This window comes from Impatiens glandulifera, chromosome 5, assembly GCF_907164915.1.
Source record: "Impatiens glandulifera chromosome 5, dImpGla2.1, whole genome shotgun sequence".
NCBI classification, from domain to species: Eukaryota; Viridiplantae; Streptophyta; class Magnoliopsida; order Ericales; family Balsaminaceae; genus Impatiens; species Impatiens glandulifera.
The window spans coordinates 11,033,135-11,096,630 of NC_061866.1; the positions used below are offsets into that span (position 1 = coordinate 11,033,135).

At 29.9% G+C, this 63,496-nt stretch overlaps 6 protein-coding genes and 1 non-coding gene across 7 annotated transcripts; 2 read left to right on the plus strand and 5 right to left on the minus strand.

Moving 5' to 3' along the window:
* Positions 1–20,616: 20,616 nt before the first annotated feature.
* Positions 20,617–24,549, plus strand: LOC124939002 (LRR receptor-like serine/threonine-protein kinase ERECTA). The gene is made up of 20 exons (XM_047479521.1): positions 20,617–20,675; positions 20,788–20,859; positions 21,002–21,070; positions 21,144–21,215; positions 21,338–21,409; positions 21,496–21,564; positions 21,647–21,718; positions 21,856–21,927; positions 22,018–22,089; positions 22,160–22,231; positions 22,315–22,386; positions 22,458–22,529; positions 22,622–22,693; positions 22,792–22,863; positions 22,958–23,032; positions 23,109–23,180; positions 23,288–23,359; positions 23,464–23,528; positions 23,600–23,661; positions 24,214–24,549. Exons 1-20 carry the CDS (start codon positions 20,617–20,619, stop codon positions 24,547–24,549), a joined length of 1,671 nt encoding a protein of 556 aa, XP_047335477.1.
* Positions 24,550–29,613: 5,064 nt separating this feature from the next.
* LOC124940123 (pathogenesis-related leaf protein 4-like) lies at positions 29,614–30,216 on the minus strand. The gene has a single exon (XM_047480607.1). The coding sequence runs from the start codon at positions 30,210–30,212 to the stop codon at positions 29,703–29,705; it is 510 nt and encodes a 169-aa protein (XP_047336563.1). The 5' UTR covers positions 30,213–30,216; the 3' UTR covers positions 29,614–29,702.
* Positions 30,217–32,726: 2,510 nt separating this feature from the next.
* On the minus strand, positions 32,727–32,888 carry LOC124940852. The gene has a single exon (XR_007099579.1). It is a non-coding gene; the product is annotated as a U1 spliceosomal RNA (small nuclear RNA).
* Positions 32,889–35,169: 2,281 nt separating this feature from the next.
* LOC124940649 (probable pectin methylesterase CGR3) lies at positions 35,170–38,971 on the minus strand. Its single transcript, XM_047481182.1, has 7 exons — positions 38,868–38,971; positions 38,112–38,232; positions 37,702–37,741; positions 37,575–37,610; positions 35,747–36,127; positions 35,617–35,672; positions 35,170–35,529 (listed from the first exon to the last, which is right to left on the minus strand). Exons 2-7 carry the CDS (start codon positions 38,220–38,222, stop codon positions 35,377–35,379), a joined length of 777 nt encoding a protein of 258 aa, XP_047337138.1. The 5' UTR covers positions 38,223–38,232; positions 38,868–38,971; the 3' UTR covers positions 35,170–35,376.
* Positions 38,972–44,750: 5,779 nt separating this feature from the next.
* Positions 44,751–47,227, plus strand: LOC124937664 (transcription factor GTE7-like). The gene is made up of 3 exons (XM_047477964.1): positions 44,751–46,491; positions 46,576–46,798; positions 46,883–47,227. The coding sequence occupies exons 1-3, from the start codon at positions 45,019–45,021 to the stop codon at positions 46,957–46,959; spliced, it is 1,773 nt and encodes a 590-aa protein (XP_047333920.1). The 5' UTR covers positions 44,751–45,018; the 3' UTR covers positions 46,960–47,227.
* Positions 47,228–51,063: 3,836 nt separating this feature from the next.
* Positions 51,064–52,118, minus strand: LOC124938822 (mitochondrial import inner membrane translocase subunit TIM14-1-like). Its single transcript, XM_047479339.1, has 3 exons — positions 51,960–52,118; positions 51,556–51,728; positions 51,064–51,450 (listed from the first exon to the last, which is right to left on the minus strand). Exons 1-3 carry the CDS (start codon positions 51,960–51,962, stop codon positions 51,294–51,296), a joined length of 333 nt encoding a protein of 110 aa, XP_047335295.1. The 5' UTR covers positions 51,963–52,118; the 3' UTR covers positions 51,064–51,293.
* Positions 52,119–54,425: 2,307 nt separating this feature from the next.
* LOC124937682 (heat shock 70 kDa protein, mitochondrial) lies at positions 54,426–58,863 on the minus strand. Its single transcript, XM_047477984.1, has 6 exons — positions 58,685–58,863; positions 58,115–58,176; positions 57,959–58,037; positions 57,297–57,863; positions 56,180–56,800; positions 54,426–55,310 (listed from the first exon to the last, which is right to left on the minus strand). Exons 1-6 carry the CDS (start codon positions 58,757–58,759, stop codon positions 54,678–54,680), a joined length of 2,037 nt encoding a protein of 678 aa, XP_047333940.1. The 5' UTR covers positions 58,760–58,863; the 3' UTR covers positions 54,426–54,677.
* Between the last annotated feature and the right edge of the window lie 4,633 nt (positions 58,864–63,496).

Consider the following 63,496-nt stretch of genomic DNA (forward strand, 5'->3'; position numbering starts at 1 on the left):
ATTATTTATTATATTTTGATTTATTTTATTACAATTATGATAGGAATGATCTTACAATCTAGAGCAGGATTTCCCCCACCTGGGGGAAGATGTACAAATGACGTAGACTGTGACTACTCGTGCGACCCAGGTGTGGCGGGCCTTTGCATAAGCGGAATCTGCAAATGTTTTCCGCGGGTACCCTTAACCTAGTTGGCATTATTATTAAATATTATTTATTATAAACATCTTCATAATAATAAAGTTCACAATTTCAGCTTATAATCCTTTCTCACCTTCGTTTTAATAAACACGATCCAAAATGTGGTCAAAGGGGTTAAACTCATAACCCGAAAACACACTTTATTATTTAAACAGGCGCAAAACTTGTCGTCTTACGAGCTCGAACTCAAGACCTCTCGAGAGGCCGGAGATATCCACCTCTTGTTGTCACTAGGTTGGAAAATGTAATAAAACACAATTCAATGTCATATAAAAACAAGAATTATTTCTCATTTACTAATTTGACTTAGTTTTAAATAAGCTCCAAAATACAATAAGTTATCAAAATAAATATAATTTATTGCGTGTCTAACTTTTTTTATACAAATTTAAATGCGAAAGAATTCATCCATTTAGTCACAAATTTATTTTCGAGTTTCATTAAATAACTTTTTAGTCCGGTGATAGTTATCAAACCAATAGAGAAATCGAAGATATATAGTTTTATTAACTGCGATATTTGTGCTATAGAAACTGTAATTGATAATTTAAATATTATAATAGTATTTAATACTATAAATGATAATATCTACTTCTATATTGATTATTATTATTTTAAAAAGGAATTATATATTTTAATTAATCATAAATATTTATTTTATATATAATTAATTAATAATATTTTAACAAATTTTTATGTGCAAATAAATATTATGATTTTTTTTATAAATTAAATTAATCTCATTAATTATTTAAATATAATATGTAATTAATAAATTAATAAAAAAATTCTAAGATTATATAATTTAATTATTGAATTAAATGGATAAAATTGTATTTTTAATTTTATATAAAATTATCAAACTTATAAAATTTAATATAATTTAAATTAACTTATTAGTGGTATAAAACTAAATAATAATAATTTATATAACTTATTAGTGATACATCTATTAATTTATAATTTATAATTTATAGTTATTTATAATTTAAATTGATGGAGAAATCAGTAAGCATCAAAATTTGCAAATGGGATCATATGCACTCATTGTTCCTTCTCACGGGAAGAGGACAAAAAAGTCATTTTATAATTTTTTTTCTTTTACAGAATTTTACTCATTCTCTATTAGAGGTAACATGGGTTAGGTGAGAGTAAAAGATCTTACGGAGAAAACTTGATTTATCTCAATTTATAATAATATTTATAATTTTTAAATAATATTTTTAATTTTTTAATTTAAAATAAAAGAGAGATCAAAATTAAATTAAGATTAATTATTGTGATAGTTAAACTCTAATTAAAAATTTAATTAAAAAAACCAACAATAATTTGAGATTAAAATATTGTACTTATTTTATCCAAAAAGGTGTTGAAATAATTTAATTATAATTTTATACACAAATTATGTGATTTATGACCAAAATTAATTAAATAAATACCTAAAAATATCCAAAAAATAAATGAACATAAATTTTTTTATGTTTTAAAAAAAAAAAATTGTGTATTAATTTGGTTAAGAAAAATGAAAAAAATGGTTAAAATTTTGATTCAAATAACCCTTTTTATTAAAAATAAAAACTAATGATCCAATGTGGCCGAAATTAAAGAAATCGACTATAGTAGGAAATTCATCTATCAAATGAGCGTCTAGTCTTCATCCAACGCACTAGAACGCTTCGCGTCGCCGGTTTTAACCAAGAAGACGCGCGCCCGGGACCATATAGAATCAACTAATGGGACGTCAACCCCGTTAGTCGAAAACGCCCAAACGCTTGACGGGCCTCTAATGGATCACAAAGTCGCGTTTCATTTTAATGAAACAATGAAATTTTGGTCGTCTTCTTCGCAAACTCCGGAGAATTGCGCTCGACGTTGGCGGTCTTCCAAAAATCATATCTTCGTCGTTTCTCATCTTTATCCCTCCAAACTTCGCCTACGTGCACGTCTCTCCATCGCCATTATTTCTCCTATGGTTTGAATTCAAATCCAACCTTAGAACTAGGCCCATGAGGATATATAGGAAAATGATGAACTTCAGAAGCCAAATTGAATACGAATTCGACTTCGAAATCGACCTAACTTGGGTATAAATACTCCCTGTGTGTTCTTTTTTCAATCCATTGGTAAAAAAATATAACTATCACAGCCTACATAAATATTTTTATTGAAGCTCCAACGAACTCTTTTGTAGAAACTGTTCATGTGTTTTAAATTTTGATTCAGAGTTTTGAAAAGCTTCCTTAGGATCATAAGAGTGTTCTCCAATCACAAGTAAGCTTCCAAACAACATGTGAATAATGTTGAGATTCAAAATTAAAAAAGTTCAATTTCAATCGGGTTAAAATTATTTATTGTTCGATTTTATACTTTCTATAGTTGCAATCGGTCCTTAGATGATTTCCAAGATTTTTGTCGAAATAGATTTCATCAATTCAACCCAAATAAAAAAAAACAAATTTGATTTGAAATTTGGAAATTTGAATTTTCGTATTCTTGAGGTTTTAAGCTTGAATTTTATTCAAATAGTTATCTAACATTATTGTAAACATGTTAGGATGAATTTCATATCATATAACATACATCTCGATCATGTTTGATCGAACTAAAATTATTCAAAATAAAAGTTTAAATTTTAGTTTTGAAATATGTTACGGAGCTTGATTGATGTTCTTATGTCATGTTTGATTATAAACAACATTTGGAGGCTATTGGAACAAGAATTAGGTCATGAGATAGTCTAATTTGAAAGTTCCCAAATCTTGCATGAGAAATCATTTCGAAAAATTGATTGTCTTAGGGCTCGATTGATCGGTTTTAGGATTAGGGATTGTGATCACTACATCCATTTAAGTTAATAGCAACTTACTGAACACGTTTTCATGATCTGTATCAAAAGTTGTAAACCTGCAACTTTGAACCAAATAAAGAACACTTTGTGTTCTTAGACCGACTCTTGTAGGACCGAGGACCGAGAATCCTCGGACCTGACCGAGACCAATGACCGAGAAAATCAACCTAAGACCGATGTTCTTGAGTTAGGGCCGAGCCTTTTGAACACCTAACCGATAAATCCGACCGAGGGTTTTCACATAGGGTTGATAAATCTGACTTAGGACCGAGACTCCCAAGTCTTAGGACCGAGAGGTCCATCCTTGGGATCGAGTTTCATAAACCCAGGACCAAGGATCTCATCCTAGATCTAGCCCTAGACCGAGATGTTTCTACACTTTGACTAAGAAACCTAGAACCAGGCTAGTCCAAGATCGATAGGTTTTTAAGCCTAGACCGGTAATTTAAGCCAATGACCGAGAGTCATTGGCACCCTGACCTAGGGACTCTGGTCTTTCGACCGAGTATCCCGAACTCCGATCAAGAGCTCCATCGAGTCTCTCCGGTCCCTGACCAACAAGAACGGACCCAACCCTTAGGACTCTAGTCCTAAGGTCTGTTTGGTTCAAGTTTTCAAAACATAAAATTATTTTTATAATTTTAGAACCCCAATTCATTTTCAAATGATCCCGAGAAGTCGAAAAAATGATTTCAAAATATTTGAGATATTTCCCAAATAAATATTTTAACTAAGGCTCCGATTGGGATTTATTTTTAAATTTTAACATCCTTTTCGGATATTTTCAGTTCCTTTACTCAATCTTTTCTAATCGCAATCGTAGGTACGCACCTCTAAATAATTTTGTACAATTATTTGCATAATTCAAACTTATCCTTGTTTAGGAGCCCCAGACTACTAATTTAAAGAAAATAAACGTTATAAATAAATCTTTAGATAACCAAACTTTAAAAAAAACGTTTTCAACGGGTGCGGAGGACATAGTGCGCAAGTCATTTCTCGAGCGTGACTAAATAACGAACCCCTTATGGAAACTCTGGTATAAAATACGTTTGCACACGTACATTTTTATTGATTTCTCTAAAATCAATTGGCGAGTCTATTTTTAAATAAATAATCTTTTTCTTAAATTAGTTATGTTTAATTAATTTAATTCAAATTTTACTCGAATTATCATTTGATTATAACAAATCCCCATATTATTAAAATTTGAAAAAAATTAATTATTTTTACATAGATTATTTCAAAAACTGCGAGTTACTATAACACGTAAATCCAAAATCTTTTAAAAATAATTTTGTACTTTAAAAGATTCATAACACGCAAATCAAAGTTGAAACCATCATACATCAAGCCACCTCCGGTCCCGTATTGCCGCGTGTCATCCGGCACGTGCTAAGCTACGGAAATTTCTCGAAGTTACAAAAACACATAATAATCTCATGTTTATAAGGTAACGAGTTAGAGTATTCAAACTCGAAAACTTTCTTTAAAAGTTATTATAAATGAAGTTATTTTATAAAATAACATAATTATTTTTAATCAAATCAAGTTATTTTCTTTTTTTTTAACGGTATAATATTTTATTTCTAAATCAATAAAAATTTAATATAAAAATTTAGAATTTATTCATTAAAATTATTAATAATAAGTGTAACGCCTACTAAATTTCTAGTCTCTCTATTTTTAATATTTTAATTTGTTTCAAAATTTTAAATTTGTCATTTAATTTTTGGATTTGTTTTAAAATATATTTTGGGATATTTTTTATAAATTGAGAATTGACTTTTTTGAGTACAGTATTGTCACCTAATTTTTCTAAAATTAAAAATTAGAAAAATATTTTGCATAATTAAACACTTTTTTTTTTTTTTTTTTTATAGATTTTGTTTTTTTTTTTCCGAGATGGGTGAAAACTCTTTTGCGCTTAATTCAATACCGGTCTCTACTTTAAATTTTTTTTTTACTAATTTTATAACTTTATTATTTTAATTTTGTACATGATTTAAATGCTACTTTTTTAAGAATAAAATTTCAAAATTTAATTAATCTATACATATATGATTGATTTGTGTACATGCAAAACAACCAACTATAGGAAACAAGAAAAACTTATATTGGACAAGTGGACATTGATTTTGGCTATTGTGTATAAATCTTATTTTGTTATTTTATTTTATTTTTGTTAAACACAATTCAGTGTCTCATAAAATCAATAATTAATTATACATTGATTATTATTATTTAAAAAATCAATAATTTACACTCATATATAGCTTAAATTTGCAGAGACTTCTAATTTAGTTGTGTAACAAAAAAATAACTTGTTTTAAAAAATATGAATTTTAGTTTTCACCTCATATAATTTACTTTAGAAAAAAATAATTCAATCTCCATCTCAAAGTTATTTTAAGTTATTTGATTTAAAAAACATTAATTTGTAAATCAATATAAACATTATATATTTCTTAAACACAAATTAATTCTCTTAGAAAATATTATTATAAATCAAGTTATTTTGTGCTATTTCAACAAAAAAAAAAACAAAATGTAATAAACATAAAATATTAAAAAAATAATTTATGATATTCTGAATAGGGTGTTGAGTTTAAACGAGGTTATAATTATGGGGTGTCATGCTATGCTAGTAAAAAGAGTATAAAAATGTACTTGAATGACTTGTTATTTGAAATTAATCTACATAATTCAAACTAATATGTCTAATTAAATTTGAATAGCTTTCATCAAAATAAAGGGGAGTCTGACATTACTTATACCTAATCACTTGAAGAAGAATACCAATCGGTACTATTTTAATTACCAATCGGTATAGGATAATACAGATTAGTTGTAATCCGATCGTCACCAATCGATAGAAGCTCTCTCGGTATTACAAATTCAAGGCATGTCGATTAGACTCTAACCAATCGGTGTATGGTAACACCGATTGGTTAAAAAACAATCGGTATAAACTATATTTTTTTTTTAAAAGACACGAGTTTGTATAATAAGAACGAAACTCTCACAGTTACAGACATCATGATTCAGCATAACATGAACGAATACAAGATGATACAATCCAATGTAAAATTGTAGAACAAGATATCATAAACAAAAACACAGAATAGATCAAGACCTATATCTTGTTTAATAAAAACCACAAACGAAACTATGAAATCATACATAAAAAGAATTACCGATTAAATGACAACAGAGTTTCCCTTGCTATGTCTTCTTCTCCTAAAGCGATGGCAGCAGCAGTAATCGATAAACCAGGACATCCATAACCCTAGAGAAACCAAACCAAACCAAATCAAATCAAATCAATTCAATTGGACCAAAAGAAATCAAGAAAATAAGAAATACCTTAATTGTGTCACCTGCAATGCCCAGAGCACCGAGCTTGGGTACTATATGAAATGGAAATTCAGCCTTCTCCCAAAACTATAAAATCAAAATCAAAATCAAATGTCTAGTTAATGCAAACCAAAGAAACATAAAAAGTGTTCCAAATGAGTTAAATACAGGAACGATTATTGGGGCTATCTCCTTTTCCATACACTCCTCCCTGACTCTTAACCGTGCAGACTGCTCCTCGGAGCTCAAAAGCTCATCAAACAAGTAAAAATCAGAGGCTGCAGTTTAGAAGTTAAGCGAGTATTAAGTCAACATAAACATAAGCTCAAAACTGCTTGTCACAATTCAACATGCATGTGAAAAATCAGAGTAAAAAATTTAAGGAACATATAATTATTAATTCATCGATATGATAATGAATCTCACTGCAAGGAGGGCTTGTGGGAATCCATCAGAAACATTGAGTTAAAGTAAGAACTTCTAACTACCTCCTTCTGTTCATGTTCATCTGCAAGTAAAATCTTAAGATGATCAGGCATGTAGCTGAATATGAATCACAAATTAACCAAAAATTAAAACCCACACCAGTTTGATTCTCATTCTTATCATCATTAGATTGAATGATGACTGTTTTTAAATAATTTTGCAAACTCTGCTTGAAATGAAATCATACAGATATAATATGCCTACCAATCCAATATTTGAACTTTATCCTGCTCAACTGCATAAAGTTTGTCATACCATTGTTCATCCTATTGTTGTCAAACAAAAGAAGTCTGCAAATCACCATTGTTGATCATGGTCATCGAATGCATCAGCGGTGAATACGCTGCAATTAAAAATGAAATATATTATTCGCGAACAAGACTTGAAACCAAACCCGAAAGCAGAAGGAACAATTTCAAACATACCTTTCCACAAAGTCTGCATTCTCTCCAAACAGATTCCTCTGGATATGAAACTAAACTCTCGTATACAGATCTACATGCCAGTCACATATAAGTGTTGGTTAACATACAATAAAACTCAAACTAAATCACAATTCCAATAACAAGGGTCAGTTCATACCAACTGCTGCAAGCAATACTAGACAATATATATTGGAATGATTTATCTATATATGTTTTCTAGCTTACACCCCAAAAGAAAATCAAAGATATTAAAACAATGGAGTCCAAGGAAATTAAATATTTACATTATATTTGTTAAGATGCTTGTCTAATATCTGTGTATTTAGTTTGAATAATATTGAACATTGTATTTAAATTGAATTTTACAATGGTTATGGTATCTATTTTAATTTAACTTACATAATGTTAAGTTGTTATCCTATAGTGGCATAATTTTGGTCTAAAGGAATGAACTCGTTTAAATGATAGAGATTAGAAAAAGATTCATACATAAATTGTTATTTTATCCTTTATCAAAGTATTGAAGTTGTCTATGTTAATTAACTATCTATAACCTTTTTCTTCCAAAGAACTTTAAAAAAATTGAATTTAAATGACAGAGTAGTGCAATTGAAAAGTTCTCATGACAAGTGCATCAACTTGAACTTCCAATTTTCACAAATTGATCTGAATCACACCAAGTATTAACTACAAAATTATACACATGTTACTAAAATATTTAAAGAATAGAGTATATCTCTACCAACAAATACACCTATAATTAAACAATCATTTTTTATTCTCCAAATTTAATAATTTTAAATAATTAAGAGTCAATAAATTATTTAAATTACACAAGATTAAATTTAAATAAAGTAAAAGAAGACCCATATTTGCCTTCCAAGGTGGGTATTTTCGAAATTTCTGTATGTTAGAGTTAGTAGGTTTAGGAAATTTAAGTGTATATATGTTTTTTTCCTTTAAATCTAGACTATAGTTTGAGATACATTTCAAGAGCAATTTTTTTTAAAAGAACTAATTGACTATCAAATTTAGATAATCAATCAAATGAATAATTGGGAAATACATTCATTATATAAAATTACTATTATTATATTTTTTTTGTTTTAATAAATAAATTATTTCATAGTTAATAAGTAAAAATAAATGTTGTTTAAAAATAAAAATTTAATACATTTTTTAGTTTAGGATCATAAAAACTAACTAAAAAAATACCCTAACAAAAACGGATATTTCCGGAAATTCCATTTAGCCTAGGGTTAGTGGCCTGTAAATTTAATTTTCTATAAATTTAACTTTATATATATATATATCAAATAATTAAGAATTGTGATTGCTTCTCATATCTCATAGCTAGTTTATTAAATATTAGTCTTGAGAATATATTTTTCTTATTTTAGAGAAAAAAAATTACAGTTTAGTCACCTTGGATAGTTTCACAATTAAGATACATATATATCCTTTATTCTTCTGTCTCTTTCATAATCCATTATTTTACTAAAATAGTAAAAATTAAAACAAATCCTTTACGTGTAATTAATATATCGTGTATATATTTGAACATTTAAAAAAAAATGAAATTATTTCCAGATTAATTATATTTATCATGTGAAATTTATTTTAATATATTTAACTTTATTTATAACTTTGGTCTTACATATATTTTTATATTAGATTTTTATTAATCTCTATTTTATTAAAATAAAGATCTAATAGTTATGTTTATAAATATCTATTTTATTAAATTTTATGGACATATATATATGAGATGAGAAGTTTTTGAAGGTTCCTAAATAGTGTTTATAACTATATATAATTTTTTAAATATGTTATCAAAATAGTAAAAAAATAAATAAATAAAATTATTTACATATCATTATATTATATAGGTTAAATATAAAAAAAAATTAAAATCTTAAATTTATTGGTGACTTACAAATATAGTATACTATATGTAAATCATTTTTATATAAATAATAAATAAATGAAAGAAAATAATAATGTTTTTTTTATAAATGTGACAGCCTTCTAAAAGAATAATAGGGCTGACCATTATGACAAAGGGCTCGTCACTAAAAAAAAATTAATAAACTTGTAAATATAACTATTTAACAATAATTGAATCTAATATTTTCGTAATAATATAATTTATTACCTTTAAATAATTTGTTAATTTATTTAAATTTATAAAATATATAATTTAAAATATAAATATTGGTAATATGTTATTTTTAATATATATATATATATATATATATATATATATATATATAATTTTAATAAATGTTTTATATTGTTCATAATCTAAATCACAACAAAAAAAAATATGTTAATTAGTGATTTGGATATATGATAAAAAAAAAATCTGTTAATTTTTTATCTTATTATATAATAATGTAATTTTTTATTTTAATTAATATTTATATGTTCAATCTTAATTTTAATGTAAAACTAATATGTAACTAATAGACATTAATGTAACTTTCTTTTTCAATTTGAATAATTATAATTATAATACAAATTTATATAGCAACGAATATGTAACTAACAAACATTAATGTAACTCATTAGTTGCTTTTTTTTTTGTAAGTCGTTCTCCTACTATATTTAATTTGAAAGTTGCTTAAGATTTTTATTTCACACCATTACATTTCAATATTATATTAGCACTCTACTCCATTAATATCCATCACATCTTTTTATATTTTTCAATAATTAAAATAAATATATATATTGGCATGATACTTTTAAAAATAAGTGTGAATAATAATAATAATTAACATATAATAATAATAGAGTTTATTTGCTGTCAAATTATTATTTTTTTTATCTAAAATTGAAACCAATTATTTTTATTAGAATTAAATGATACTTTTGTTAAATAATTTAATATTTTATTTAATTAAAAATATTTATTATTTATATTATTTCAACATTTAATTATTAAGATAGAAATTTCATTTCAAATAATTATTATACTTTACTATTACAATATTACTTGGAATTCATTTTTATGGGTTTGTTTGTTGAAAATTGTTATCATATTAAATATTTGTATTAGATCTTTTAAATTAATTATTTTTAAATTTGTTTATAAACATTTCAATATTAAAAAATTATTAAACTAACTTTCAATTCGTCCAATATAAATTAAATGTATGGTCATTGATAAATTATAACTTACCTATATATTATTCCTTAGTTTTAAATTTATTCAGATTGATCTAATTGTTTGTTCAATAATCACCGGCCCTGAAATACACGTACATTATGTTTTTATCAATATTTTCTATTTAAAAAAAGAAAACAAATTACTTATAATTCTGTATTGAGGTGATTCACTTTATTAACTCAAGTGGTCGGCGTCCTTTTAAAATTAGAATCACATATATTTTAGACTTTGAAAGTAAGTTTGAGGATGAAAATTGAAATTTATGAAGTTTAATATGTTTTTTTTTTAACTAAATACAATAAATATTCGTTGTTAATACAATGTTACAATATCTATAAATGATTATGAAGTATTTGTCATTAAACTTGATTTCAATATATAAAAGTTGATTTCAAAATTCTTGTCATCACAATATTCCTTCCCAAATTTAAGTTTAGAATAGAAAGTATATAATTTCTTAAGTGTAATGAGTAAGTTTTTTAAGATTACCAAATTTAGTAAGAAGATACATACATACCTGATAGAAAACTATGAAACGAATTTGCTAATGTGACATTCACATGCACACAAGACACAAGTATCGAACATAAGAGCAGGTGATTCACAAGATACATAACATTCTTTTGCGTCTTTTTAATGATAACAATAGTCAAGTTTTAACAAATAGAAGAAGATATTAAAACAATGGAGTCCAAGAAATTAAATATTTACATTATATTTGCTAAGATATTTGTGTATTTACTTTGAATAATATTGAACATTGTATTTAAATTGAATTTTACAATGGTTATGGTATCTATTTTAGTTTAACTTACATAATGTCAAGTTGTTATCCACTATCATTTAAATGATAGAGATTAGAAAAAGATTCATACCTAAATTGTTATTTTATCCTTTATCAAAGTATTGAATTGAAGTTGTTTATATTAATTAACTATCTATAACTTTTTTCTTAACAAAAACTTTAAAAAAATTGAATTTAAATGATAAAGTAGTGCAGTTGAAAAGTTCTCATGAAAGAGTGCATCAACTTGCACTTCCAATTTTCACAAATTGATATATTAATCACATCAAGTATTAATTACAAAATTATACACATGTTACTAAAATATTTAAAGAATAGAGTATATCTCTACCAAAAAATACACCCTATATTTAAACAATCATTTTTTATTCTTCAAACTTAATAATTTTAAATAATTAAGAGTCAATAAATTATTTAAATTACACAAGATTAAATTTAAAAATAAAGTAAAAGAAGACCCATATTTGCCTTCCAAGGTGGGTATTTTGGAAATTCCGTGTATGGTAGGGTTAGTGGGTTTTGGAAATTTAAGTGTATATATGTTTTTTTTTCCTTTAAATCTAGACTATAGTTTGAGATGCATTTAAAGAGCAAATATTTTTTTAAGTGAACTAATTGACTATTAAATTTAGGTAATCAGTCAAATGAATAGTTGGGAAATACATTAATTGTATAAAATTACTATTATTATATTTTTTGTTTTAATAAATAAATTATTTCATATTTGTATATGAAGTTATTTTTTTTAATAGTTAATAAATAAAAATAAATGTTGTTTAAACAAAATAACAAAAACATTAAAAATAAAAATTAACTTTTTTTAGTTTAGGATCATAAAAACTAACTAAAAAAATACCCTAACTAAATTAATTTAGCCTAGGGTTAGTGGCCTGTAAATTTGATATATATATATATATTTTTTTTATGTATATCAAATAATTAAGAATTGTGATTGCTTCTCATATCTCATAGCTCTTTGGTAGTAGAAATCTAGTTTATTAAATTTTAGTCTTGCGAATAGTTTTTTCTTAATTATTTTAGAGAAAAAACAATTACAGTTTAGTCACCTTGGAAACTTTCACAATTAATATATATATATATATATATATATATATATATATATATATATATATATCCTTTATTCTGTCTCTTTCATAATATATTATTTTACTAAAATAGTAAAAATCAAAACATATGGAAAACTAATATATAACTTTTAATGCAACTTTTTTTTTTCAATTTGAATAATTATAATACAAATTTATATAGCAACTAATATATAAATATATATATATAGTGGCATGATATATTAATTTGAAAGTTGTTGAAGATTTTTATTTCACACTATTCCATTTCAATATTAGTAGTACTCTACGTCCTCCCTTAATATTCATTCCATCATAAGTATATATAGTGGCATGATACTTTTAAAAATAAGTGTCAATAATAAGAATAGAGTTTATTTGCTGTGAAATTATTATTTTTTATCTAAAATTGAAACCAATTATTTTTATTAGAATTAAATGATATTTTTGTTAAATAATTTAATATTTTATTTAATTAAAAATATTTATTATTTATATTATTTCAACATTTAATTATTAAGATAGAAATTTCATTTCAAATAATTATTATACTTTACTATTACAATATTACTTAGAATTCATTTTTATGGGTTTGTTTTGTTGAAAATTGTTATCATATTAAATATTTGTATTAGATCTTGTAAATTAATTATTTTTAAATTTGTTTATAAACATTTTAATATTAAAAATTTATTAAACTAACTTTCAATTCGTCCAATATAAATTAAATGTATGGTCATTGATAAATTATAACTTACCTATATATTATTCCTTAGTTTTAAATTTATTCAGATTGATCTAATTATTTGTTCAATAATTACCGGCCCTGAAATACACGTACATTATGTTTTTATCAATATTTTTTATTTAAAAAGAGAAAACAAATTACTTATAATTCTGTATTGAGGGGGAATCACTCAAGTGGTCGGCGTCCTTTTAAAATTAGAATCACATATATTTTAGACTTTGAAAGTAAGTTTGAGGATGAAAATTGAAATTTATGAAGTTTAATATGTTTTGTTTTTAAACTAAATACAATAAATATTCGGTGTTAATACAATGTTACAATATCTATAAATGATTATGAAGTATTTGTCATTAAACTTGATTTCAATATATAAAAGTTGATTTCAAAATTCTTGTCATCACAATATTCCTTCCCAAATTTAATTTTAGAATAGAAAGTATATAATTTCTTAAGTATAATGAGTAAGTTCTTTAAGATTACCAAATTTACAAAAACCATATATAAAGGGAATAGTTACTTTTTTTTTTTGCTTTTTTCTGTTTATAACACATTATTTCCACACAACATGGGGGTCCCACAAATCTTTTTTTAAAACTAATTCCATCTAATTTTGTTTAGTTGATTAATGATTTTTTTTTGGTTATAAAACTCAATATAATTTAAAATTATTATACATTTTTTATTAATTATATTATTCAATTTATTAATAAAAATATTCAAAAAAAATATTCAAAAAAATGTTATTTTATTACTATACACACAAACACAAATCGATCTACCTAATTCTCCAAATTATCATGAAACAATTATATAAATAAATCATAATTAAATTATTTAAATTATAAGCTTACTTTCACCTTCACCTTCCTCTCTACTTTCTTTACATACATTACTTTATTAAAGTTAGTGATTAAATATAACTAAATCCTTTTATTACAAATTATAAGTAGGCATAATTATCATTAATATAAAAAAAAAACAAGTTGATTTTCTTCATATAATATTATGCTATAAAGGGATTTTAAGTTATTGATATAAATGTTATTTTTATGGATAATTATTCATCATATTATATTTTGATTAATTTCTAGATTTTTAATTTGCAAAAATATAACATTTTCTAAACCATGATCTGATTGTAAAATATTAATCTAATTTGTATTTTGTTTTTAAGTTAAAAAAAAGTTTTTTTTTCCTTATAAGGATTTATCTTACCCCTTTAAAGTGATTTACATTAATCAAATTATGAGCTATATATATATATAGCTTTAAATAAGGGAACTTTGCATTATTCTCTGCCTATGCACGTTAGGGGATGAAAAATTTTAATATCATTATTATTCAAAATTAATTTTAAACTAAATATTATAAACATTGCTAAAACTAAAATTGTCTAATAATATATATATATTTTAAAAGTCGAATGAAAATGCCATAATATAAATTAATTGGCTAGAAAAACAAATGCAAATATCAATAATTCTTAATTTGTTCGAAATTGAAATCATATATAAGTTACATTTAAAAAATTATATAGAACATAGCTAGTTTCTTTCTCTCTCTAGAAAAACTCTTTCTAAATTCTAATTCTTTCTCATTATCATCTCTTCAAACAACATTATCTATCGAAGGCATTCTCTTGCTTACCCACTGCATTATATTTCTCTCCTGCCCGTCCGATCCGGTAACCTCTTTCAGTCCCGATTAGGGCGTCGGTCCTGGAAACCAGGACGTGCGGATTGGCCAGCTTCCCTTTCTTTCAGTTTTTGATTAATATGGTTCATCTTCGTCGACGTCCTCTTCTTCTTCTTTTACTTTTTAGTTTTAGTTTAATTCAATCGGCGGGTGAAATAGTTCATGGTGCAGGCCGATCATCAGCTATCGGTGGTAATTAAGTCTTGTTTTTTTACTTAATAATAATAATTGGTTTTAATTTAAGTTTATATTAATTATAATGTTTTATTTTTCTAATCCATCATACAGCTGAAAGAGAAATCTTATTGAAGATCAAAAGATCTTTCAATAAGGATAACAATGCAACTTGGAATTGGAATAAGACAATATCACACAACTCATGTGCATGGAAGGGAGTCGGATGTGATGTTAAATTCAACGTCATTACCCTGTAAGATTTTTTTATCCATTTTTACCTTAATTAATTCTTATATTAGGTAGGTTAATTGAAAAGATAATTAATTAAATACAATTAAACAAAATAAATGAAACTAAAATCCATATATAGACATTACTTCTTATTATTGATTATTACTATATTCTTACTTTTCTTCTAGAGCTTACCAACATATACATTAAAATACATATTGAAAATGATGTAAATGTTTGAGATAGGAAAAAAATGACAACGTCCTAACATATTTTATTTATTTTTTAAAATTATTCAGATAGTACATAATTTAAATTTAAAATAAAATTTTAATTTTATAAGACTGTTGTAATTTAATTAATTAACAAATTCAAATGGGAATTGTAGAATTAAAACTTATATATATATATATATTACATTATAATTAAAATTCTTAATAAAAAATCCTCTATTTAAATTGCCCAATTACGGGGATGGAACTATAAACATTTTTTCGACTGAGGGTTTTCTATTGTTAATGGACGTTTATCTGTTTATTTTAATTAAAGTTGCATTATATAATATTAATTTAATTAAAACAGCTAAATTTTGGAAATAAACCTGTCTTCCTCTTCTTTATCTCCATCTCCATCGGTTCTCCCTCTTCCTCAACCACCGGCCGACCGTGTTTTATAGATTTGTCTGCCTAAATAAATCACCGACGACATTAACTTGTTTTGGATCCTTGACGACCCATCGTCGCCGCTGCAACTCTCCAACGAGTCAAAAAGGGTTCAGTGACTAGCTAGGTAAAACGATCAATGAATAATACTGGACCAATTCCGCCATTTGCATCAAAGAGTAAGAAGAAGAAGGAGATTTCTGATGCGGTGCGAGTCGAAGAGATTGGAAGATAATCTAATTAAGGAAGGGATTGGAAGATATATTCTAATCAAGGAAAGGATTATAATATATATTCTAATTAAGGAAGAGATTACAAGGGATATTCTAAATTAGGTAGGGATATTCTTGTTATGGAAGGAATATCCTAAATTAGTGTAATTAAATTGTAATTAGACGTAATTCCTAATTTAATACGTGTAAGTCCTATAAATACCCTGAAGGTATTCCATTGTAAGGGAGAAGAAGATTATTAATCAGAAAACGAGGTTTCCTCAATATCTATCGACTTTCGGTATTCGTAAGAATCAACGAATCTTGATAAAGATTCATCCTAGCCACGCACGCTGCATCAGTTGGTATCAGTTTCCAGTCGACCCTGAGGTATGCCGCCCCGAAGACAGCCGCGCAACCCTACCCCTGGTGCTGATGATGGTGACCTTGCTGAGTTGCGACGTGAAAACGCTGAGTTTCGCCGTGATAACGACGATTTGAGGCGGCAGGTTGAATGGTTGACGCAACGGATGGATGCATCTATGCACATGCACCACCCTGAAGATGATGTTACGGTGACAGATGAAAACCCTCTCGGTGGTCTTCGGAATCGATCCCCTGAACGCCCCAATCATCGCTGGGAGCAGGCTTTTAGGGTGGACATCCCTAAGTTCGATGGTAGTCTACCACCGGAAGAGTTTATTGATTGGCTTTCTCAGGTTGAAGAGATTCTGGATTTCAAGGAAGTTCCTGCAGATCGTCGTGTACCCCTTGTTACGACCCGCTTACATGATCGTGCACAAGCATGGTGGCAACAGTTGAAACAGACACGTGTTCGTCATGGTAAGGCAAAGCTCACGAATTGGGACAAATTCAGGAAGCATATTAGGGCTGCGTTTCTACCATATAATTACGAACGTAACCTGTACCAACGGTTCCAGAATCTTCGTTAGGGTTCTCGTTCCGTGGATGACTATTCCACTGAGTTTTACACCTTTGTGGCTCGTGTTGACCTGTCTGAGTCCCCTCTCCAGTTGGTTTCTCGCTATATTGGTGGCCTTCGCCTCCAGTTGCAGGATATTTTGAATATGTTTGATCCCTTGACTGTTTCTGAGGCACATCAGCGTGCTTCACAGGCTGAGAAACAGCTAGCCAGGCGCGGTTCGGGTAGCTTTGGAAAACAGGTTGTCCCCACTAGTGGCATTGGTTCTTCTTCCCAGTCGGCCCATCCCACCCCAGCCCCCCCTCGCGGCACTACAGCCCCCCCGCAGGGACGTCCCGGTGGCTTGCGTTGTTTCAATTGTGGTGAAGTTGGCCATCGCCAAGCAGAGTGTCGCAACCCAAAGTCCACCAATCGTGGTCTTTTTACTGAGGTGGATGATCCTGACTCTGCTCTTCCTTCAGATTCAGCGCCAGTGTATGATGTTTATGATGATGAGGCAGCGGAGGAGTATGTTTCTGGTGATGTTGGCCCCCTTTTGGTGATTCGTCGATCATGTTTAACCCCTCGTGCTCCTGACAACGAGTGGTTACGCAATAATCTGTTCCATTCCACTTGTACCATCGGTGGCAAAGTTTGCACCTTCATCATTGATGCTGGGAGTTGTGAGAATGTGATTTCTGAGGTTGCAGTTTCGAAGCTGGGTCTGTCCACTGAACCTCATCCCAAGCCTTATCGCTTTTCCTGGCTGAGTCAAGGTACGGATGTTACAGTTTCGAAGCGCGTACTTGTTAATTTTTCCATTGGTTCCCATTATCGTGATGCTGTATATTGTGATGTGGTTCCTATGGATGCTTGTCACCTTTTACTTGGTCGCCCTTGGCAGTTTGATCATTCTGTTATACATGATGGGCGTGCTAATACCTACACGTTCTTATTTCATGGTACCAAGATTGTGTTGATGCCAAATCAGCCCAAGAAGGGTGCTGCCCCCACTCATCATGCGTCCCCCCCTACCACCTTGTTGTCTCGGGGTCCTTTTCAGACCGCCATGGTCGAATCGGGCATGGTGTTTGCTCCATTTTGTTCGCTGATTACCTGTGGTGCTAGTTCTGAGGTGCCTATTCCAGTGCAGCCGCTGTTACAGGAGTTTGCAGATGTTTTTCCTGAGAATCTGCCTTGTGCCTTGCCTCCTTTGCGTGATATCCAGCATCACATTGACTTGGTTCCAGGTGCTGCCCTACCCAACCGTCCTCATTACCGCATGAGTCCCAAAGAACATGAAGAGTTGCGTAGACAGGTGGAGGACTTGCTGGCTAAGGGACACATTCGAGAAAGCCTTAGTCCCTGTGCTGTCCCGGCCCTTCTTACCCCAAAAAAGGATGGGTTCCTTTTCCGTGGTGTGCAGCTGTGCATTCCAGATTGCAGCCTGCGTTTGAGGATGATTCAGGAACTCCACAAAGAAGGCCATGTTGGGCGTGATCGTACCTTCCAGCTTCTTGCAGCTTCTTATTTCTGGCCTTCGATGCGCAAAGAGGTGGGGCGTTTTGTTGCTCGTTGTCGTGTTTGTCAGTTGGCTAAGGGCGTTTCGACTAATGCCGGGTTATACTTGCCTCTGCCTATTCCCACTCAACCATGGTCTGATGTCAGTATGGATTTTGTCCTTGGGCTGTCACGTACCCAGCGTGGTTCTGATTCGATTTTTGTGGTGGTTGACCGATTCTCGAAGATGGTTCATTTCATTCCCTGCAAAAAAACCTTTGATGCTGTGGCTGTTGCACAACTTTATTTCAGGGATGTGTATCGCCTTCATGGACTTCCTGCCTCCATAGTTTCTGATCGGGACACTCGCTTTGTGAGTCACTTTTGGAGGAGTCTTTGGCGTTTGGTTAATACTCAGCTTAATTTTAGCAGTGCCTATCACCCGCAAACTGATGGCCAAACTGAAGTTGTTAATAGGTCTTTGGGGAACCTTCTGCGCAGTTTAGTTGGGGATCATCCTAAGGCTTGGGATCTGAAGTTGCCTCAGGCCGAGTTTGCTCACAATCATGCTGTTAATCGCTCCACTGGTTTCAGTCCTTTCCATGTGATTTACGGGCTGTCTCCGCGTGCTCCTCTTGATTTGTTAGCGCTGCCCAGCAAGGTGCGTCCTCATTCCACTGCTGCGGATTTTGTTGGTCAGTTGGCTCAGGTTCATCAGACCACTCATGACCGCTTGGTTGCTGCTACTGCCAAGTACAAGGAGAAGGCTGATTCGAGAAGGCGTGCTGTTGATTTGAAGTTGGTGACTTTGTGTGGGCTATTCTGACTAAGGATCGTTTTCCAGCTCATGAATATAGCAAGCTTGCTGCTAAGAAGATTGGTCCTGTTGAGATTGTGGAGAAGATCAACCCCAATGCTTATCGTTTACGCCTTCCCAGCCATGTGCGTACCTCTGATGTGTTCAATGTGAAGCATCTTGTTCCTTTTGTGGGTGAGTCTTCTTCTGATGAGGATGATGCGGTTCCAGATTCGAGGACGAATCTTTTCTACCCTGGGGGGAATGATGCGGTGCGAGTCGAAGAGATTGGAAGATAATCTAATTAAGGAAGGGATTGGAAGATATATTCTAATCAAGGAAAGGATTATAATATATATTCTAATTAAGGAAGAGATTACAAGGGATATTCTAAATTAGGTAGGGATATTCTTGTTATGGAAGGAATATCCTAAATTAGTGTAATTAAATTGTAATTAGACGTAATTCCTAATTTAATACGTGTAAGTCCTATAAATACCCTGAAGGTATTCCATTGTAAGGGAGAAGAAGATTATTAATCAGAAAACGAGGTTTCCTCAATATCTATCGACTTTCGGTATTCGTAAGAATCAACGAATCTTGATAAAGATTCATCCTAGCCACGCACGCTGCATCAATTTCCCGATCGGCGATATGGTTCTAACCCATCAAATGACGGCTGACCAATTCCGGTTAGACGAAAAGTCGGCGGCCCTTCCAATGCCTGCATCAACGCCGACCATTGCATTCTTTGTTTTAAGTTGAAATCGATTACATCATTACATGAAAGCGTTTCTTCCCAGAAAATGCTTCGAGAATCGCCCGCCTGATTCGCAGTGAATTGATATCGGAAAATGAAGAATCGGATTGAATGTAAACTTACTGGATTTATGGAGGAAGATTGAGAACCATTGTATGTTGGAGATATATGGAGGAAAAGAGAACATGATTTCTTTACTTCTAAAATTTAGTTGACAGTTAAATTAATATTATATAATGACAACTTATTTAAAATTGATGTCCATTAACGGAAAAGTCTCAAATAGTAAAATGTTAAAATGTTTGTTTGATACTTTGAGCCCAAAATTATTTAGTAAAAATCCAGTGGGCCATTTATATTATCCTTATCCATCTAAAATTGAATAAATATGATTTTCTTTATTTATTTAGTAAGTTTACATTATTTAATTGGAGTTCTTAGAATGAGATTATCTTATTTAATTTTGAAGGATTATTGAAGGTATAAATTTTGACTTTTGGGTATTTTATAAATTTTGTAGCAATCTATCGCTGATGAATATCGAAGGAACGATATCAAGGGCGATAGGAGATCTTCCGAGGCTAAAATCCATGTATGCATTGAACTACCATTCTTACACGTTTGTGCTACATTTTATTTTTTTGTTATACTTCCGTTTTTGGTTTGTTTCAACTTCAACAATAACTTGAGTACCCTCTAAACAGTGATTTTAGAGGAAATCGTCTCTCAGGTGAGATACCACGCGAAATTTCTAAGTTGAAACAGCTGAAACATCTGTGAGTGGTTTTCTCATTTATGTGTTAGTGTTTTTCTAATATTTGATTTCTTTTCGGTTTTAACAACAATAGTCTGGTTTTGTTTCTTCAACACTCTTTTTTATTCCAAAATTAAAAGTCTTATCACAATCTATTGTTACAGAGATTTGGCCCAAAACAATTTTTCTGGAATGATACCGGAGCTTATACATTGGAGCAAAATGCAGTACATGTAAGTATTCAAATGAATTCTTACAAACAATCTATGTTTAAAAAATTTATTAATATTGATTATGACATTGCAGAGGGTTGCATTATAACAATTTGGTTGGAACTCTACCAGATGATATATGCCGGTTAACGAAATTGTCAATTTTGTAAGTTTAAACTTTAAATTTCTATGTTACTCTTAAATATAAAAACATATATAATATTATTAATTAGAGTATAATCATTATTTATTAATTAAACCTTATAATAGTAATTTCTTGTATTTCAGCAATGTGAGATATAACCATTTGACTGGTTCCATTCCAAACTCAATTGGAAACTGCACTTCATTGAAAATAATGTAAGTATGTTATTCTCATGTCATATTTTTGTTCTCTAATCTAAATATTTGAATTTTTCACATGAACTCTATTAATTACTTGCTAGGGATTTGTCATTCAACCACTTCAGTGGAGAGATTCCATTAAATATCTGCTATTTGCATATAACAACCCTGTAAGTTTCTCTAATATATTAAACATTCTAACTGTTATCTATGTGTCCCCCCTACCTTATGTCCATCTCTTTTTTTTGAAAGCTCATTGAGTGATAACAATCTTTTCGGACGAATTCCATACATGATTGACATGATGCAGAGCCTAGCTATTCTGTGAGTATACATATACTTGTTGTTTATTGCTTTTATCTTAGGTATTGAATTCTTTTAACAAATTAAAACTAGAAATTTCTCATTATTGAATTGGTAAAACTTACAATTTTTTTGTGTTATTTAATTTCATGATGCAGAGATCTAAGCAACAACCGATTAAGTGGCTTTCTTCCTCCTCTTCTGGGTAATTTGACACATATTAATCAAATGTGAGTCAATATCCTTGAATGTTTGAGTAGTATATTAAAGGATTTTTTTTTGTTGATATTATATAATGTGTTTTGTTTGATTGAATGTAGGAACCTACAGGGAAACATGTTGACAGGTCCAATACCCCCAGAATTTGGACAGATGACAAACCTCCATTACTTGTATGTATATTATCTCCATTTGATTAAATAGCTAGAATTCCAATAATTTGTTCTTTTCTTTTCTTTTCAGGGAATTGCAAGATAATAAACTCACAGGGCATATTCCTCGAGAATTAGGAAATTTAACTAAACTATTCCACTTGTAAGACCAATTTCTTCCTCACTCTTAGAATCCTAATTTTATATTTGTTCAACTAATATCTTAGTATATATATTTCATTGCAGAAATCTAGCTAACAATTTTCTTGAGGGTCATATTCCTGAACATCTCAGTCATTGCCAAAATCTCAATACTCTGTAAGTATTTTACCTTCCTTCTTAATTTTTATCTTTACACATTTATTAATCCATTCACTTTTATATATTAGAAATGTTCACAAGAATCAGTTAATTGGGACTGTTCCTAATACATTCAAGAAGTTGAAGAGCATGACTAAATTGTGAGTTACATTATCTAACTTTAATTGTGGTTTTAAGAATGTCAAATTATACTTTGTATTATTTGTTGTTCAACTTGTTTATATATTTTCAGAAACCTTTCATCGAATTATCTAGAGGGGCCAATGCCAACAGCACTAACGAGAATCATCAATTTGGACACCCTGTAATTACTCTTACGATCATTATGTTGGCTATTTATATGTTGTTAATTGGTAGTGGTTTGATGTTTAATTTAATTTGTATTGTTTATAACAAATGTAGGGATTTATCGCACAATCAATTTAGTGGACCAATCCCCTCGTCAATTGGAGACTTGCAGTATCTTCTTAAATTGTGAGTATATTATAACCAACCTCTTTTAATAAGTTGATTAAGTAACATTTTTATGAACTCTCTTTAACTATTTATTACATTAAATGATATAAAGGAACCTGAGCAATAACAATTTGGATGGGGTTATACCATTTTCTCTTGGAAACTTGAGAAATGTCATCATGGAGATGTAAGTTATAGTGGTTTTAATTTGTTTGTTCTATTATTTCTTGCATGAATTAAGCCTGGTTTCTCTTTGTTTATAGTGATTGTTCATATAATCATCTTTCTGGTCAAATTCCAATGGAGCTTACTCAACTTCAAAATCTGTTTTTTTTGTGAGAATTTATCTCTTCCCTTCCTTCAGATTTATCTGTTTCTTTTCCTCATATTCTTTAATCAATTATGCATGTTATGATATGACCATCTTAATTATAACTTTCAGAAATCTATCCTATAATAATCTCTCCGGGGATATTCCTACAGCAAATAACTTCACTAGATTTTCAAATCTGAGGTTAGTGAGTTAAACTTATTTGTGTGAATACCAAGTTAAAATTTCATTAAACATATAATCCTATTAATGCTTGTTGTTTTGTCGGGGGGGGGGTACATTCACAGCTTCATTGGTAACCCTTTCCTTCATCCTTCATCTCCAATATCAGTGTCAGATGACACTAATAGAGGTAAGTACACATCTTAATTATTATGTATTTTAACAAACATTCACACATTAATTTAAATTCTCTTTCTGCAGATGATGAGAACTCTAAGACCAGACAATGGTGGATTGTTTATGTTTCACTTCTTATTAGTGTTGTTAGTGTTGTGGGTATTATATACATTTTATTTAGAATCTGTTACTAGTGGGTTGATGAGATTAAGATTAATATAGTGAGGTCGGTCAATCCAACTTTCTTGATTATGTACTTTTATTTGAATTAAGTTGAGAGTTAATCATTCCTTCCAGGTTTGTGGAAATAAGCGCTCTGTTTCTTTACAAGAACTCTGTTTGGAATTCGAAACCGACCCACTTCAATCTACTTACTTGCTCTCATATTAGTCATTTTGTTAACTCTTTCACATTCATCCTGAAAAACACAATCCAGTCTTCTCCATTTCCTTTTGTCTCTTTGCTGGTTCAGGTAATGTTCATTTGATACTTAATTCATTGATTGGGGCATCGGCGGTTCTGTACACCAATGTCATTTGATTGTTAGAATGTGATTATTACAGGTTTTCTATTCAGATTTCTAGTTTGGTTTCCTTGCTGCTGTAGTTAGTTTCGTTACTGGTTGAATGTTTGGTCGATACTTATTTTGTATTCTGTTCTTTAAATCAAACACAATTTCCTGGCTGAAATCCCCTAAGCCTACGCTTGTCGGGAAGAAAGAAGACGCCAATTGCTGTCTTGGGTTTCTCTGCAATGAGTTCCTATGCTACACGAGGCTAGGAACGACCCCTGTTGGTTGGAAGAAGAGGGAGATCGTCTGTCGATCCTACTGCTTAAGGAGAAAGGATGACGACGGCCTATGTGATATGAGTTTGGGATCTGTTCAAATGGAAGGAAAGGAATTGGAGCAGAGGTCGACCGCGGGCGCAGGACACGCCGGAAGTCGCCATCGCCATCGCCGCCGGGGAAGGATGGAAGGCCGGCGGATTTCTCTTTTAATTTTGTCATATCCAATTCCTCCAACTTCTGTATAAGTTGCAAAGAGGCCCCTGGGCCTCTTTTATTTTTTAAAATAACCTGGAAACTTTAATTTCGAATTAATTTATTAATTCGAAATTAAAGTAGTCCCTGAACTCTTTCCCCCCTTTTATTTTGGCCTCTGGGCTTTCTTTTTCTTTTATTTTAATTTAAAACTTTAAAAAATCAAAATATAAAAATAAACTTATGCTCCTGTTTGTTTCCCGATTTAATAAACAACTTCAAAATGAGGATTAAAGTATCCAAACCACTTTCAAATTTTCCCCAAAAATTAAAAAAAAAAAAATTTGGAATTTTTAGGGACCCTTTTCTTATACCTACAAAGTTAAAATAATAAATTTGTAATGGATTAAAAGATGGTCAGAAAAATGAGACAAGTAAAATGGATGAGTTGATAGATGGGAGACAAGTAAAACTGGTTCATATGTTAAGAAAAGAATTGACATATTTTGCTAATTTCAACTCTTTCTAAAAGTTTATTTGTCCAATTAATAATAGAATATGAGTCTACCACAACAACATTTATGCTTAGCAAACGATGTATAGTTCACTAGTCAATCAATAACTAAACTAATGCAACTAAACTTCAAATTCAATCTCTCAATAAAGAAAAATTATATATACAATAATAGCTTTTAAAAAGTTAAATTAAAGCTACAATCCAAGCTCTAAAATTTGCAAGTCACAAAGTTTTATATTGAGTATTTTCTTTTATACATTTTAGAAGGTCTTGGACCATATTTTGAAATCACTTGCGGTAGTAATATACTAATATATTAGAACTTTAAGTCTAAATTAACTTAGCGGGCTCCTTCTCACGGACGAACAACGACGTAGTCTTCTCGCTTCACGTTCAACTGAGGGGATCTCTACTAGTATTGAGTATGGAGAAAGTCCCGACAAAGTAGTAGAAACGATCATCGACAACCTAAAAGTAATCAACACGCAAATTGGAATAACAAAAATCAGCCCAAATGTACTTTTTATATGTTAATTTTGTTTGGGCAAATAATGAATGATTTAATTTGATGATTGTGGAGGGTGATTATATATATATTGATATTATAAATAGCAGAAGAGAGTGATAAGAGACTTGATTAAGACCACTAGAAAAATACTTGGTCGCAAAAATGTTGAAATCACCAATAAATTTTCAAACATTACGCTATAATTTGTACCCTTATAAGTTTGATTGACACTATTTATTTTTTAACATCAAAATACTTCAATTTCACAATTTAGCACATTTATTTGTCTTAGAATAGAATACCATGGAATTATCAATTTTCAACGACTTAGCGATAATATTTACAAGTCTGAGTTTTGAAATAAACTTTTGCAATCATAGACAATGAATTATGGTGTCAAAACATTCAACAAACTTAGCTAGTTTTTATAGTCAAATGTAACATAAAGATTGTTTGCAAGTTTAAATTAAATGTTATTAGAACTATAAAAACAAAGAAAGTAATTATTATTATTAACTTTTTTTATAAAAATGTTTGACAAGTCTAAATATTCAATCCACACCAAATAATCCCAAATTAATCATTTGTTTATTATAAATATCGAAAACATTTTCTTTTACATCTTACTAACTAATTATCTATGTATTAAATTATAATGCCAATATATTTTTAACTTTTTTGAAATTTTATTTTTATTTCACTTTTGATATTTACTATTTCCAAACTTCTTAATTTATTTAAAATTCACTTGCCTCGTCATGACATTGAGTTAAATTTGACCTCACCACTTTGATTTTGGAATCAAATTATCCAAAATCATTGTAATTTGGACTCAAAGTTGGATCTGAAGTCAAATTGGTCCAGTTTATTGATTTTATTTTATAAAAGTGGTCCTTAGAATTTTATTTTTGATTCATTTTAGGTTCTAACTTAAATTATGGATTCAAATGATCCAAAATAATTATTTTCTAAAACAAAATGGCTATGAGTAATGTATTTTATCCAAATTCAACACCAACTTAAGTTCATTACATTTTAATTATAAGTGTTATGTATTGTTTAGTTGTTGTATATAAATTGTTTTACAACTTACAAATGATAGGTTCCCAATATAAGCTCTATCCATGTCAGCTTTCTATGTTTTGTTTTTGTTTCATAGAAAGGTAATTCAGTACACTTTGTTTTAAAAAATGTATCTGGTTTATTTGAAACTTCGTGATTTCGGTTATTCTTCTAATCTATCTTCTTATTTATGACATAAATGAAGTGGGTTGTCACTAACAATGATATGATCGATCCACACAAAATTATGATTTTACCAACTTGACTTCAAATTACGAGTTAGTAATACTTGTCGAAAATTTATGAGAAATAAAAACCACACAAAAATCTGAACCCTTTGGATTTATTAAAATCATGTGTTTACACTGTCGGAGCTAGTGCTGTATATTTAGATATAAATATGTAATTAGATGACTAGTTGAAAGATTATGAACTTACTAAATGAAATCAATGTATAAATAACATAAGAGAGTGACTAAGAGACTTGATTAAGACCATTAGAAAAATAATTTGTCATAAAAATGTTGAAATTACCCTATCTATTTTTATTCACTACATCAATTTGACAACTTTTACCTTGGCATATTTCTTATTATTTTTAAAATTACTTTTTATCGTATCATATTTATTTAATAATTAAATCACTCAATTTATTAATAAAATAAATTATTTAAAAAAATTGAAATTTAAATATAAAATAATATTCTAATAATTTAACTTAAATCCTATTTTTCATGGCAATTATGATCACAAACTGGTAATTATCTAGTATCTCATTAAAATTGCATACAATTCTTCTTGTTTTTTTTTTAGTGTTGATAGATAACCAATAAGAGACTAAGTGTTTGATTTTAAATTTACTGGTTGATGAGTTTATAGCATAGAAAGGTTAGCACATTATGCCTCTTCATTGAATATTTTGGTTGGATGAATTTTAGGTCTTGTTTATAGCTCTCGGTATATATATATATATATATATATATATATATATATATATATATATATATATATATATATATATATATATATATATATATATATATATATATTTTAAATCTCATTTTACCTCTTATTTTATCGTTTTAAAACAAAATTATTTGAAAAAATATTTTTTCTTATTATGGTTAATTGTACAGGACTAAAACAGATAATTAATTTGAAACTAACCTCCTCCTGTTAATCCGACATCAAATTAATTATTAAAATATTATATGTTTAAATAAAATTAAATTATTATATGCTAAATAAATATGATAATATATTTCGAAATTATATATATTATTAAAAGATGTGAACAAAAAAAAATATATATATATATATAGAGTGTTTAATTGTTTGTTCTTGTATGACTTTAATTTATGGACGTTAACTAAACCAATAGAAAAAACAACAGGTCGGTTAACCACAATTACTTGAAGGCTTCTGGTCACACAAGCATCCTGGCTCAATCGTGACTGAGGCCTCGGGACCAAACATCATTGTCCATCGTGAGTCGTGACCGAGGCGGTTAGACAGCAACCAAGCATATTGGTTCACCCGCAATTGAGCGTCTTGAAAGTCCACAGTCGAGCTCACCTTAGCCACGGCAAGGCATCCGGTCAGGCTGCCCTATGACGAGACGAGTTAGGCTCGGCTAGGACCCCACCTCCCTGTGTCCCTCAAAAAAATGACATTAATAGTACTGTTGATTATAAGTATCTGACCAATTATACAATAATACTTTTATTAGTCTAAATACAAAATTATTATATAATATTATATATTTTCAATATAACCCACAACTTAAATAATAATAAAAAAAATTGATTAGGACATCCCAAATTTTGGGGCTGACCGTGCTACCTAGGCCAATCTCCTTTACTTTTGTTGTTTTATATTTCATTTTATTTTCTGTTTATCTAATTTTATTTTTATATTTGTTTCTTAAAAAATATTAAGAAAAAAAAATAACAGTTATTTATATATATATATATATATATAATGATGCTTAATTTTTAAAGTGTCCGGATTGTCGGGTCGAGAACTGTGGTTAATTTGGATACTTGGGTCGGATTGTGGGTTGACCCGCCTTTAGATTTAAAACAGTTAAAAATAAAATTAAAAATGCTAGAGATATGTTTTGAACTTGCAACCTAACAAAAACAAGTAAAACTCTTTAACCAACTAGGCTACTAAGACTTTATATTTTAAATTCAACATCAAATTTGATAAATGCGAGACGTTTTAATATTAATATAAGTTCAACTTTTTAACTAACTAATATTTAAGTTCTATATATATATAATGATGCTTAATTTTTAAAGTGTCCGGATTACCGGATCGAGAGCTGTGGTTAATTTGGATACTTGGGTCGGATTGTGGGTTGACCCGCCTTTAAATTTAAAACGGTTAAAAGTAAAATTAAAAATGCTAAAGGTATGTTTCGAACTTGAAACCTAACAAAAACAAGTACAACTCTTTAACCAACTAGGCTACTAAGAATTTATATTTTAAATTCAACACCAAATTTGATTAACGCGGGACGTTTTAATATTAATATAAGTTCAACTTTTTAACTAACTAATATATAATGACGTTGAGTAAATGGATACTTGGGTCGGATTGTGGGTTGACCCACCCATAAACTTAAAACGGTTAAAAATAAAATTAAAAATGTTATCCGTAATTTTTTTCACGTTTTTTTATATTATTACTCGTGCAAATGCACGGACTAAATGCTAGTTTCTAATAATATGCTTTAACATTCTTATTTTTTTTCTAAAGTCTATAATTATTTCATTTTATATTTTTTATTTTAATAATTTTAAACATTGAATAAATATTATTATAATTTTTTTAATTTATTTTGTTTTTATCCTAATATCAACTCTAGTTTTAATTTAATCTGATATAAGTATAATATATTACCTAATTGATCAATTAAAAAGAGTGAAATATATCATAACATTCCATCACATGATAAAGTAACTCAATAACTAAACCAAGTTCCAAAATGTGATGGTTTTGCAAGATTATTGGAGACCTCATGTGTCATAGAACATGTTGTAGTGTACATGTCTTATTATGCATAAATTATTCTATACCCTTGAACCCTTGAGTCATGTTCATAATTCTTTAATTTACATATCTTCGAGAAAGTCATAGGGGCGTTGTCCGATGATATTACCAGCAGGATAATAGCTACATATGATAAACCACCAACCGTTCAAGCATTGACCCCTAAAACAACCAAGTTGATTAGAGTTACGCCACACCACCTGAGTGTAATGTCCGCAAACTTTACCAGAGGCACAAGTATTCGAATTATAGTTATAAAAAGATTTCTCGGCAACCCAAAGGTTCACCCCGCCCACTCCAGTAAAAGCACCACTGCCCTTGGCAAGATTCTCCCCATATGGTCCGCCAGAGTGGATGAGGTTGCAGTCACCTAACCTTCCATTAGCATAGTTACGAGCAAATTGAGCGACGGTTTCGTTCCATCTCATGGGCCCAACGCCAACTTGGGCACGTGCCGTGTTGTGCGCATTTAGGTAGTCTTGAGGGGAGTTTTGTGCATAAGAGGGAAGAACAATGACCAAAACCAAAAGACACAAAAGAAGAGCAAGAGAAATTCTGAAGCTCAATCCCATAATGGTTTTTGGGATTGGTATAGATTGTTGGTAAGAATGGATGGTGTCTAAGGTAAGGGAGTATTTATAAGGGGTTTCATGTAGTGATAACTCAACAAGAGACTATTGACTACATTGACTAATTCAAGCAGCCCTAGCTATGTGCCATATTTACAACCCAAACATTATCCAGTTAATTAGGTCATTATTAAGATCTGGACAAATTAATTACTTCAAATGTCAATTATGATACAATATTTAGAATTTATAGCTAAAAATTCTTATTAGCAACCTACAAAAATATGACTTCTTTTATGTAATTTTTTTTAAAAATTAAGGATAACTAACGTAACACTTCACAGTCATGACCTTTTATTTCAACTCAAAGCTGAACTCATGACATTTAATTTGGCCTCTTAAGTCGACTCTTACCCTATGACTATCTTGGTGGGTTTATCTTATGCAGGTTTTGTTTTGGCATTAATGAATAACTTTCTTTCTTTCCTTAGAGTGGTTGATGACTCAATCAGAATCGTTATAAGATCTTTAGTTTTAGTCATCTTTATATATTATTTTCTCATTTTGAATTTCTTTGGTGTTAGGTCATCAATTTATTAATTTTTGTGTAGACCAACGTTTTTCTTATCTCAAGTGGGCATATTTAAATTTAAACTAATCCAAATCACCTTCTAGAAATGTTGATAATGTGAGGATTAATTTAATAATACGGTGAACATTTGGTATGTGTATTCAAGATTAAAGTTTTTTTTCTTCTGAAAAGCTAGATCGAATGAAGTTGTTGGTAAATTCGAGAGTAATGAATCTTATGCCAAATAGGAATAAATAAAATTAAACTAAATTTATGTTAGATAGTTATATTAAGTCTTTAATTAATTATTAGTATTTAGCTTTTAGTTAACTTGTATTGTTTCATATCTTTAATCAAGTAATTATTAATTTTGAAATTGAAAGATGATAAAAATAATCGTGTTTATATTAATCATTCAATTTAGTGTAAATATTGAGCATTTATAAATGTGTAATTAAACTATATGCTTGAAAGACATGCTAAAAGCCTAAAACTACCACCATATTATTATGCTAGGCTGCTAGCTATATATTTTATTCAATAAACTTAGATCTTGTTTGTTTAGATTTATTTAAATAACTTAACTTAATCAAATATTATTTTATTGTTTTCTTATTTATAATATTATTTAATTTATTAATTAAAATATTAAAATATTTTTTATTTTAATTTTTTTATTATATGGTAATAATTTAATACAATTTAAGTTTTTTTCAAAATAAAAATATTACTCAAAATTATTACCCATCATAGTTTTTTAAATAACTCTCGTTATCATTCTAAAAAATGCAAAACATGTCTACGGGAAATTATTATATGATATCGATTACAATCATTAGAGTTCTTTACTCTTTGAAGATATTTTAATGATCATAATTACTAACAAATCCTCTCATGTACATTCACACGAGAACGAGATAAATAAAATATTATTCAAATTCAAAAAATTTTGAATTAATTTTAATTTTTAAAAATTAAATTAAATTTATAATATTTACATATATTTTTAAATTCTTAAATTATATAAATTTTAAAAACATTTAAAAGAAATATTTAATTCAACAAATCATATATTGAAAACATAATGGAAAAAAAAGTAGTTTAGAAAAAAAAAAATCCGACATTAAATTATAGATTAAATTACCAATCAAATTATTTTATATATAGTTTAGAGGGGATAATGTATATTATCTATGAAGAATAGATACTAGTAACGACTTTATAAAACGCGTTACTATATCTAGTATTTGTAATGGTTTTATAGGTTTAACGACTCTATAAAGTCATGACAGTTACTGATATTCGGTAGAGGCGGCCATTTTTCTACTAGTATACTTTATAAAATAAATAAAATATTAGTATTTTTTTTAATTATTTTTGTTTCTTTCATCGTTTTAATATATATAAATTGAGATAGAAATTATAAAAATGAATTAGAGCAGATAATAAATTTAAATAATATTTGTATAGATATATAACTCTTTTATTATATTTATATAGATTAGTTAGAGAATAGAATTATTATAGGCTATAGGAGAGATAAAACTTAATAGTTTGTATGCATTTCCAATTAAACTTCTATAAAATTCTAAATATGAGATAACCTTGTAATTAGCATAGTCACCGTGCTTTAATTATCCAGATAATTGATCAGACATTGTTGTTCATATTTAAGATGTTTCATTTTTTATTAAGAAAAATAAATATTATATTTATTAAGCTATTTTTAAATAAAAGATCAATTAACTTAAGTTAACTTATTTTTAATTTATAAACCAGTATTTATTCAATAACATTAATTTGATCAATATTTTTGTACATAATTTTCACTTAAACTCACAATATAACACATTTTCTTTTAAATCTTTAGCATTAAGATAATAACAAATTTAATATAACTATTATAAAATATTTATAACTAAAAAAATATTTAAACTTTTGAATTGGAAAGGGCCGCGCGAACGCAGGCCCCCACTGCCACAAATTATGACGTAGGATCATCCACAATGGGCTGACCTTAGGCGAACGCAACATCAAAGTGCAATGAAGCCCGCTAGCCTAAGCCATAGGTCTACTTGATCACCTATAGACTCCGTCCAGGTAAGTATTTTTTAAGTTGGCCCAGTACGTTTATTTTATACATCCATTCCCTTCTTCCCTTGCTTCTTTCTTCCGATGTGGGATCAAAGCTTTCTATTAATTAATATATATTTTATTGCATTTAACTAAGTTTAAAATATGTTTATATACATAATCTTATTTGAAATTATTATTTTTGAGGGCTTATTTCTGTTTTTATTATACAAAATTGATTACAAGTCTCCACCAACTGTGTAAGATTTGTAAGATTTAAAAGTAGAGGGTGCTAGTATTTCTTAATGTTAATAAACTTAATGAAAATTTTGTATTAGCTAAAGAAAAAGTCAAATAAAAATACATTAGTATAATTAAAGTGTGACTTATAGATCAAAAATCATATTTGATTCTTAATAATAAAAAAACATTTAAGTTAAAATTGTAGTAATGACAGTGAGAAATCATATTAATTTTCTAAATAAAATAAAATTAATATTACCAATTAGAGTACAACATATTAAATGAATATTAAACAATCAAATATACATTATCATAAGTTATTTTAAAAAAAACATTAAAAAATGAGAGTTATTTTTTTTTTCAAATTTTAAGGACATATTGGATTAGAGTTGTACGTCAATACACTTGTTGTTTAATTTTCAACTTCATGGCCTTGTTGATTTTTTTTCAATGGGTCACTTAGTGGGTTCAACTTCATGTTATTCTGTTCATTCAATCATGGTATTAGAGTTGAATGATAACTCCTATAAAATATCATCAAGATCCATGTAAGAAAGAACAACGATGTTATTTAGTTATTGTGAGAAAATTAAATAAAGCTTGAGGGTTGTGATTTGCTTCTACGTCTAATCCGATAAAATAATCCTCTACCAACTACGTACTACATTAGTATCAAATAAACACATGAAATGACAAAAATAGTCAATAGTACATCATTCATATAATGGAAAAGACTGATTCAAAACTTCAAGATTAGTTAATCTCAAATAACTTTATGGTTAGCCTATAAAGTATGTTTACTAGTCAATATATTGTTAAACTAATAAAATTAAGACTCCAGATTCAATCTCTTAAACAAAAAAAAAAACTCATGTACAAGAATATCTACAAAAGATGAAAACTACAACCCATGCTCAAACAATTGCATTTCTAAAACCCATGTCGAGGATACATGTCGATCACATATTATATATCATATTTGTAATAAAAATGACCATCAAACGAATCAAACTACTAATTGTTATGAGCACAATATTCTCCTACTATGTAAAATTTATCGTGATACTATAATTCTGTTGCATCTAATCATGTATTCATATGACCTCAGATTTAGGTAAGCTTCATTGTTGTACTCCTTATTCATATATCATTGATATTATAGTAGGCAGCAATAAAGGTTTATCTATAAATAACAATAGAAACTTTAAATATCAAAAGACATTGTATCATCGAAATATATATCACATACTGAAAATTACAAAAACTTTACTAAAACCTAGTTGTTTTTCAGACATGCAAAAGGCATCATGAAGTTCTAACTGCAACAATTCTCATGTTCACATTTGACATCCTTTGTCTTGATCATCCAACTGCAACAACAATCTCCTTTATTATTTATCGTTTTAAAGCTACCAGTGTTAGGTAAAACAAATTTCTCATTTATGAATCATGTAATATTAGGAAAGCTTGTAGACTATCACGGACATCCTCTTGATTTAATACATTCTCACGTTTGGGGCAACTATCGTTACTTTGTAATTTTTGTGGATGACTATAGTTAATTTACATAGTTATATCCGTTCACACAAATCAATATTTCGAATATATTTATTATCAAATTCAATATTTTAGTTGAAAATAAACCTAACAATAAATTAAAGTATTATAAAAAAATTAGAAAAGAGAATATCACAGCTTTAACTCAATTAGATAGCCTAAATGAATACAAAACACCAACTCTCTCGCTCACCCACCAATGTGTCATATAACTGAAACTAGTATAACTTACTTGCTAATGTGTCATATAACATGTTGATCTATTCAATTCTCCTCAAACTCAAGTTGGTAGAGACTAAAAACAGAGAGGCTTCATAATGATCTTAATAATGTTTGATTGTTCAAGTTTTCTTGAGATGGTTTTGAATGTTCAATGGATCAAGATGATTAATAATTGTGCCATTTCAGATACTATGGTTTGATTAGTAATGATGATGAACAAGAGTTATTCAAAAATTGGATTTTAGGTTAGATTAACAAAGTATGTTCAGCTTTATGAGATCACAATAATAAAAATTTGATAACAAATTGACCTTTATAACACCCAAAATTCCAAATGGAACAATAATACAATTGCAGAAATTTCACAATGTCCTGTTAAGAATTACACATTTTCACTAAGGCCAATAGTTCAAAATGATAGTTGAATAATAAAATTACAATATATGCTTTAACTTAGGCTTGTTTGGAATTTCTGTAAATTTGTTCTTACCCGCAAAAGGATTAATGGTGAGACTTGAAATGGAAAATTTGACAAGCTGGTTTATATGAACTCTTGGTTGCAGCTTGTTCAAATTTCTTAACAGCAAACTCATTCTCTTCTAGTCCTGTCTGCATAAAATACCTTATCCACCATGATGAGCTTCGCATTTTCGGCTACATCAAATGGGAAAAAAATAAAAATTACAACATTGCATGTTTGCTATCAAAAGAAGTAAAAAATGTAAAATAAATATAGCTTACAGGACGACCAAATTTGGATAGCTCGGCTACTTTAGCTCTCTGATGGCCCGGATAACCTATATAGCAAGTAAAATGAAAATTCAGTAAGAGAAGGGGTAAAACCGCAAAAAGGGTTATTTTGAGAAATTACCAGAAAGAATAACAATGCCATCAGCCGAAACTCTTGCCAACTCTGGCAGAGTCTTGTTGAGATACTTTGGCGAAAGATAATCTAAAGCATCAGATACTATTACAAGAGAAAACGATTTTGCACGATATGGAAGAGGAAACTTGATATCAGCTACACGCACAAGTCCATTTTGTACAAGAGTTTTGCAGTTGTTATCGATATCTTCCTGCAGCTCATAAGGTTCTATACCCCAAGCTTCTGTGTCATCTTCTTTCAATAACAAGGAAACAACAGAACAAGTATCGGGACCTACGTGCAACACTTTGTGGATGCTGTCACCATATGCTTTCTTTAGATAAGGAAATGCTAGTTGTATCTCAGCCGTACACGACGAGACTCCACCTGCATTTAGAACAATTCAACATGATATAAATCGTGTCAAAATCTTAGAACACAACTTGTTTATTAACCACACTGCTATGTATTCAAGTTTATATAATTTGCCAATATTGGATATTTTGTCTTAAATCTTGGTATTAAGTCATTTGATCATATACCCTTTACTGAATTGCACATGTTGATACTCAGATTTGAGACACATACTCTATATCCAATCCTAATCCTAATATAATTCTACTTCTAGTTCTAATTCCATTAAAACCATGATAAACGCAAGGATTGGAAGAAATACAATTGATGACATGTGTAGCCACGAGTTTTATAAAAAAAACAATAAAAGTGAAACACTAAAGGAAAACGATAAGGCAGAACATGGGTTCTTCATGTAATCTTCAAGGATGTGTCTCACCTTAAGCCAGACTAAAATGTAGATTTGTGATCCATTAGTAAAAAAATGCAACGAATCCTTTCACTCTAAATGGACCATCCATATGATTGTGACGAACAAAACAACTTTAGTTGTTTCTCCTTGCAAGATGCTCTGACGTTGACCCATCCCACGAAGAACTCGTAAGTGTCCATAGGGCATTATGAGTAGCCTACTTGCGGTGCAGAAATAGGTGCAGAAGGTCTTCCCCATTGGATTTGTACACAGATCATTGACTTGATATTTAGACCACTATAAGCTTAAGTTTTATCTCCATACTGGGAGCTCCTTGGAACAACGACATGGCAAGTGAATTGATGAGTACCATATATAGCAAGGAGATGAGAAAAGTAATATTGTTGCTCAAACGATAATGTGGAAGATCGTTTTGTGGATAACCAAGTGAAAATATTGAAAACAATGGCAGACAAGAAAAAGAGTGAGAAGATGACTTTGAAGGTAAAAGACCACAAGACCGAGAAAGTGGTAAAGAAGATGAAGTCGAGAGCTGAAAGGAAAGCATATAAAATTTACAGAGGGATCAATTACACCGAAAAAGGCTAGCTAAGACTGTGGGTAGTTCCAGACAAAAGTATTGAGATCCATGTTGAGCTCGGGCCACTATTCATTGATCTTTGAGTTGTTATTTTATTTTGTTGTTGTGAGGCTTTTGAGTTGTGCATCAGAAACATATGACCATTTTGGTCATTGAACTTAATTGTTTTGTTAGTTTTTTCACTATATGTTTGCAGTTATGGAAAGTATACAGATTAATGAAAATGGTTTTATCATTTCAAAACAAATATTCTAATGGATGGACTATAATGTTAATCATAATAGTATTAATTTGATGGCTGTGTGTCCTCGTTTCAGAACTCTAATCTTTGTCTCGTATCCGAATCTCCCGTTCAAAAAAATTACTAATGAAAATAACAGTTAAAAACAATTACATTTAATGCAATGGATAACATTGGATCTCGAAGTGAGGTTGCCAAGAGTAGATATCTATGGATGTGAACTTACTTTCAATGTTGCTGACAATACTTCTGTTAGATCCACCTGTATAAAAAGCACCAAAAGTTTTTCAGCACAACAAAGAAATTAACAAATGAAAACCATAGATTCCCTTAGAAAGAACCCAAATGCATACCGAAGCTTCCAAACATGTATCCTAATACAAAGATTGCGCCCTGCAAAATACAACTATATGAGCATTTATTCAGACCAAAATTATACCATTTAACAGAACCTAGATCTTATCTTTTGTGTCAGAAAATACAAGTTTTCCATTTTTTTTTAGACATGGGTTTTTCCTTGGAATAGTTCGGCACAACAACACAACAACTCAACGCCATCACACAATTTCAATCAAAGTGTTCTTAGTGAGAATCAAATAGGAGATCTCAACCTCATAGTTCAAGTAAGATTCACACAAGTTGGGTATTGTTGTTCAATCATGAAATCTTACTACTAAAGAACATAATTAATGTTGTCAAGAAGGAGCTTTTAAGATATAAAGAAGAAAATGCAGGTAGAATCATAAGAACACTGCATATTTACCACAACCATGATGCCGATCGATAGTAAAGGAGAACGCGTTTTAGATTGCATAGAACCGATAAATGGAATACTTCCTTCATCGCCACTACGTCGAGTGGGTCTTCTCGACATAATTGTATCCCTGTCAACCTTAGATATTTAACTCGAAAGCACTAGATACATGTAGAATTCATGAACATGCTGATATAATTTCTATATCATAACTCCTAAATCTTCATACAAAGTTGCTAAAAATGAATAAAGATTTGGTCCAACATAATAAGGCTTTCCCAAGATTTCATTGAATACTATTTAGAAAGAAAGATTCCTCAATTATATAAGACAAACAATTATACATATTTAAAGCAAATACAGATATAAACATCATTATGGGGAAGACAAGATCTCTATCAGAAGCTAACAAAAAACTTAACTAATGTTATACATTTGTTAAAAAATTGGTAAGAAGAAACCAGGAAAAGCAATAAAAAGGTTAATTCCAAAAGAAACAAATTTCATGTAAGCATGATACACATATAACTCAGATCAAACAGAATTGGATTCAAGTATGTCAAGCTAAAGCGAGGAACCCAGAATATGAAATCAGAATCCATTACTATTAAAGGGTAACCACAATTAACTGAATCAGACTCAAAAGGCAGGCAAACATCAGCCAATATAGAATGTTTAAAACTAAAAATGGGTAAGAGTAACTCATATAGTAGCGAATCGAAGCAAGGGAAATGAATACTATAGAGAAAAAAGAGAGACTTTGACCTGGGAAGAAGAAGAAGAAGTAAGCTTCGGAAGTAATGGTGGGTTGGATCTAGATCTGCTGCTAGTTCGCTTCCCCACTAAAAAGATGAGAAATTGGTTTACTTACCATTTACCATTCCTCTTTATATATATATGCGCGTGTTTTCCGTGTTTCAGTCGACATAAATTTTAGCCAAAACATTGGGATTTTTTTAGTAAAACATATGTTGTTTTGCTTAAGTTCATTTTGTTGCACAAATTTTCAATCTAAAATTGTATTTTTTTTTAAGTTCAATAAAGAATTTAGTTAAACTGAGTATCGACAATTATACTAATAAATATATATAATGATGCTTAATTTTTAAAGTGTCCGGATTGCCGAGTCGAGAGCTGTGGTTAATTTGGATATATGTGAGAGTAAATGGATACTTAAGTCGAATTGTGGGTTGACCCGCCCATAATTTTTTTACCGTAATATGTTTTTCACGGTTTTTTATATTATTACTCCTGCAAATGCACGGGATACATGCTAGTTATATATATATATAACATTATTAATATATTTATTTTTATTTGTATTTTATAAAAAAAAAAATATATTATTATTATATATTTCATATAATTCTATCATATAAAAATTTTACTTTTAAAAAAAGTAATTTATAAACAGTGACAGCGTGAATTTTTCGAAATCAAACGGTCGGGAATGTTATTAATAATATTCTTTGGAATAGAAGGATAGGACCGGTAAATGTTCTCTTCTCCTGTCCGTCTTATTGTCATCCTTAGTTATGATTTGTTTAATGATGATTATTAGGAGTTTTTATTGTATTCTCTTACAAAAATTCGTCATTCGATTAGTTAATATCGGTTATTTAAGAGTTTTTAATGTATTTTCTTACCGGAATTCTTCGTTCGATTAGTTAATGTTGGTTATTTAGGAGTTTTTACAGTGTTTTTTTTACAAAGAGAAGGTTGTTAGATGGAAATATAGTTTATTTATGTTTTAATTTGTTAATTGTTATAAAAAAATATATTTAATTTTGTAAAAATATTTTTAATATGTTAATTTATTAATTAAGTTGTTTAATAATTAAAAACAATACTATATACCCACATCAAATCAAACAAGTTTGAGGCAGATTTAAAGTTTGTTTGATCTTGGTTCATTTAAAAAAAAAATTATAAAATTATTTAAAATAACATTTGAAGAAAGGTGGGTTATAGGGGATTATGATTGAATTATTAAAATTTTATAAGAATAAAGTAAGACTATTTTGATATTTTAGTAAGGTGATTTCATAGTTACAAATTAATAATACAATGTATTGAACCAGTGGAACTTTAGGAATTCTAAATAAATAAATCTGAAATATATAAAATACATTAATCATGCTGTGGAATAGAAATCTCTTTTTAGAAAAATAAAAACCTAAAATCAAACAAGAGCTCCACGTAAGAAGGATGTTTATGTTTATTTATAGTAATTTTATTTAACTTGATTTTATTTTGTTGTTTTATATTTTATTATTTGAAAAAATCTTGAATCAGTTCAATGTGTGAATGTATATGGCCGGCCAATATATTTGTGCTGCTCAGACCAAAAATAATATATATATATATATATATATATATATATATATATATATATTGAAATAAAAATAAAAATGGAAATGGAAATTGGGAGAGTAAAAAAAAACTGAGGTGGATGTTTGGATTTATTATTTTTTAGATATGGTTAGCTAAAACTTCCTATATTAAGTTATTTAGTTCAAATTCATTACAATATGATTGGACTAATATTAAAAAATAAATTATTACAAATACCCTGAACAACTTATTTTTCCATAACTTGAATTTGTTTAAAGAATAAATAGTATGATCCACAAATAGACACATGAGGTTTAAAAGAAATTGGAAGAATTTGCAATTTGGAATTTATAAATAGGTCGATTGTAAAGACTCAGAACACATTATCAGTTCTCAGTGATGGATCTAGAATTCAGAGTGAGTTGCGGGTGAATTTGAAAAAAAAAATCAGTGAACTTACAAAAATAGTGAGATTTTTTTGAATAAAATAAGTAGATAAAGGTAAGTTTTACCATTTTTTTAATAATTAGATTATAAATTTTAATAAATTATGGGATAATGTCACATTTTAACAAAAAAATCTTACAGGGTGGAGCCCGAGCCCCTACATAAACTCGTCCCTGTCAGTTCTTATGTTTTACGACTAAAGAATGCATCTCAATGATGACTATTTGAGTTATTATTTTGCATTAGAATGAGTATAAATGATTAAAAATATTGATCAACTAATTTTGATATTTTGTTTAAGATGACAATAAAGAGGATATTATTGAACCTAACAACATGAGTTTAACCATTTTAAATCGCATTTCGGGGTTAAAATGGTGAGAGGAAAAGCTATTGGGTTGGAATGACTAGTGGACGAAAGTTACCTTAAAAACTCAAGTTAATTTTTTTATAAAAAAATAAAATTATTCTATTTTAAAACTCATTAAAAAAATTAATAAGTAAGATTTTCCGTGAGAATCAAGTGTGTCAATTTTTGGAGCTAAGATCTCTGTTACAATGTCAATTCAACAAACCGGACTCAACTCTTTCGTTGAAGAATCCAAATGTGGATCTCTATGGAGACGTTAAGGTGTTGGTAATAAATTATCTACGACAACAGTAAAGGTAGTCAGAATTTAGTTCTCAATTGCGACGGTTTGAGTTGTCGGTATAAAACACTATTTGGTGACAATACTAAAGCGATCTATTTGTATTTTCGAAGAATACCAATAAAGACAATGATGACAACCGATAACCACTCTTTCCACTATCAGTATTATCTTATACCGACGGTTTATGCTCAAATAATTACGAAACTTACCATTACCATCGACATTTTTTTACAAGTGAAATCATGGCATAGACTTTACAAAACAGGCAAAGATGTAGGAGTATTTCATTACTCATTCTGCACACGCAGCATTGACCGACAAGGTTAATACTATTAACCTTAATAGTAATCAACCGTCTTTTATTAATGAATCCACAAAATAGTACTTATAGTCTAACGACAAAAAAATAGATATTTTTTGGTACGTCAAATTAAATTAGGTTTAATATGTGTAAGAAATTCATCAATCAAATATGCCAACAATTCATTAATAGAAATTGATTAACATAATGTTTCCAAATGGGGATCTATATAAGTTATACAATTCCTTTGTCTATTCAAACAAGATTACAAATATAAATAATCTTCAAAAATCCAAATTAAAATGAAAAAATCCTTAGTTTAAATGATAAAAAGTTAATTTAAAATTAGTTGAATATTCTCAAACAATTTTGAAACTTATTCAAAGTCTAAAGAAAATTCAATAAATAAATGAGTATTTACATTATTTTACTTTTTTTATAGCCCGAATTTTATATATCTTTAAAGACTTACAGTTTTGAAAAAAAAATATTTATAAGATAGGCAAAATAATATTTCGTTGTGGGCCTCTTATTATACTAGATTTTTACAAGTGCCCTTATTATGTACATATTTTGAAGAACTTTACCCAAACAAAATTCTTGTGACAACTGGTCACAAAACAAATGTCCTAAATCGAGAGTTGAATATAAAGAGTTGATAGTAAATTGAATGTAAAGAGGCAGAAGATTGGAAATGCTACATTGTGATATAAAATATTTCGGGACTGCAATATATGCAATTGTCAAATATAAAAGGAACGTCGAGAATGCAACAAATGTCGGCCATGAAAGCCATGCTCGACGAGAAAAAAAACGTCAGAAATGTAACCTATAAAAAATGTCAATATTATGGGATGACGTATGACATAAACAAAATGTTTTGTTTGACTCAAAATCCTATGTCTAAAGCTTTACAAATTCATATTCTCTAATCCTATCAAATAAGCATCTAAGAGAAGACATTCAAGAAACTAAGTAATCACCGAGTAGACCTTGCACAATTGCAAAATCGGATAACATAAATCATAGGGTATAAATCAAAACCGGACAATATAAACCAAACTCATACATTCATATGTTATAGTTACATATTAGATCATTTGTTACCAATCGGGTGCTATTTTTTTTAATCATGGATAGTGACCCGGTTGGTAACAAGGATCTCAATTCGTATAGCTAAGGATCTCAATTCGTATAGCTATGTATACTTATTATAAATATAAGTAAGCATAATTAAGAGAAGAGAGTGAGAAATATATTAGGTATAAAAGAAATGGGGTGAGAGGATATAAGATATATTGAATTAACCGATAAGAAAAGATGAAATCTTAAGATTATCTATATAATCTCCTAAATAATTATTATCACATTAAATCATTTCTTTTTTAAACTACATGAATATCATTATCCTTTCAAAACTACCTTATCAAATCATTTTTATTTTAAAATAAATAAATATAATTATCCTCTTATCCTTTATTTAAAATATTTTTATACATAAGTTTAACCAACTCAATTATGTCAATGAATTCATTAATACAATTTATATAATTTTTATTTGAGATGAATGCCGTATGAATTGTATCTGACTTTCTCTATCAAACTTTAATGTAAATGATCCAATAGTTGATTATTAAATTTGGACAATTTATAAGTCAAAACAAATGTTTTTAGTCATAATCAAGCATAATTGGAATAAAACTCCACTCAAAAGTATACACATTTTTTTTTATATATAGACACAATAAAAAAAAAATATTTTCAAATAAAATTCGATATAGAAAAAAATGTGTCATCCTTGTACAATTCATTTATCTATTAAACAAAGATTACAAATATAAATAATTTTATTACTCGATTAACTTATATTTTAGACATATTTTTTTCAATCTCATCATTTATGTTCGTTATTATTAAAGTTATACGTAACATGTTTTTTTTATAAAGGTTTTAAACGTCGATTATTTATTATATGTGACATTTATAAAATAAAAAATCAATGTCACTAATTTTAACTACTGAATTTCTGCGAATTAATAAAAAAAATTACTATCAAATTTTAGAGAATCAATAGTCAAAACTCTTAATTCGCTGTAATTCAATAATTAAATTAGTGACATTGATATTTGTAATGTACATACTCTACCAATTTAATTGTACTATTTCACATATAGAGGTAAAAATATAATAATTTTTTATTTTATTTTTGTTAATGATTATCTGACACATATTCAAATTGATAACATGAGATCCTAGGTAGTCATGTAAATAATAGGTTAATGAAGTTGAAATCGTTATGAACTATAACATTAAAAGGCTTAAAAAAATAATTTCAAAATTTTAATATCTTGAACAAGAAGTTTAATTTCACAATTCTGTCAAATATAAATAACCTTAAATATTTTTAAAATGATTTATAAATATATCACAATGGTTATAAGATACAATAAATTGAATAATATAAAAAAAAAACTTTTAAACTAAAAATAATATCATAAAAAAATAATTAATTTAATTTCAAATTTGGATATATATCAATCAAATTTTATCTATCTAGACTACTTTAAGTTGTAAAAAAACATATTTTATTATAGATTTTTGTTCTAATTTATGAAGCGCGTGAAATAGTGAGCGGCGGATTCCGCGTGGTGAAGATTTTGATGGGTCCACTTGTAAGAAGCCCTAACATCGGACTCAGACGACTAAATCAAGCCGTCGATAATTTTCATGAGTAATGAGCAGTACATCTGAATCGTCCATTCCAGGTCACTTACTTCGAACAAAAAGACAGCACATTAATCAAAATGAACCGTCCGATCACAAGAAAGAGGTAAAATCGACGGTAATATATCTACCCGATCTGCCCGCGGTCAGATCCATCAGCCTTTAAGAAGTGACCTCGTTCTTCATTGTTCTTCGTTCAATACATCTCACTAACCCTAATTTCTCACTTGTTTATCTGATCGGAGGGAGGAGGAGGCCGATCATTGGTTTTTCCGGCGATAGATGGGCGGCGATTTATGTTCTATCAGGACCTACATTCGATCATACCGTCGTAGATTATTCGAAATCCGATGCAGACGGCGTGATTCCGATTCCGGCTACTGATGCTGATATGACTTCTTCTTCTTCATTGATTATCCTCGATGAACATAGCTAGGGAAAATCTGGCGACGTATTTATGGGGAAAGTCCCGTACTCGAACAATTTAAACTCAAACCCTAAATCTCACTCTATTCCGAAGAAGAAACAATACTTCGGTGTGGAGAATCATCACCATGGCGAAGATTCTTCTCCAGTTGTGGTGACGCAGACATCTGATGATGCACAGTCGTTCAGTCAAAGGCCGTCGGATTTCAATTGCGGTGGTTATATTAGCTATAACATCAGTTCGTGTACAAGGATCGAGCTGGTTGAGCTGAGACGACAGTTTATTGCGGAACTTGAGCAGATTCGAAGTTTGAAAGGTCGAGTTGATGCTGGAGATTTTCATCTGCGGAATCATGGTAATAATCATCAACTTGTTGCTAAGGAGAAGAAAGGTTCTGGTAAAAAGAGGCCGATTCCTTACGTATCGGAGAAGAATCCAGCGAGAACCTCTGAAGTTGTTCCGGTTAGTCGATTAGATGCAAGGGAAATGGAGGATCTAATGAAGATTTGCAGACAGTATTTAACGAAATTGATGAAGCATAAGTGTAGCTGGGTTTTTAAGCAACCTGTTGATGCAGCTGCTTTGGGGCTTCATGATTATCATCAAATAGTCAAGCATCCCATGGATCTCGGCACGGTAAAATCGAAGTTTGCTAGGAATGCGTACAAGACGCCTCTGGAATTCGCTGCAGATGTGCGTTTGACTTTTAACAACGCTGTTTTGTATAATCCGAGAACAGATGATGTGCATCGATGGGCTGTTGAATTGCTTGATCGTTTTGAAGAATTGTTTAGACCCGTTGAGCAGAGGTTGGCACCATACCGCATAGAGCAGCCACAGTCCCAGCTCCAGCCTCAGGCATTGACTGCCAATAACGACATGCAGCTAGGTTCATGGAATCATATTCCAACCCCGGAAATCGATAGGACCAAGAAGCCCAAATCCAACGTAATCCCGCCCCCAAAGAAGATCGAACATCCGGAATTGCCCATGATTGCTGTGCCAAAACCATCTCCACCGAGAAGACCGATTCCAGCAGAAATGCCAATGACAGCAGGTGGTGTTATGCCAACGACAGCAGGTAGTGTTATGCCAACGACAGCAGGTGGTGTTATGCCAGCAATGATGAGATCAAATGTGGTGAAGCACCCAAAGCCAAAGGCCAGAGATCCTAAGAAAAGAGAAATGAGTATGGAAGAGAAACAAAGACTGGGTAATGGCTTACAGACTTTGCCACAGGAAAAGATGCCACAACTTATCCAGATCATAAAGAAGAGAAATCAAAATCTAGCTCAAGATGGAGATGAGATTGAGCTAGATTTTGGTGCCCTTGATACTGAAACTCTATGGGAGCTTGATCGTTTTGTAACGAACTGGAAGAAGATGGAGAGCAAGACAAAGAGACAAGTACTCATTGGTGGAAACAACACTCCAAACCCAGCCGGGGTTCCCATGGGACCAACGACCACAAACTCAGCATCAGCTTCAGCTGAGGATAACGAGGTAATAAATGAATCTTTGGGTTGCTTTGATTACACCAATTGCCGCGATTGTTGTTACTCAAGAATGAGAATTGATTGATGACAGGTATCAGTGAGTGAGAAGATGATGGAAACAGTGAAGAAGAAACCCAAGAAGGATATGGGGGATGAAGAAGATGTTGATATTGGTGATGATGTGCCTATGAGTACTTTCCCTCCTGTGGAGATCGAAAAGGACCAGCAATGTGGTGGTGGTGGTGTTGCTGCTGACCATGGACATGCTGCTGCTACCAGCAGTTCCAGCAGTGGTTCATCCTCATCTAGTGGTGGTATGTTATATGATTTGAGTTACTGAGTTATTTTCATAAAAAGACATTAGATGTATATGGATTTAATTAAATGAACAATTGCAGACTCGGATACGGGAAGCTCATCAGGGGGGAGTGATTCAGATGCAGACGATGCACAATCGAGGGGGATAGGTAACTAAAAGTAGTAAAATGTGTTGTTGGTATGATGAGTAATTGGTTATTTTTTAGTTTGATAGTTGGTTGTATGGTTGGGGGGAAAGAAGTAAGTGGAATTTGTTTGTTGTCTATTTGGTGAGGTAGGTTTTTTATTGAAGCATTTTGGGTTGTATCTGTTATTGTTCTTGGGTTGAAAAGAAAGGATTAGATAATTCTATCTATGTAGAAGGAACAAACAAACAGTAGTTAGTGAGAATTAGAGTTTGGTTTAATGAAATTCATCAATCTTCATCAATGGCTATAAATTATTATTATTATTATTATATTAGCAAGTAGAGAGTGACTCCTTTGTATTGTTCCTTCTATAAACTAATGAATGTGACATGTTTTGGACTAAAAGTTGATGATAAAATGTTAACCTAAATTTCAACAAAAGAAGAGATTATTGACATTATAACAATTTGGACTATACTTTCAGCAGTCACTAAATTTGTCTAAAATGTTAAGGTTTTGAAAATCCCCCTAAATGTTAAGGTTTTGAAAACCCTAACAAGATCATTATCATTCAGTCTAACAACAAGAAATCATGCATATGTTCAGACATACACATTTGAATTTTCTGCCGTATACGACAAATTTAAAAAAAATTGGCCGTATACGACAAATTGAATTTAAAAATTTAGTGGCGGGTGTAGTTGAGACAACTGGAAAGTTAAGATTTGAAAAAAATGAGAATCATTGCACGCGCATATTTATTTCCGGATCATTAAAAAATTATTGGTGGTTGTAGGCGCTTATTTATTACCGAATCATACGCTTGTAAAATTTACCACATCACTAACTTACGATATATTGTCGAACTCTTATTTACTTGTGAATTGCTCGCATACATGATAATAATATTAAATACCTGATTGCTCACCTCTTAAGATCAATGAAAATTGTGTGTATAATTCATGTCCTTATATACTTACATATATTACGCCACAAAAGTGTTGGTCCATTACTTTTATGTAATTTTCGTGTCTAGGGGTTGGAATCCCGTTAAGGTTTGAGTCCAATTAATTTAGAATCACGTACATTTTATTTTGTACGACACGATAATGGCTTCCAATGACTTACTTAAAACTACACATATGGTTGGAAGCTAAAGAGATTGCACATGTAAAGACATATCCAGATGACAATTTATGCAAGTGAACCAAGTACTCAAAACACAAAACTACCTCAATTGTTTTTAATTTCCCAAAAAAGACTACATATTTTTTGAATTTGTAAGTGTATCTGCTATCTTAATAACAAGTTCAACAGTAACTCTTAAACAAGGTAATGCAGGCCAATGTATAAACCTAATGATAGGATCTTAATCTTAAGCAATATAATTGGATTTTTCTTAATTATCAAGCTTTAATATCAATAACTATAAACTCCTCATCAATCATGATAAATATTTGTTTTTTTCAATAGAAATACCACTGGCCAAATCTCCAATAAGATTGATCCATTTTTCATTGTCATTATGTTGTCCATTTTCCTTTTGACCTGTTGCAAAATAAATAACAATGTATTGAAGATAAGTAGTTGGACTCATATATTCTACCTTTCCCATTTCATGATCACCAACAAAGTCACAAAAAGCCTGAAATGCGACTAGAAGAGAAGCAAATGTCAAAAGAAAATGTGATTACCATATACAATTAGCAAATATCATCAATTGTAAAAATACCGAATTCAGGTTACCATAAAGGTTCCTGTCGACCACAACTAGCTAAATAGTGACAGTAGAATACTTGCAATTGGAGTATAATTGCAGCTAGGGCAGTAGAATAACTTTGTTCAACTGCTTATTCCCTATCTTTCCTTCAACTCTATAAATGAATCGATAAACAAATAGTAAATATACAGTATAACAAGATATACTAGTTGCAATCAGACTTGATACAGGCAGTGAGAGCAACAATAGCAGTCTGAAGGGCATCATGTTCTATGTGAGAATCATCTCTTTTTTCCTTATCATCTTTAGGTAGGGGCATCTCATTAAGGACAGAAATAACATGCTCCAGGAACAGGATCGAAAGTTCTGTGTGTTGAGAAAATACCCGTGTTTCAAGCAATATGAGATGGTGCAAATAATTTGAAATGATCTTTTGGATACAAAAGAGACAGTTAGGGGATTCCATGCAAGCAGAAGAAAATGGGACCAAAATCAATGATGCAACACTATACATATTAGCAATACAGCCTGTAACTTTTATAATCAATTTATCGTATAATTTGACATTGCTTGAGTTACAGCAATGCTAAACATTTTAACTAATCAATAAACTCATAATCTAATATGGAAATAACTAAATATTATTTAAACATAATCACTTAAAGATATCAATATGTAAATGTATTCTAGTTCATGGTTATGGCAATGGAGTTTATAAAGGACATTTGAGGTAGTTAGAAAAAAAAACTATTAGCTTGAGAATACACTTCTATATATAGTGTAGATTTTCAACATCAAAGAATATAGAACATGGAAACAAATTACAGGTCACTCTATAATCACAATGTGAAGCAATATAAGGAACTATCTATCATTGTCAGAATAGCTAGTAAGTTTCATCTTCTGATCATAATGAGATGAAACAAGCATGTATTTTAGATCTGATCATAAAAAGTTAAATGGAGTTCACATAAAAAGCATCATGTATGGGGCCAGCCACCTTGTAAGCAAAATATATCCTTCGAAACTATGTCTCTTCCAGCAACAGCCAAAACTCCGTGGAATACAATCTTAGGACTGGACTGGTACTCTCAGACAAGGTAGAAACCTTTTTGTAGTCAAAGAACAAATTTGCAGATGCGAAGTATGAAGAGTATGAGAGTGTCATATGGAAGTGAAATGCAACCCATACCAAATACTAAAGAATGAACAGAAAATTACAGAGATGGATACCAAGGTACAAAGGAACAGATTTGATCAGTACAAGGATACAGCTCCAAGAGTTTCTAGACTTAGATATTTCTCAGTTACATGTACAGTGGAAAACAGTAAAGATTGGGCTGTCCTGTAAAAGAGATGCATTAAGATTTGTCTCAAGAAAATGCTATATGTTATATTCTGTCAATAACCTTTCTTACAAGGGAATGAGGCAATCAAGAGATAGGCTGGGGAATATGAAGATCCTAAGAATAAGTAACATAGATTCGCAGATTGTTATAGAGACAAAGAAACTGAAATTGTAAATAACAGATAGAATAGGGAGAGAATAAGTGGAGTGTAAAACAGAGAAAAGCCCATTGGCAGTTTCCTGTCAAAGTATGCAGTTTCGGTACAAGATTATGAAACAAACATTATCATAAAAACCACATTGAAGGAACACCCTCATTCTTCAATTACAGAAAAATACACCAGAAAGTATGTTTGGGCAATAGAAAAGTAATATTCAAACATGGATAGGTGTATATAGAACAGGAACTGAATTCATTCTCTATGCAAGAAAAGTTAAGGAGCAAGAGGGAGAGTCAAATTTGAATAAGTGATCTAAGCACTTGAAGCTAAGCAGCTAGCTTACATGTTACAATAAATAAAAAAATTAAGACAATTTAACTATTTCTTCTCATTTAACTTTCTATACATATCTAACTAAGTTACTAATGTTGTCTCTGTTATATATATTATCTCTTGCAGGAGATGAATAAAAGAATGGGAAGTAAGTCTACTTATTACTGTGTATAGAATAGAGAAAATTCAATCCTGGCTACACAAACTGATCAAAATTGGATGAAAATAACAGAAGATGGGATTTGAATTCATTTTTATTTTATGCATCTAAAATTGACTCAACCATTGCTAATGATGCAGCCTGTTGAATCCAGCAAGCATTAAATAATTTGTATCAATAGATTGGAATTGAAGGCAAAATCTAGAAGGCTATTGTTGGATGCTTATCGAAAAAGACTGTTTGGAAGTAATCAAGACCTTTCAATTTAATGATGTTAGAATATCACACCAATATCTTTACACAATATATTTCAAGGAATTCCATCCTATAACAGTAGGCACACAAATTCTCCTTCATACATAAGACAACAACCAGAAAACATTTGTTCCATCAAGTAATAAGGAAGTTCAATGACAAAAGACTTCTGAATGAAATGAACATCAATAATTTCTCTGAGAGTATAAGTACATCTTTTCAACAAGATTTTTTTTTTCCTTTATGGGTTTCGGGGAGGCAAATTTCATTACTACAGGAGGCAATGAAAGGGAAGAACCCAATATTGTTATTGTATCAGCAAAACTGGGATAAATTCTAACCATTTCATCAATAACATAAAAAAAAAAAAGATTCTTTGTTTTCATTCAGAAGGCTGATCCACCGTTTTTAGTCTTCCCAAGCAACATATCTTTAGCTTCATTGATTTTAGATGCAAGATAATGGCTACCGCCTGCATCAGGATGATTAGCCACCATCACTCTTCTATGTGCTTCCTTTACCTTATCAAGTGCCACACTTTCCCTGTTAAAAATCAACAACCCCCAATTAGTCAAAATCATGAAGAAATTTAAAAACTGAACAAAACCCTAAACCCATCTTAATCAATTTATATATATAAAGACCCACCTGACCCCAAGTATAAGAGCTGCTTCTCTTTTGGTCATAGTTGATTGAAACCCACCTTCATAAAACTTCCTTAACTTCGGTGGTCTTGTTTTGAATGCTTGCCATGCCTGTATACTAAGTCTACCAGCATATGCAGCCGCAGCTACAGCAAACCCTGCCATTATTGGTGTTGCCTGATAATAATCCAATCAAATCAAAATCAAAATCAAATCTTTCAATTTTCATAACCTATAACAGATATGGGTTCCCAATCATTCATAATACTATTTGATAATATGATGAAACAGACAATTATCTGGAAGAAAAAGAAGCTCAGAAAAGATTTAAACGAAGGGAAAGATGGACAATTTGAAGTTAAGAAGATAAACCCAAATCAAAAACTGAATAGAGGTTTGTAAACTCACCATATTGTACGAAGATGAATAAATTGCGGATTTGAACGAACTGGTTGGACGATTAATTGGAAAGATTTGGTGTAGCAGGACAGCGAAACAATTATACAGATATCTAGGGTTTCTCTTCTTGAAAGGGGATTAGGATTTTATATAGAGAAAATAAAAGAAAATCTTTAACTTGTTTTCCAAGACTTTTTTTTCTACTAAATTATTCTCTAGACGCTTTATTTATTTATTTATCAAGGAATTTAATATATTAAAAATATAAATGGTATACATCTTTATTTAGCTTGCAATATAAATTTAAAGCTCTAGGACCTTCTACTACTTTTAGTAAGAGTTTTCATGCTTACTTTTTAAATAAGCATTTTTTGTTTTAGGGCAATTATATTTTAAGGGTTCGAAAAGACTGGAGTTCATCGCAAAAAATAAAATAAAATAAAATAAAATAAAATAATATATATATATTATATTATATTATATTATATTATATTATATTATGGTATAATTTACAAAGAAAAGATAAAAATTTATCTTTATCCAATCTCGTTTTATTTATAAAATTTTTATTATTTTTTAAACCCACATTAAAAAATATTTACGGTCCACCCTGTGAGCACTAATACATCTCCCATCTATAAGATTAAAATATTTATTTTGAGTTATTTTTTAATAAATAAAGTCAAAATAATTCACCCCATGATCAAAAATTAATTAAAACAATTAATTTGACTAATTATTGTGATAATTAATTAAAAAAATTAGTCAAAATAATAAAATTATTTAAGATAAATGTTGTGCTCATTTATTTTAAAATAATTTAAAAAAAATTAAAGGACAATAATAAATAATTTTAATGAATTATTGTATCTATTTCATTTAAAGAGAATTATTTATTTAAATTCTAAAAGTATAAATAAAAAAAATTAAATTGGTAAAATATTTGTCATATTTATTTTAATATTTTGTGTATTTAAAAAATCAAAAGTAATAAAAAAATTTAATTTTAAACAAATCCTTAAAATTTTAGAATAAAAATAAATTTGTAAGTGGGTATAGCCGAAACTGGAAGAAGAACCTACCGCTGCAATCGCGCGTTGGATCAACATTGGATTGTCATCCGAAGACGCGTGCATCCGGGACGCAGGCAATCAGCAAACGACTGTTAGTTGAAAGACTAACGAACCGCTCAAACGTTGACGGAACGCCAACGAAACGCATGACGCCAACAAAACGACATCGTTTTGGCTATGATCTTCGTCTTCATCGCAACACCCTCTAGATAAGCAAGAAGAACCCAAATCTATTTTAGCTTTTTAAAACTCTACCATTTGTTGATGGTTTTGACTGATTCAAAAACTAGAATGATCATCCTACAATGATGACCATTCTCCCTACAACCGTGTGCCTCGTCATTGCCTACTCCGACGAATAGACTGAAGAACAGCCAAAATACCATGAATGTATTTTGGTTGATTCAAATCAATAGGCTTCCCAAACCGACTTAGAAGTAGTATAAATATCATCCACAAGTCATTCTGATAACAACCTACCAACACAAAAACCTCAAATTGAAGAAAATCAAAATCTGCCATTAAAACTTCAAAACTTTGAATTTTTCGAATATTCTGTTTAAGACATTAAAGCTTGGATCTGTACATCTAGACAGTTTCCTTAAGGATCAAGAAGTGTTCTTCAATATTTGGTAATGTTTCAATTAACCTCTAATTCATATTTATAGTTTAAATTTAAAAATTTTATATTTCAAATTTCATAAACATGTATATTTGGTATTTATTTATGATGTTTTATTTGAAAATTCATATTCTTAGATGATTTATAAATATTAAATGATTTTTTTTATTTCATTTGAAAACATGATTTATATTGAACAATCAATCTTTCAAATAACTAATATAAATGACTCCTTTATTAAACTATTAACTCATTATAATTATAAATTTTATTTTATTTAAAAAATTTGTTTGAACAGCTTTATTTTGATGACCTACAACTTATGATCTCAAATTAAATCCTAAGAAACTTCAACATAAACATTAGTATGGATGTAAATGAACAAATTCTTACATAAACATTAGTATGGATGTAAATGAACAAATTCTTATTTAAATTTGAATTAGTTCGTTAGTTTTATGGACCCAGGTTTTTTTTTTTTTGAAAGATAAAGTTTTTAAATACCCTTCTCGCGAACATATTCATTTAAAAACTAGTAAAATTATTCGTTTAGAAGATCATTTAATATTTATTAGTATATTAATAACAAAAAAAAAAAAAGGTGAAACTTTCCTCTAAATGCACCTTGAACCCAACTAAATTCATAAAAGCTAAGTTCCCAAATATATGTTACCTTGTAACCCAACTAAATACATAAAATCCAAAAGTTCCAAAATATAATTTTAACAAACCGATATGTTAAACGAACCAAGCTCTTTCAGGCTCTCTCAACACACTATATAAGCAACACCATTTATCATAAAGAATCACATTAGAAGTTATAAGAAAGAACATCACATGTGTTTGTTTATTATTTTAGTCCAAACAGGTAGGAAAATTAAGTCGCACATCAGCAGGTAAATCTCTTCTGCTAAAATCTCAATATTAAGAGCATTTGACAATAAATTACCTAAAAAGCTAACATTCACCAACACAAGTTTAATATACCCGACAAAAAATCCGTAGTAACTAAAATTCTCATTAAACAAAACCTTACTTCTTCACCTCTTCATATTCCGCCTCCGGAGCCTGCTCACCTCCAGCAGCACCACCGCCACCACTAGACGAATCACCACCACCAGATTTTCCAGTCATATGCTCTCCAATCTTCGAAACAGCTTTATTAGCAACATCCAACTTAGCCCTTATTTCCTCAACATCTTCATTTCCCATTGCATTCCTCAAATCCGAAATGGAGGACTCAATCTCAGTCACTACTTCCGCGGGAATCTTATCCTTGTACTCATTCAAACTCTTCTCGATACTATAGATTGTTGTGTCGGCGCTGTTTCTCAAATCGATGAGTGTTTTCCTTTCCTTGTCTTTCTGAGCGTGCATTTCTGCTTCTCTAACCATCTTTTCAATCTCGTCGTCCGATAGTCCTCCTGAAGAACGGATTGTGATTTGTTGTTCTTTTCCGGTTGTTTTGTCTTTGGCAGAGACTGTTACGATTCCATTTGCATCGATATCGAATGTTACTTCAATTTGAGGCATGCCTCTTGGAGATGGTGGAATACCCACGAGCTCAAATTCTCCCATCATTTTGTTGTCGGCTGCTATTTCACGTTCACCTTGTAGTACCTTTATGCCTACCTGAGTTTGGTTATCGGCAGCTGTAGAAAATACCTAGACATATATATACAAGTTAGAATAATCTTTATATAATCTAGTGAAGAGACATACAAAGCAATGAACGAGATCTTTAAAGTATCAGTTAATTTCAACAGGATATTTTCCATTCAAACTAATTGATTTCGCTAAATGGACAGTTCAAATTTTGCCCAGACAGAATGGGTAATACTTTCAATTATGTTTAGTTAAACTTTTACTTCTTGAAAAAATAAATGATAATTGTTACTTTAGATCACTTAGTTATTTAGAATTAACTCAAATTAAGCTATTTAATCTATAGCTTAATTTGATAAACTTTGAATGACTAAGTAAAGACAACTTTGACCCTAAAAATTAAACAGTGTGCTTCATTATAAGGTAAAAATACTGTACCTTCCAGATATCAAATAAACTTAGATACCAGTTACTTAAAATTTAGAAATGATTTAATTTATTCCATATTTTTCAGATACTTGAGTCATTTGACACTTAAAATAACTTACCTTCAACACTAAAATTTCAATTTTATCAACCCCTAAAGTTAAAAAGAACTTGGGTTAAATATGAGGTGAGGCGCCAAAATTACGGATTAAGACAGCAAAAAGCCAAGCTTGAAGATTTATATCAATATATTGTTTCATAGTTTGAAGGGTTTAAATAAAAAAATATGGTTTGAAGGAAGATTTCAAAATTGGCAAATACAATAAGGATATTTGTTATTTGTTATTTGTTTGTAAAAATAGGACTATTGACTCTAATTTGTTCTTCACATCTCAAAAAGATTCTAGGATATTTGATAAAATTATTTGTTTTGACCAAAAATTAAGCAAACAAAACGAGAGATAAAAATGTCTAAAAATGAATCGGAAATGCACTTGTAATACCTGGCTTTTCTTGGTTGGAATGGTTGTATTGCGATTGATCAGCCTGGTGAATACACCACCCAGAGTCTCAATACCAAGTGAGAGTGGAGTAACGTCAAGAAGAAGAAGCTCCTTCACGTCTCCTCTAAGAATACCTCCTTGAAGGGCAGCCCCCATTGCAACTGCTTCATCGGGATTAACTCCTTTGCTGGGAGCCTTTCCAAACAAAGCAGCCACCACTTCTTGCACTTTAGGAACACGGGTCATTCCTCCCACTAGCAAAACCTCGTCAACTTCCTTGATAGAAATGCCTGCATCCTTCAGACAGCTTAAGCATGGGTTCTTGGTCCTTTCAATTAAATTGTTCACCAAGCTCTCGAACTTTGATCTAGTCAATGTAATGTTTAAATGCTTAGCGCCGGAAGCATCAGCAGTTATGAATGGTAGATTGATCTCGGTTTGAGCAGTTGATGATAGCTCAATTTTAGCTTTCTCGGCAGCTTCTCTTAGCCGTTGTAGTGCAAGCTTGTCTTTTGTCAGATCAATTGCTTCTGTCCTTTTAAATTCGCTCACAAGGAATTCCAAAAGAGCATTGTCAAAATCTTCACCTCCCAAGAATGTATCACCATTTGTTGCTTTGACCTACATATATATAGTTACAACATTATTAACATTTGATGAAGAGAGGAGACACTTTGGCCTTGTTTGATCTAGGGTAATTTGAGTAACCACAATATTATTTTCAAAATAACCGTGTTAGATGTAGGCTATTGGAAACTAGGTAATTTAGGAGCTTGTAATTTAGTTTTTTGGAAATAATTTGAGTTATTTGGAAAAGAAGATAATGTTTGATGAAAAAAAGTGTACAATTGGGATAAATGGCTAAAATATCCTTTGTATTTACTATTTAAAATGTTATAGTAGATAAATCGTGATGAAGTGATTGATGATGTGAAAATTGTTACTTGGATACTCTTCATCAAACAAGGACTAGGGATGAGTACAAATATATAATGAAAAGATAAAAAAAAATATATATTTAAAAAAATAGAGGGTATTTTGGTTGATTCAAAATATGTGAATTATTAATAGATTGTTGATTGGATAGGTTATTTCAGTATATATCAAATTTGATTACCTCAAAAACACCATTGGATATCTCCAAAATGGAGACATCGAAAGTCCCTCCTCCAAGATCAAATACAGCAATGAGACCCTCTTTGTTGTTCATTCCATAGGAAAGAGCAGCAGCTGTAGGCTCATTAATGATTCTCTGCACATCAAGACCTGCAATTTTACCTGCATCCTTTGTGGCTTGCCTCTGGGCATCATTGAAATAGGCTGGGACAGTAACAACAGCTTTTGTAACTGTTTTACCAAGGTAAGACTCGGCAGTTTCTTTCATCTTAGTTAGTATAAAAGCCCCAACTTGACTTGGAGAATACTGTTGCCCATTGGCTTCAACCCAAGCATCCCCATTAGGTCCACGGGTTATCTTGTAAGGCACCATTTTCATTTCTTTCTGTGTCTGAGCATCATCAAACTTTCTACCGATTAGACGCTTGGTTCCAAAGACAGTATTGGTAGGGTTGGTCACTGCTTGTCGTTTGGCAGGAGTACCAACAAGAAGCTCTCCCTTTTGAGAAAAGGCAACCACCGAAGGAGTGGTTCGAGAACCCTCCGCATTTTCAATTACTTTTGGATTCTACAGAAAACATCAAGAGTGAATATACAATATGTTAACAAAAAATCAGCTTTTTCATTAACAGGTTCATTATAAAGCTATTAAATAGATCTTACCTTTCCTTCCATGACTGAAACACACGAGTTGGTTGTACCCAAATCAATTCCAATAACATCATCTCCCACAGGCTTTGAACTGTTACAAAGAAAAGTGGTTGTTAAAATATTTCACATATCAAAATGACTAGAAAGTAAGTATTGCACTCAGCCTACCTAAAAGGTCTGGCTAAATTAGCCCATTTGTTTGCCACACGTGATGCACCATTTCCTGCCACCTGAATGTTGATCAAAGGAGATGATTAGCAAAACGCAACTAATAAGCTTAAGTACATTTATTCAAGAAAATCAAATTCATAAAAGAATGATTTTTAGTTATGTATGGGACTATATAACATGTCTAGCTGTCTAGAAACATGTAATCTACATCGCCCAAAGTCCAAACAAAAACAAATTCAATAATAACCAATAATTGAATGAAGAATCATATCAATTTTAAGAGAAAGCAACAATGGAACAAAAGCAAAAACTAAGCAAGATGAAAAAGGAAGAGACTGAATATACAAGAAACAAATCCCACGCAGACCCATTCTAGCATACCCTTTAACTAACTCAATGAACATAACAAATGGTGAGGAAAAAAAAAGTCATCCATATCAGCATGAACTGATCAATTATATAAAACAGAGGCTGATCAAACAACCCACCAATTAAGATCTATAAATAAAGTAATAAGACTCATAAATGGTCTAAATCAAATGAAAGAAGTAATCTTTGGGTTCTTACGTGTTTATAAGCCGATATAGAAGCGGAGGAAAGATCCCGGCGCCTGAACGATCTGAGCAACATGGCGGTCGCCATTAGAGAGATTTGCTGATTGAAGCAAACACTAGATCTGCTGGAGGCTGGTTTCTAGGGCTGATTTATGAGGGTTTTCTCTTTAAGGGTTTAAGGGTTTTAATAGGGTTGCGAAATCGGTTCACTTGCTTTTCGCTCAAGAAATGAGGAAAAAGAAAACTCTAATAAATCCATTTTGACCCCTATACTTATATAATATGATTAATCCAGAATGTCAAGTTCAACATTGCTATATAAAAATTCTAGGCTCTAAAAAAACCACATCACTTCTTATTCTAACCATTGAATTAAAATAAAATATTTTAATAATTTAAATTAAATAATTACAAAAACAATTTCATTTTTTAATTAAATTAAATAATAAATTTGTCCATAAATTTAAAAAACTTATCGTATACAAATATGTTGAATGTAATGATTCATATGTACGGGTGGGTCGGTACGATATACATTAATGTTTTATCCAAATCTTATATTTTATCAAAAATTTCGGTATGCCTTTACTCTACCTTGATTTTGGTATACCTTGATTTCGATATACCTTAATTTCGGTATAAAAAAAATTCATACATTTATTTTATCTTAATTTCGGTATACCTTAATTTCGTTACGGTATCGGTATTATATCTTTGATACCTAAAAAATATATTAACTTAAAAAAAATCAATCTCATCGGTAAGGTAGAGATTGCATATATTGAGTAATATTTCAGTATAATTATATTTTTTGATATTATTTTAAAATAATATTTTTATAATTAAATTAATATCAAATTTATTTAATAATTTCCTTATAAGTATTATATATATATATTATATATATTTTAACTTATTTTATAATATTTCGGTATATCTCAATATACTAAAATTTTAAAAATCTCATATTTTTACCGTACCAATAATCTCAGTATCGGTATCATACCTTATATTTTTTCGGTATACCTTAAAAATTGATATTTTCGATATATTGCGGTACGGTATTTTCGATATATTTTTAATATCGGTAATTTTCTTATCCTATTCATATGTAAATTTGTATTATATTTTTTGAGATAGATGAAAAAATAATAATTGATTAACAATTATTTAAAAATAGTTTAGATATGGTTGAAATATTATATTTTAATAATTTATTAATTTAATTAAATTAATTTTCTGTGTGATTTTCTCCTAGTCATTTATTTAATTTTTTTTTTTTATGTGTAACATCATTAACAAAAAATTAATAGTTTTAAGTAATAAGTATGATACAATTTTATAAATACAAAGATAAATTTGAGACTCTTCTCACATAAAATTTAGGAACAACAACTATCAAAGTCTGTCAGATGAAAACACTAATTTTGGAGCCATTAAAATAAAAATAAATATACTAATTATAAACTTCATCAAAAGAATAATATATATACAGAAATTAAATATATAAACACTGTATAAAATATAGAAAATAAACTTATTTAAAAATATATATTTATACAACTAACTACTTCATTAAGTATGAATTATTAAAAATTTATCTAAATATATGTCCTATCAACAATTGATTTATTTAACCTTATCTTATAAAGAAGTTAATTTTTTTTACAAATTTATTAATTACTTAAAGAAAGTTAAATAAATAAATTATTTTATATTCTTCTCTCCTTTGTATTCCTTCGTGTCTTTCTCTTTTTCTTTTTTTTTTTCTTTTTCTATTTTCCTCTTATTTCATCTCTTTTTTTGTCCACTAAATCTAGGATTTCTAAAGAAATTATTAGAAGATAAATTAGGATAAAAACAACTAAAAATATCAAAGTCATGGATGTAAACATTTGAGGGAACATTATTAAAAACTTTGGTTAGTAGTTAAATACATATGTCTACTAATTGAAAAATTATGGGTCAACAAATAATTTGATATAGGTTGCTGACCACTGCGACATAGTGATGGTCTAAGATGAGTTGCTTCTTACCTAGAATTGTCATTTATTGTAAAACAGAATCTAGATTGACTATTGTTTTGGTTTGATAAGTAACTAGATAATTTTATATTTAATTATGTAAATAGTTAAAACAAATTTATTTTAGCTCTATGTCAGGCCCATTCAAGTGGGAGGAAGATGTCAAGCCCACTATGTGTAATTTCTAGAACTTTCTGAATTTTGTATGTTTTCCATTTTTTAGTGGAACTCTCTAGAAGTTTTTTATTCTAAGTAGGTTGTGGAATTCTTTAGAATTTTCTAGGAATTCCTTGTTTTTTTATAAGGTTATGGAACTCTCTAGAATTTCTAAGAGTAAGTAGGTAGACGAGAACTCTCAAGAATTCTCTAGGACTTCTCAAGGGTAAGTAGTTAATATAATTATCTAGAAGTCTCTAGAATTCTTGGGTTTAGGTTAGATATAGAAGTGTCTAGAAAACCCTATGTTATAAGGAGGGTCTAGATTCTCTAGAATGATCCAACCGCTTGTATATAAACAAGTCTTGGGCATAAACATCACAACACCTCACAATCTTGTATCTCGCACTTGTAATAAACAAAATATTCTCCAAGCTCTTTCTCTCTCAAAGTGTTCAATTTCTTGTATTTTTAAAAAGGTTGACTAGCTAGTATAGTATTATGACAATCTAGATTAATGTCACGCGGGACGAAAACTAGAGCTGCAATCATCAATATCTCTTGACTGAACTTCAGTCTTTTGCGTCTTTTGCATGTGAATTGGATGACCTATTAGTTGGTGATTGATCTAAAACAATGAATTACTTATTTAGCAATATTTCAGGGTAGGCTGCTGATATGTACTAAATTTGGGGAGAAAAATGTGATGTCTTAAATTTCTTATTAAGAACTTGAGCTTTTAACTACTTAATGATGATTTAAAACATGAAAAATATGGGTATGATTCAGGAAATTATTTGCTTAAAAGATTTTCGGATTTTTAAGTCTTTAGTTTTCAAATATGTCGTAAATCATCTTCAAACTCGTTGTGTTCTATACATATTATAAATTTACAACAGTCTTATGTCATTATTTTTCAGCAAATATATAATTTTAAACAACCAACTCCAAATTATTCCTCAAGACAATTCCCCAAGCACAAGGTTCTATTGGTACCTTACACATCTTTAGTAGTATCTTCAATGTCTACCTTGATGACAACACATTAGAGGACGAATTTCTAATATTTCCTTTCTTTTCAAAGAGAATATCAACAACAAACTTTCATATTTTTAATGTTTTTTTTTTCATGTCTTACTTTAGATTTCAGTTAACTATGGACCTCAATAATGAAAATCAAATTTGCAGTAAATAAGTCAAGTAAGTCGGAGAAAGGTAACGGAGAAATGATGGGTAAAGTTGTATATGATCTGTTTTTGTTATTTTGGTTAGGTTTCTTTAGATTTTTAGTTTATGTTGAAGAAGTCAATATAAAAATAAATTTAACACATTTTTTAAAAACTAATTCTAAGTGCTTAAATAAACTTTTGATAATTTATATGTCTAAATGGGTTAGTTATACAAATACGAGATTAATCTTTAATATATATACATGGTCGGCCCTGAGGTAAGCTCAGCAAGCCCGGGTTAGGGCAGCTGACTTTTCGGGCAACCAATTAAAAAAAAAGATTATAGTTAAATTTACTTATTTTAAAACAATAAATAAAAAGATTTAATTTTGTGGTTCAAGACGTAAGATGTGAATTTTGTTTAATCACATGTTTAAATCTCACCAAAAACAACTTTTTTTTAAAATTAAAACTAAATCAGCTATTTTTTTTTTCTTTCACCTGTATACAAGCATGAAAAAAAATAAAATACAAAATAACAAAATGAAAGGGAAATTTGACGAAATGACCCTAAAAAAGGGTTAAATTGCGCTGATGACCACTTAATTTTTTTTTGACAAAAATACTCCCTTTGCGTAATGCGAAGAGGAGGATCGTCGCGCGAAAGAAAGACACGTAAAAAGTCCAGAATGATCGTGCCCTTCGCGTGACGATCCTGCCTTTCGCGTGAGACGGAGTAATTTCGTTAAAATATTTTGAAATGATCATTTGCGCAATTTAACCTACGCATTTAAAAACATTTTATCAAAATTTTCAAATAAAAAGAGATAAAAAAAAGTTTAGCAAATTGATAATATATATTATATAACTAAAAATATTATATTTAAAAATTTGGGGCTATTTACAGTTCCAATTGCATTCCCTGCTCGAAAAATAAAAAACAAGTACACTCTTGGTAATATTATACTTGAAAACCCAAAATACATGATACAGTATTATAATTTTTTTTGTTTTTTTTTTTGTGTCAATTTTATCGTTGTCAATCTTAAAATAAAAGCGAGCAAAAGGCTAAACTTAAAATTAAAGAGAAAATAATTAAAAAAAAAGTAAGAATGTTGTAACTTTAAACATTTTACTATGAAACATATGCGATAATCTTAATATATATAAACTAATTTTTATCTATAAACCAAATTATTTTCAAAAAGTATTTTATTTTACTCTCTATCTCCTTAGAATTCGATTTAAATTATCCATCCCTACTAGGGTCGCTCGTGAGCTGCTCGCAAGCCACTTAGTCAAAACTTGACTTGAACTTGACTTTGACTGAGTTCGAGTTGAGCTCGAACCAACTCTTTTAATATTCGAGTTCGAGCTCATATAATACTGGTTTGATGATTTATCGAGTTTTTTCGAGCCTAATAATATATAATATATTTATTTATTTTAATATTAAAACATAAAATTTAAAACAAA

What these genes read in the sequence shown, in the direction of transcription:
- LOC124939002 (XM_047479521.1), top strand. Translation starts at nt 20,617, where the DNA reads ATGAATATCGAAGGAACGATATCAAGGGCGATAGGAGATCTTCCGAGG. An exon ending in ATGCAGAGCCTAGCTATTCT is followed by an intron (nt 21,719 to 21,855) that starts GTGAGTATACAT and finishes TTCATGATGCAG; the next exon opens with AGATCTAAGCAACAACCGAT. An exon ending in TTTCACTTCTTATTAGTGTT is followed by an intron (nt 23,662 to 24,213) that starts GTTAGTGTTGTG and finishes AAATCCCCTAAG; the next exon opens with CCTACGCTTGTCGGGAAGAA.
- LOC124940123 (XM_047480607.1), bottom strand. Translation starts at nt 30,212, where the DNA reads ATGGGATTGAGCTTCAGAATTTCTCTTGCTCTTCTTTTGTGTCTTTTG.
- LOC124940649 (XM_047481182.1), bottom strand. Translation starts at nt 38,222, where the DNA reads ATGTCGAGAAGACCCACTCGACGTAGTGGCGATGAAGGAAGTATTCCA. An exon ending in CGATCGGCATCATGGTTGTG is followed by an intron (nt 37,742 to 38,111) that starts GTAAATATGCAG and finishes TGTATTTTGCAG; the next exon opens with GGCGCAATCTTTGTATTAGG. An exon ending in TGGCATTGTTATTCTTTCTG is followed by an intron (nt 35,673 to 35,746) that starts GTAATTTCTCAA and finishes CTTGCTATATAG; the next exon opens with GTTATCCGGGCCATCAGAGA.
- LOC124937664 (XM_047477964.1), top strand. Translation starts at nt 45,019, where the DNA reads ATGGGGAAAGTCCCGTACTCGAACAATTTAAACTCAAACCCTAAATCT. An exon ending in CTTCAGCTGAGGATAACGAG is followed by an intron (nt 46,492 to 46,575) that starts GTAATAAATGAA and finishes GATTGATGACAG; the next exon opens with GTATCAGTGAGTGAGAAGAT. An exon ending in TTCATCCTCATCTAGTGGTG is followed by an intron (nt 46,799 to 46,882) that starts GTATGTTATATG and finishes GAACAATTGCAG; the next exon opens with ACTCGGATACGGGAAGCTCA.
- LOC124938822 (XM_047479339.1), bottom strand. An exon ending in GCTCTTATACTTGGGGTCAG is followed by an intron (nt 51,451 to 51,555) that starts GTGGGTCTTTAT and finishes GATTTTTAACAG; the next exon opens with GGAAAGTGTGGCACTTGATA.
- LOC124937682 (XM_047477984.1), bottom strand. Translation starts at nt 58,759, where the DNA reads ATGGCGACCGCCATGTTGCTCAGATCGTTCAGGCGCCGGGATCTTTCC. An exon ending in CTATATCGGCTTATAAACAC is followed by an intron (nt 58,177 to 58,684) that starts GTAAGAACCCAA and finishes ATCAACATTCAG; the next exon opens with GTGGCAGGAAATGGTGCATC. An exon ending in AATTTAGCCAGACCTTTTAG is followed by an intron (nt 58,038 to 58,114) that starts GTAGGCTGAGTG and finishes TCTTTGTAACAG; the next exon opens with TTCAAAGCCTGTGGGAGATG.